Consider the following 72,089-nt stretch of genomic DNA (forward strand, 5'->3'; position numbering starts at 1 on the left):
CTATGACTCCAGATAGCGCAGAAGAAGCATCCCAGAAAACCCTAATTTCATAGGGCCTGCAGAAGGGCATCTGACCCAAAGTGATCGAAAATGAGCCAAAACTCATAGGTAGCACGCCAATAACCTCGACAAACCAACCGAAGGGTTAGACCATAGAAAAGTTAATCCAAGCTAGACTTAGAGCCTCTATCTGACAAAGACTGCGCAAAGCGTCACGAAGCTCTAATGGGCCAACCAAGTGACCAAATGACACCAAATTTGACAGGGTACATCCTAAGGATTTCAACTACGAGTTGGAATGTTGCCACTCAAGAAGAACCACTTCCACGAGGACAAATGCAAACAATAGGCCAGAAAAGCATCCAACTAATCGTTCTTGGTGACGTAAGCACCAAAAGAACAATCGACTACTCCGACGGAAGGTCAAAAGGAAAGAAAGTTCATCCTGAGTCATACAATGACCAGAAAGTACGGCGACCATCACCTAAGTGGTCTACTCCGACTCCAGAGATAGCTAAGTGCTACCAACAGGGAGTACACTTTTCGAAATTGATTAAGACTTAATGTGTGTGTCTAGGAGAGCCTACTAACATCAGGGGAACTAACAAGCTACAAAAAGAGGAAAAAATGACAACTTAGTGAGTCTATCACGATAGACTCACCAATACACATGGAAAAAGGAAAATTTGATTTTGACTTAACCAATGGGACTAACTAGGCCTATTAACCCCAGATATCAAGTAAAATTGCAAACATTGCTCCACCTTGACAAACTTATGAGTCTATCACGATAGACTCATTAATCTTTCTTGGGGAGGCCCTTTTCAAAAATCCTCTCAAGGGCAGGCTTATGACAGTATATGAAGGCACTACACCAAATTTGAAACAAGATGGACTCTTAAGGTAAGGGGAGATAGACTTGACAGACGGCTCAGAGTTAGCACAGGACAATATCAAGGACAGATAAAGTCTAGATTCACATGTGAGAGGCCAAGGGACCTTATATCAACTAGAAGAAGGCAGACAATGGACCACAGATCAGAAAAGAGGGTAATTGGAGCATAATTCCGAGTCTATCGCGATAGACTAAGCAGAATGACACAGGGCCATTTGATCAAAAACTAGAATCAGCAGTTGGCTTCAACATGGTGCAAGAAGGCTACCCACAAAGTTTGAGCCCAAAACAACAAAAAAGAAGGAGATAGACCAACAACTCCTTGGAGGAATTCTGAAGAAATGAAAGTTGACCCAATAGGGGATCACTTGACATCCATTTGAGATGGAAATGGGATCAGTTCATATATAAGCCATGGGGAATCTGAGTGTGAAGTCACATGTGAACAATAACTCCCCTATGAGAAGATAGCGAGTCTATCGCGATAGACTCGGCAGAGTGTGAACTTGGCCTGATTATGAAACTTAACCATATGGAAAGTTTGGATACCCTATGCACATGTACCACACAAAGTTTCAAAGCATTTGGACACTTGCTCCTTCATCAACAGCATTAATTTGAAGCCGTCAAAGTCGAACACTAAAAGGACTGTCTATCTGCTAACATTTTTCACTAACTCCTCTTGGGACTAAGAGGGCTTAACTAGATGCATGCTTAAGTGATAATCAATTTAGAAAATAGGTACTATGTTTATATGTTAACCATTACTTGTGGATACAGGATCCATGGATGCTTCTCCGAGAAAAAGAAAAAGGCAAGAACCTGGCAACGGAGGGTGCAACACCCTATACACTTCTACACAATTCATTAAAGCCAGCAGCCACATGGATACCTGTAGAAGTGCAACAGTCAGCAGCTTTCCAAATCTACCAAGGTTCCTATGTGGATGACAAAGGAAATTTAGTGGATACAGTAATGATCCCCAAGGAGGTAGAAAACTTCCTGAAAAGATCACCGCAAAGATCGTGGCTGAAGAAAGTTGGCTTATGGAACTTTGTTTCACTACCACCACTGGGGATAGATTTCAAGAGGGTACAACAACTAATTGACACTATCCAAGAAGACGGAACTTGCAGGGTTGCAGGCATGGATAATGAGATGATGGAGATTCAGATCACCAAGGAAATCATCAAAGAAGCGTTAAAACTGTCTGATCAGGGAGCCAACATGAGAGAAAGAAGGAAGAATCTCACAGTCTACCTGCAGAGATCCAAACTACCGTCTTTTGAACTCATAGCAAACCCAGAAGTGAGGGAACTGACACAGGTATACAGTCAATGTTTGTTGAGCTACAACAAGAGACCGCCTAGATACACTACACCACATGGGTTCATCTCAACAACAATGACCTGGGCTATGGGAATGACACATGATTTCTATATAGATCATGCATCATATCTATTTGAGGAAGTCACAAAGCTACAGCATGACAATCCAAATTACATTGCAGGAGGAGAAGTACTCACCATAATGATATACCATGCCATAGGAGCGGCATATCAGCTATCACTTTCTCCTCAATAGAACGACTGGCTGGTGCTACGAGAGAATATTGAAGACGGACCACAAAGGCGAGTACCTCCCTCTACTAACACCATTGGAGGACGCAGGCTGGAAAGAGTCACCAAAAGTACACAGGAAACGATGGAAGAAGAAAGAAAAGCTGAAGAATTAAAGAAGCGGAAAGAGGAAATTGAGAACAACACCAGATTGCAGAAGGTAGCAAAGCCTATGGAAAGAATGCTAGAAGGCTTTGTACTAGAAAGATCTCTACGAGGCAATGTAGGCGCCACTTGAATTAAGAACAAAGAATAAACACAATCTAGCTTTTGAGTTGGACTGGTTTGAGAGATACATCCAAGAGAGGAATGCTACGGATGAGCAGAACTGCCACTTGAAGAGGAGGATCTCCAAACCTTAAGAGATCAATTGAGGCCAACTACACGAATGAGGAAACACCACCTCCATCTCCAAGGCCAGATACAAGTGAAAGGCAATCAACTCCACCTATTGACTCTCCTCCGCATTTAGAGAGCTCACATCGTGATGAGAGAGTTCCTACACCACCCAATGGAGAAGAAGAAGAAAGGATAGATGGCCATCTAAACACTGGAACAGTATCAAACCTTGATAAAGGCAAGCACATAGAGGTAGATCTGACAAGAGAAAAAGCTTCCTCCTCTCAAGAAATTGAGTTGGAAGCTACTATAAACCTGGATTTACAGTCAATGGAGACTCTACTAAACCAAACAAGACTGCACAGTCGGTTGGTATCTGATCAGAACAGGGCAAACAAAAAGAAATTGGAAACAACCCATCAAGAGGTTCTGAAGTTGCAGGAGCAAAGAGATGACAACCTTAAACTGATCAGCATTAAAGATGCTGAGATCTTGGGTCTCAAAAGCAGAGTAAACCTCCTCAAAGAAAATTTACAGGAGTCAGAAAGTTTCAATGCCATTTGTGAAGATACCATCAATGTGTTTTTTGAAGATGTCAATGACAAAGATGAACAAATCTAGAGGTTGATGGCAGAAAAGCAAGATGCCCTGGAGACAGTCAAAAATTTACAAGTCATAATTGATGACTTACAAATTGAAGTGAAGGATTTGAGAGCAGTAATGGACATTCAGGCAAGGGAGATGGAAAGAGCAAAGAAACAAAAAACGCTGCTACGAGCAACATCGGTGGTCCAACTGCAAGAAGAAGTGGAGGCACTGAAGAGAGAGCTGAAATTGGAAAGAAAACAAAGGTTAATGATAGCCGAAAGTGCACTTAGAGCTGAGGATCAGTTGCAAAGGCAAATCTCGGACTTACAAAGTGAACAACAACAAGGACCAGCTCATGACAGTGAAATAGAAAGCCTCGTTTCCAAGTCCATCAAGGAAGAAAATGAGAATCTGCACAAAAGAGTAAAAGAGTTAGAAGAGGCTGCAGCCCAAAAGGAGATGGAATTTCAAACACTCCAAATCAATAATCGAACAATGGCTGCAAAAATTGCAAGTCTCCAAACTGCAAGGCAACCCCACGGGCAGGTGCGGGTGCACATGGTGCAAGCGGCCACGAATTTGTTTGGCCTGGCAGAACTATATGGGGGTGATGATGACTATGACAAAGGATCAGAGGACCATGGGGCCCCAGATACACAGAATGATCAAGTTGGCTCCAACAACCAAGAAGAAGACGAAGATTCAGTCACAAAACTTGAAGAGCAGAAGCTGGCCGAATAAATGGAAAAGCAGTCAGATATGATGTGGTACAAGGCCATGAAACTAGAGAAGGAGATGCTACAAGGACTCTCCAGATCAAGCAAAACAACAATAGAGCTACGGGAAGAGTGGAATGCCCCGATGTTACCCTATGCTTTGCTGAAATATGAAACACTGACACATCAACGGCAACTAGCAATGGAAGAACAAGTGCCACTATTTGAAGGAGAATTACAAGTTCGGGAACAGCAAAGCAGAATCGTAGATAGCCAGCCAAAGTGGAGGCGTCAGTGGCTTTTGGATCATCCTATCTTGGTGTTGGGCAAAAGGTTCTATCATCTCTGAGCTCAGGTGGTGCATTGACTAAGTGGATAGAACTTATACTTACAGCCAACATAAAGCCTTACAAAGCAGAAATCCCACATGGCTGAACTATCCAGTTTTGCCAGGATCGGCCGAAGGAGAGAGAATATCCGGTTCTTACATGGTGAAAACCCTTCAGGGCGCCATTGCGAAATTCGGGATCTCCCGACCTGTCCTGCAAAATGCTTTGTAAAATAGCTCGGACATTTTTGGCCTGTCTCACAGTGTTTTCAGAAAGCTGGAGTTCAGAGTTCATGAATACGGAAAGAAACATATTGGAGCTATCATATGATCTAAGTCGGCCACCTACAGAGCCATTTTTGTACGCATACTTCAGACGGCTCATGTTTTTGCCCAGCTACCATCTCCAGACATTCGAAGAAGCATTTTACATCGGCTTCTTCATGTACAAGTCAAAAAATTTTGGCCCATTAATGGCGAGTAAATCTATGAGATACGATGCGTTTCTACATCAAATAAACCAGGAAGAAAGACAAAGACATTGAAGACAAAGCCAGTCATGTCGTGGTAGACATGAACTAGGAGGGGGGGAGTGTTGGATCCCAACAGTGGTATAAATTCCCTTTGTAATGATTATCAAATTCCCTTTGTAATGCCAATGATTTCTACCGTCTTTATCCAATTGTTTGGATTATGTATAGATTTATTAGTTAGTCAGGATGCAATGCGTTTCCACTTTGTAATTATGATGAGTAGAACTCAATTAAAACCCCATGTACATTTTGAGCTAAGGTGACTAAAGTATAAAGGTCACCTTAGAACCATTTTTGAATAACATTATTTTTCATTAATTCTGCGTCGTGCGGGTCTGAGAGAGAGAGAGAGAGTGTGTGATCTTATCCTCTTCGCTACGCGCATCTCCCTCACCGGATTGACGAAGCGACCACACCATCGCGGTAGCCTCTCCGAGAGCTACACGCCCACGCCACGCATTCGCATCTTCGAGTTGTTCGCAAGCGATCCTTCCACGAGCTTGTTTTGCTTGTAAGTAGCACAAACAGTGTCTGTTTTCAATAATCAAGTACTTTATGGAACGAGGGAGAGATTAGCTACGCATAGATACTCATAGACTTAAGTTTTGCACACTTTTAGATTATGACATGTGAGTCTATCGCGACTGTATTCGAGATAACTAGGGTTAAAATCTGGTGAGATTGGACTTATAGGTAAGTGTATCCTAGTGAGAGGATGGTGCCTAGAAATTTTGAAGTGATTCCGAGTTCATTTGATGTGTAAACGGTGTTATGAACGTTTAGGGATATAGTGGGTTGGAGTTAACAAGGATTAGTGATTGATGCATCATAGAAGTGCGTATGTGTAGGTTGGTCTCAGCCTGACAAGCTAACGAGATTGCCTATGTACACCTACGGGTTAGTCGTGTCACCGGATGACAAGTATGTTGTCTGTATCGTGCTTGTGAGCATGAACAGGGGAGTAGGTTGACCTAAAACACTAAGCCAAAGACATGGCCTTATTTTTCTCAATCAATCTTGAAAATATTTAGGCTAAATAACTGAGTGAGAGTAATCGAGTGCTCGAGAAGCCATTTCCATTTTAATTTTTTAAACTTTGTAGCCAACGTTTGATAGAAACAAAGAGCAATAGAAAGACAAGACATTAGGCAAAAGCTGTGATGTCTGTGTTACCTTTAATCAAGAAAAAACATTTTAGAGCACGTGCAACACACATGTTGAGTAATCCAACATACCAAATAAAAGATACCTAGCTATGTATAGTATAGATAGAGTACTAAGTAAGATGAGAGAGAGAGAGTGTGTGTGTGTGTGTGTGTGTGTGTGCGCGCGTTTTTAATGAAAAAAAAACATTACAAAGTATGTGTTGAACATAGCCAAGTGCAAGGAAAATATGAATAACAAGTCACAAAAGTACTGGAGGAAGAGGTACACGAGCCAATAGAAAAAACAAAAGCAACATGGAAGGGAAGACTTGCAAGTGTGTAGAAAAGACCTTGAAAACATGGTTTTCAAGAATGATTGGTTTCTGTTTGTGGGATGGTGATGAAAAACAAGTGTTGGTTGTTTGCATACAAGTTGTTAGATTTTGCTACTTTAGGCAAATTTGAAAAATCAAGAACCGTCAAATCTTTGAGAATGATTTGTCTTCTACTAGTTTTGCATAGATAGTGCAACAATGCAGGGAACTGATGATATCTATTGGTAAAAGGAAGAACTCGGGCGAGTGATATAGGGTCGTTAACACCATCCTGATGGATTAAGGCTTGCCAAAATATGGGTAGGTTCTCGCCTCTTGGTGAGACTTGGTAGCGTTTCCTTGTATTACAAAAACTCTCAAGGATTAACACAAATTTGAGGCCACTTTGTAAAGGAGAAGACCAACTGGCTACCCAGTTGCACCTCAATGGGACTAAAAAGAATGCTGGTCAGCAGAGTTTTGAAGGGCTTGACAATTTCTGCATGCCGATGTGTGAGTCCATGTTCAAGTGGAAAGATTGGCGATGGCCTAGGAGCAGCCAATTGTGTAACCCGAAAACCAAGGATATTCACCGCACTCTTATGATATCGTCTGATTAATTCACCCCCCTCAACAAGCTTTGGGAGACGCAATGGTTGGAGGCAAGATGGGTGGCAACTGTAAGTAACATCTGGAACCCGCAATGGCTACTGATGATGAAGATCTTTCTTTGAAAGGTGTTATGGGGGACTCTCTTGACATGAGTAATGGTTCTTGCCAAAGGGATTGGATTTGACAGATGCTCGGGTTGCAAAATGGCTCGTGAGGACCTCCCTCACCTATTCCAAAAGTGCCCTGCTACAAGTGGCATGGCAAGGAAGAATTGCAAATGTGTACAAAAGACCTCAAAAATAGGATTTTTCAAAAACTACTTGTTTCTGTTCGTGGGATGGTGATGAAAACCAAGTGCTACTTGTTTGCATACAAGTTGTTAGATTTTGCTACTTTAAGAAAATTTGGAAGATGAGGAAATGTTAGATCTTTGAGAATGATCTGTCTTCTGCTAGTTTTGCATAGGTCGTACAAGAAAGCAAAGTATTCATTGTATCTATTGGTAAAAGGAAGAACTCAGACAAGTGATATAGGGCCGTTAACACCATCTTGATGGATTAAAGCTAGCAAGAATATGGATAGGTTCTCACCTCTTGGTGAGGCTTGGTAGTTTTCTGATGTATTACAAAAACCCTCATGGCTTGACACAAGCTTGAGGCCACTTTGTACCTTTTTTTTTTTGTGAATACAATGCATCCACTCACAATTGTGAGTTTGGGAAAAACAAAAGATCTTGCAAATATGCCGACTCATCTTGATTATGAATGGGCTTCATTAAAGGGTATATACATGCCAAAATGTTTCAACAAATCAGTGCAAATGATATTAGACAATGGTTTCAATGGTTCTTAGTGGAGATGGCACATAGTTTTTTCGAATTTTGCCAAAGGCACTACCTTTTGGGGAATTATCACACAAGGAGGGGTAATTGCACTTCTTGGAGATGCAATTGTATCTTCACAGAGTGACCTCCCACTCCGTGTGTGTGTGTGTGTGTGTGTGTGTGTGTGTGTGTGTGTAGAGAGAGAGAGAGAGAGAGAGAGAACTTGTATCACATTAATCAAATCAAGCCTTATTTTATCATGTTCCCCTTGCATGTAGTGGGTACCTTGACTGAGCATGAGACATATATATACTCGGTGAGCGTGCGCGCACGCACGCACACACACACACATGAGAGAGAGAGGGAGGTCGTATTTCATGGTCCCTGCTCTCTTTGTATTAGACTATTTGAGAAAAGTTACAACAATTGTAATGCTACGGGGTGACATGCTTGTTATGCAACGCGGATTGGCGTATCTTGTGGCACATGCAAAAAGTAAGTATGATGCCATATCCAAGTGATAATCAAAAGCGCTTATAGTATATGTGAAGAGGGAAATTAGAGGGAATTCCTAGTATGGACTAGCATTGCAAGTGGCAAATGCATTAGAGGGGCTTAAATAAGATCCTGTGCCAATGGTAAGGTTGAAGATTTGAGAATTAAACCTATGAGTGAAATGTATTCCATCCCAATTTATGAAAACATTTGGGTTGGGGCAAAGTGTAGAAAGGGCTGTGCTTGATAAGCTATTGCAGAAAAGGATTATATTGTATCTATAGGGAACACTCGGGCCTGCACCACAACAAGCATCCAAAGTATTCGAAAATCCTAAACATAATCAACACAAAAGGGAGGTTAGATAATTGAATTTGCAAATAAAAGTGATTTTTTTTGTCATGTGGAATTAATTGTGCTACAAATTTAATTCCAAAATAACGTAAGATACAACATGGAAAAATCAATCTTGTTATCACTTATTTTCATAAAACTAAAAACATACTAAACTTAGCGAGTTATAACTACCTCAAGATGACAACAAAAAATTATATATGACATTTCAGAAGAATTTCATCATGCTTTTTCTTTTTTTTTTCTTCCATACTCACAATAGTAGTGGAGAGAATTTATATTAACTAGAAAAGAATACAATCGCCCTCAAGCACTACATCTGCCTTGAGAGGGCAACAATTCCATAAGGGGCTTGAACACAGATGCAGCAGAAACCAAAACAAGGGTGCTACTAAAAACCGCGTGAGTGGTCTAGGCAACTCGATGCGTGGTGCCACTCTTTAGCTCTCACAATAGTGAGTGGAGAGAATTTATATTAACTAGAAAAGAATACAATCGCCCTCAAGCACTACATCTGCCTTGAGAGGGCAACGATTCCATAAGGGGCTTGAACACAGATGCAGCAGAAACCAAAACTAGGGTGCTACTAAAAACCCCGTGAGTGGTCTAGGCAACTCGATGCGTGATGCCGCTCTTTAGCTCCTACAACGTGTATGAGCTCGGTGCTCATATGCACGATATCATCAAATTGAGCCACAACTAGTTTTGCCTCAAAGACCTGAAGGTTCCTAGACTTCCATACCGGATTAAGGTAACAAAATCTAGTGATTTGGGTGCACACTAGAATGGCCTGGCTTTGAAAACTACGCCCTCTTAGGTTCAAGTCATCTGTAAATAAGAAAATCTTCTAGGTCTTTCGTACCCATTAATTTGCAAACTTTAGCGGCCAGTCCCCGCGAGGCAGGACACTTTCTAAACATATGTACGGGGTTCTTAGAAGCCGATCTACAACCAGAGCAAGTGTCAGTGTCTATCTCTCTAGCGCGAACCTTAATCCCAATAGGCATGGCTCACCAAAGCAACTTCCAGATAAAGAACTTCATGTAATTAGGCCATTTGATCTCCTAGATGCCACTACCTTGCAACGCTCTTCCAACCCATTTTTGTTATATATTTTGGTGAGTGGGGCAAACCAGCCCACTTTGTATATCAGATCACTGTAGGTATCATGGGTCTTGGGGAGCGAGAACACTCTATCTTTAGGCCAATGCCAGGCCTTTCATTCTATCTTTGACCCAAAGCCAAGTGAAGGTGATGATGAGAGCATTTCCAAGAGTCTACTGATCAGAAGCCTGTTGAAGCACTAAAAGCTCCACATCCTTCTAGCAAAGGTTTCTATCATCCCAAATGAGATAGTTTGGAGATCCCGTTGTTGCTTACCTGGTGAGCAACTTTCCTCCAAAACAGGTTCTTAAATTTTCTTGCATTATAACCTCCTTCCATGTGCCCCCTTTAGAGGCGAGCTCTGCTTTATTTATCATATCCCACTCCATTATGACAATGACAATGACAAGTGCTTCAAAAACTTAGGTTTAGTGTAATGCCAACTACAAATTTTGAGATTTATCTCTAACTTTGAAGGTGAGAAAACCTACAAAATTAAGAGACATTTACTATACTTTAGTGTAAAAACGTTGAAATCTAATCAATTTACCTCTAAAATTTCTCATATGTAGGTTGTCAAGTTTTTGAAAGAATGTTTTTTTTTAAAGCACTTGCTCCCTTGTTCGCTAAGACTTGTTTCATAAAGCCCTACTTTCCTCAAATGCCCTCCTCTTGGCCTGCCCAAAGAGCAAAGACCATATACTATATAGATGGCTTCTCTTTTTGGCTGGCTAAAAATAGGACTTTTTTTTTTGGGAATAAAGAAATTAGATTGGTGAGTGTTGTAGTGGGCACTTAAGAGAAAGTTATGAATGGTACTGGTGGGTAATAGTTTCATGTTTTCTCTCAAAATATATTGAGATGTCAACGAGCTAGCTCAATTGGTAGAGCAAGAGCCCCTTGTCTCCAAGGTGTTGGGTTCAAACCCCCTTGACAGCTTGTGTGACATGTAGCCCTTAGAGGATGTTCCTCTACTCCATATGATGGGTTGGCCAACCTTATCCGACCGTGAAAAGAGTCGGGTTGCCTCCACCTACGGGGGTTGGGTGTGTGTGTTGTAATTTCAAAGTTGATGGTAATTCTCAAAAAAAAAATTGAGATAAATTTTTATATAAGATTCTATTATTCAATCTTCTCGATAATAGAGTCCTCTTTTCTCGTGCGATGGGAGTGTAAAGGTTTCCAGGTGCAATGTAGATATTTGCATTCAACCTACACATGCAGCTACCTCCTTTCAACCTGTGAGTCTGCCAAAAGAGGGGTTCTCATGTTGTTTCTGGAGTCACATAGCCAAATTGCCAACCGTTTGCCATGACACAAGAACCCTCTTACATGAGATCGTTGGTAAGCCTGCTCTAAGCTGGAATTTATGAACTTTGGCTCCAACATAATCGATGATTTCATGTAATTTCTATGCATACATTGAAGGCTTATCACCGAGAGTGCATGAGGCACGACATTGCATCCTTGACACCATCAAAACATGCATAAATATGCGGTAATGGCAAGCACTATGCTTCTCTCCTCTCCTCTCCTCTCCTCTCCTCTCCTCACTGCGCACCATGTACGGACAAACAATTAATGGCCAAGGAGAGCCTTCTTTGGCATGTGGTTCTATGCAAAATACATCCATTAGAGCATGTTACTGAAGTTGTGTCTAGCTCTGATGCTTGCCTTTCCTTGTTCCAACAAGACATTTCTACTCAAAGTGCTCGAAGCAACCCTGCACTTATTGTGTTACTACGTCATATGCCCCAACTCCTTTTGCTTGAAGTGCTTACCCATGGTGATTTATTGGTCGCTGTTTGAGAAAGTTGGCTTATACGAGAGCTACATTTTTTCTCAAAGTACTCAAAGTAGCCCTGAACTTACTGCGTTATTGCGTCATGCCCCAGTTCATTTTGCTCGAAGTGCTTGGTTTATTTTCTATTGTCGGAGGAAGTTGGCTTCTGTGAGAGCAACATTCCACTTATCAAACTAATCAAAACATCAGCATACCTCAAATAACTTGATCATATTGATATTTTTGATGAGCTTTTCACGTTCTATTGTAGCTAGCTGTTCAAAAATAGCAAGTTCTAAATCGAGTATCTGCTGCCATTTTTGTTGTAGGAAGCATCGAACCTAGATATTTTTTAGACATAGAGGTACATGTTCAAGGAATATCGGCTGCAAGAATAACACCTCTACTTGGGAATCACTAGGGCCATGTAAATTTCTTTGTTTACATGATATACATTCATCATTAAGCAATGTGCAATGTGCAAGATATCCAAAGTTATTGTACTTATATGGAGAATTTTAAGTATGGGTAATCTTTGACAAGCTCAATGAGACCAACCGCTAGGTGTTGTGTGGGTGGAGTAAGTCTCAAAGTGTACTGCCTCTTATTCTTTGTACATGTACAAGAATAAGTTCAGTGGGAAATCGAACAATGGACGTCCCGGCCTTAGGCAAAGGCACAACGTCTTTAACCCCAAAAACGTACCACTTAAGGTGAATGTGTCAAGAAGTGGGTCCTACTAGCTAAACAACTAGTATGTACAAGAAATCTTGTAAGAGGCTCTTTCAACCTATGCCCACTAGCTCCCTAAGTCTATCTACATGTACCCATATTGGCTCTAGGGATAGGCAAACATGCGTACCTACACTAGAGCCTGCATGTAAATCCCGCAGACGACTCTGTGTGGTCTACAAAAGTCCACTATGTATCATGCTAGTGATAGTCACTGTAGGACTGACAATCCCTGTTGTAAATGCTCCCACTACAACTACTAGGTCGGGCCTCAACACTAGTAGGTCGTACATGAGATGCCCAAATGTTGACAAAATCTGCACAAACCTGGTTGTCCTAGCCTTCCTTGTGCTATCTCCATGTACTGGATCATCATGACTACCCATCAAGCATTGATGTGTCATTACAGACACTAGGATGGCTACATCCCTCTCACACATAGGTAGAACTTTGTGTCCTGGCATCAACTCATTCGCCTCTAGCATGAGCATATCAAAGAACTCCATGTTCATTATCTATGCCTGTGTCTCTAGGGAGCAGACCCGCTCTACCTCTGCCATCACAAACTCTGACAACACCTATTGTGTCTCACTAGAGCACTGCCGCTCTACCTCTATCTCTATAGAGTCTAATGGCACGTCCTGCACAACTAAATTCTCTGTCTCATGAGCACGGTGGAGCTCACCCGTGAAGGGGACACATCTCATCTCTCGCTCAAAGCATGCTAGCAAAAAAACTAAGACCATGTTGTCTCGAACCTCAGATACATGCATAGGATATGCCAAGCCACTTCGGGATCCTTTGGAAATCATTGGTGATCTTCAATGCATCTGGAAAGAATTCTCCCTAAGCAGTATCTAGCACCCAAAATCTGTTAATCTTCTGATTGAGATCAAGCTCTATCTTAGCTGAGTAACATAGCACACATGTCATAGCGTATATGGTGCACCACTGAGCAATGACAAGAAAACATCTCCTGTACCTGCAATGTCAAACACCGAACCATCAACCAAGTGCACACAGCCAAATATCCCATTAGAGAAACTACTCACAATGTGGTGTGACGTGGAAAATTGCATCCTCATCTAGCAACCAACAAGAAGGTGTTTAACCTCTAGATGACATGTAAGGAGGAGGAATGCTAAATGGAAATGTAACATCACCGTCATTGGAATACGAGCCATTGCTCTAGCACGTGTCAAAACCTCATGTGCATCTCACATACATCTATGTTGTTGTCTCATACATCTGAAAAAACGACGCTTAATGTGCCTTATGTGACCACAATGCCAACATCGCATGTTTTTCAACTATGAGACTGTTGTCTCTCATGACTCATCAATATCGACACTAAACTGTTGTCACACATGTCCGCTAACTGAATGCCAAGAAACCAAACTATGGAAAAAAATATTGGCAGAGTCTCCGTTGTAAATTGAGCAAAAAACTCAAGCACAATCTCGACCATAAATCATACCAGACTAGCAACAGTGTGGGAGATCACTCGACCACTACACAATCATGAAAACCATGATCAATTGCATCAAAACCAATGCTTATTAATGTATAAATCAACTCTACCAAGATCCACAATCTGCAAGCATAAACAGCATCACTAAACCAAGTGAGCCAAGTCTCGGGGAAACAGCTCAACCGAGCGTAAACCGCATAACCATATGCACAGGTAGTGAGAAAACAATGCTCAAAGCGCATCCCAAGTAGGCCTACAAAGGTCTGCCAAGAAACCTATAGAACCTATAAAGCATGTGATTATTGCCACTCCCATGGAATCATGATGCTGGTGATCCTGCCGATTTCACTCTTTTGTCTCATTCACACGAGGCCGGATATTCAGTTTGCAGACTCACAAGTCAGCAAATTCATGCATAGCCCAGGGTATAAGCATTAACAGGCTATAAAGAGGTTTTTTTAGCTACTTGAGTAGCACTTAACATCTTGGCTTGTTTTATCCTAAGGGGGGATCATTGCCACCGTATTTACATGCTTTTTCGAGGGCTGGTTGTTTTAACACATGAGTGTCCACAAGTGGTTTTTGTTTCATGCTTTTGGCAGCTCATGCGTATCATAGTTGAGAAAGATGCAACCTACTATGGTCACTTCCAGCTGTGAGGCTAAGTACATTGTAGTCTTCACAGCTACGGTTGAGTGTGTATGGCTCAAACGCCTTATGGATGATTTGGATGTTGGACAGGACACTTCCAACACTATCTACACTGACAGTTAGAGCACATTAGTAATTGCGAGGAACCAATTTTTCATGCTCGCACAAAGCACATTGAAGTGCATTTCCACTATGTCAGGGAGAGAGTCTCATTAGGAGAGATCAGCTTGGCTCATGTGCCAACACAGGATAACCTTGCAGATTTTTTCACAAAAGCATTGTTTAGTGAGAAGTTTGAAGCTTTCCGCAAAGCTTTGGGCTTACTCTCCTTTGTGGATTGATCATGTCCTCAGGGCATGGCGCTTCCCTACACTCTATGTGCTAGCTCTCGTTCACCACATCACTCATAGGGGTGATTTTTTACCACATACATGTGGTAGTGATGTGTGTGAACACACTTAGGACCGTCGGGGTAATTTTTCCCTCATTAGGAGGTTTTTTCCCCGTGTATTGTATATACGCACATCACTCTAGAGCTAACTAATCTTTATATTGTACACTAAGTAATACACTCTCTGTTGTGTGCCTTGAGCTTCCTTCGTCTTCTCCAAGCTATGTGTGTTTTCCTTCAACCCTAATTCCAACAATGCCTTGCTCAATTGCAAGCTTGAGTGCCTACATATTTCAAGATTCCCTCTCCTCCAAGAAGGGGATGTGCGTGTTGAGGAAGTCCAGCTCCTCTGATCTCCTCCTGATCTCCTTATCCTTGCCAGATCCCTGCCGATCCGGTGCCGCCTAGCTCTATGTTTTTGCGCCTCCCTAGATTCGAGAAAGCCGCAACAAAACCATCATGTGTGCGGTGCAATGTTGCGTGCAAGAAGGGGAGCAAGAGAGAGTGCAAGGTGTTGTGTGGGTGTAGCAAGTCTCAAAGTGAGCTGCCACTTATTCTCTGTATATGCACAATAATAAAGTCAAAGGGAGGCCGAACACTAGATGTCCGGCCTCGAGCAAGGGCACAGTGCCTTTAACCCCAACAGGGGTCCCATTCCAATGCACAGAGAAATTTGGCAATTCATGTCCATCCCCACTTCTAGCTCCTCCTTTTCCATTTTATGTCCCATGTGATTGGATCGATGTTGTAAGATTCTGATACTAAAGGCCTATGCCATACTCGTTTGAATGGTGTGGGGGGTCGTGTGTGTTTGGGGGGGGGTTTATAGATAACCATTCAAACGAGTATGGCATAGGCCTTTAGTATCAGAATCTTACAACATCGATCCAATCACATGGGACATAAAATGGAAAAGGAGGAGCTAGAAGTGGGGATGGACATGAATTGCCAATCTCTGTGCATTGGAATGGGACCCCTGTTGTGGTTAAAGGCACTGTGCCCTTACTCATTTCATGCCCCCCCCCCCCCCCCCCCCCCCCCCCAAAAACACACACGACCCCCCACACCACAACAAAAAAAAAAAACAAAAAAAAAACTACAGAAAGTATTACATTTGTTTGATGAGCGATTTTTCTTGTAGAAACTTCATCTCTTCTTGGTTTTTCGTAATTTAATGTCATTTTTTACGGTCACCCTATGCTTCTTGCACCTTGCAACAAAAAGGTGCATAAAGTAGTTTCTAGGCTCTTTGTTTTTTTTTGGGCATACTCACAATTGTGAATTGAGAGAATTTATGTTAACTCTAAAAGAATACAATTGCCATCAAGCACTACATGTGTCTTGAGGGGGCTAGGGTTCCAACAACCATCAAGCACTACATGTGTCTTGAGGGGGCTAGGGTTCCAACAGAGACTTGTACATAGAAAAAGAGGATATCAAACTAGAGATGATACTTCTATCCTCTTGAGTGTTCTAAGCAGCTCAATGCATGAATCCATTCTTCATCCTTGCCAATTGCTCGTCTTCTTGCTGTGGTTTCGAAGCTCTTAGGCTATGGTCACACGATGCTTAGTTATCTGTAGGCCTGCGACATCGTCTGACAAGAGCTAAGTGCATCACCGTGAGCAACAAGTAGAGAGAGAGAAAGCAAATCAAATACAAGAGAGAGATTCATGGCGATGACCGGTAATGGACGGGCATAGTTTTGTAACTATGTCTTTTTTGGCATAGTTACAAAACTATGACAATGGAAAGTTAGTCGTCGTTAGAAAGGGTCAGAGAAAACTAAGCCTCGCGTGACCATAGCCTTATCACTCTCTTGATAATGCCTTGCTTTAGCATTTGAGACTGTTAAGTGTGTCTTAGTTAAAATTAGCTCTAAAATACAAGGTGCAAAGTATGTATACTAAAAAATAAAAACCTCTTTTGTTCGAACGCTACTGTAGACACCATTTTTTTATGAAGATATTTTAATTAGGTTAACAAGTCAACTCTCAAGCTTGTGCTTTGGATTTCGTTACCTCAAATCTCACTTTATTTCTTGGTTTTTTTTTGGTAAATGGCTTACCTTTTTTTTCCCTCCCTCTTTTCACACGTTTCTTTTCTTAAATTAGCTTCAAATAGCTTTGTTTTGTCTAGTTTTTGTTTAAGAAGAGCTCTTTTTTAGCACATAGGATTAAATATATTTCTCACTCACCTTTTGTGTGTTTTGCCCCCAAAAAAACGGATTTAACCTTTTTCAAAAAATCTTATAAATTTAGGATAGCATTTTGGGATCAATGGGGCCATAGCTTAGTGGTTGAATAGTTTGTATGGGTGTAAAGAGTTGGTTTTGATTCCTAATGACACCTTTAAGTTATTTCTAGCACATAACCACTTGAAGATTTAGAAATTTTCTCATGTAGGAAAATGGAGTCCGTTCCAGTGCTTTTCATACAATGCATAACATCATGAGCTTGTGCTCTAGAGGCACCACATGCAGGTAGCTAGGTACAATTGGGGGCAGGGACCCCCGGCCCCCCCACCGGGCCGGCGGTCCCTTGCCCCCAATCGTACCTAGCTAGGTATGCAGTGCCTCCCTCACAGAAGCTCATGATGTTGAGGCCGGTAAGTCACAATGTGAGAATTATTGTGAGGATCTGTCCAAAACTTCTTGTGAACGAAGAGCATGCTGAGTGATACCGTAAGAGAAGTTGTTCTCAATGACTTCGATGTAGGCACCGTAGTAGTCCAAGAAAGTAAACCTCGCCCTATTATAAGTTGCTCGAAGCTCGTTCACAAGATTTAACAACTCTATACCATGGGTGTAAGAGAGGAGATTTAGATCTAGAAGGCAACCATTACTATCTTTGCTGCCCATTGGGAACATAGATAGGAACGAAGGTAAACACCCAACCGGAGTTATGCTTATGTATAGAAAGTTCCTCGCACCGTTGGCGTACAAAACCTGAGTATAAAAGAAAAAGGCAAAAAGTCATGAAAATTGAAATATAAATTCAATGAAGATCGAAGCATACATAATGATGAGAGGCAAGTTCTACCTGTGGTATACATAACCCATTAATTTAGAAATTAAGTATTTACTGCCATTAAATATTTATTTTAACAAATGAAACAAGTCATAATTTATATTAAGTTAAAAAATCTCATGCTTGATAGCAAAACATGCAAAATACAAAATACCTTTGTATTGCAACCACAAATTGAGTATTAGTTAAATTAAGGATAATTACCTGTGTTGCATTTCTTAATTTGGCCATAACTCGGGGAATAAAGTTATTGGTGATGTAAGAAGGCGAGTAGATTAAGGAGTTCAGGGCTCCAAAGTAGTCATTCCCACCTATCTCAAGAACATAAAGGCCATTGGTGTAGGCATATGTGCTTGGATTTTGTGGGCTTGATTCAAAAGCCTTGAGTTCAAGATGCCATCCAACTTGCACATCGAGAGAGAGGTCCGTCAAGGGCCTAATTTGCCTACTCCTAAGAGAGGATGCAGTTTCTGCAGTAGCCCCTGACACTGCATAGTTTACACCTGTGTTGAAGTTTGCTTCTCTGTCAAGGTACGGTTGTAAAAGTGGTAGGCCTATCCAAGTCTCTGCAATCATCGAATTTTAACTTGTTAACCCTAGAAAAAATCAAATCGAATGTATAAAAATGAACATTTTTGTAGAAAAGTTTATTTTATTAACCAACCACAAATCTTCTTTCTAATTGGTACTTGTGGTAAGTGTGAAAAGTCCTCTCTAGTGTGCTAGGTCACGAGGTTGATTCCTGCTAGTGAATGCATGGTGATTTTGCAAACCGGTGCCGCTACAAGCCTGCGAGGGAATCTATGGTGATTCCATATAATGAAAAACGAGCATAAACCCAAATATAGAGCATAGGAAAGTATGTGGAATCTATGGCGATTCCTTATAATGAGAAACGAGCATAGACCCAATATAGAGCATAGGAAAGTATGTGGGGTACGATAATCGATTTGAGGTTAATTAGGGGGAATCTTGATAGATCCCACCTTTGTGATCAAAGAAGAAGCGAATGGGCCGACACATGTCATGCAAGGACCAAGGGGCTGCAAGGGCTGCCAGTTGTTGCTGGAGGCTAGAACATTGATTGAGTGAGGGGGGGAGGTAGCAATAGAGCGTTTTTCTTTATATTTTACAAACGAATAGGTGGAAAAATTTGTTTCTCTTAAACTCATGACAGTAGGCATGTCTGTCAAATTTTAGAAACTGCTTTTATTAAATAAGAATCTCCAGAGATGCTCCCTTGGCTTTCAAGGGGGGAAAAGGGTAGAGACACCACGTGGAGTAGAGAGAGAGAGAGAGAGAGAGAGAGAGGGGGAACTCAGGGATAGAGAGAGATTTTTGATGAGGCGTGAGCTTGAGATGGTGTGGTGAAGCCATTGGACCAGACTGGCATCTGCTAATGGAGCACCGTGACACCATAATGTGGTGAAGACATTGCAGCGGACGACTACAACGTGCAATAAAGGGAGGAGAGAGATCCAAAGCGGAGAGAGAGAGAGAGAGAGAGAGATTTCCTTTTCAATTGCATCGTGGGACGTTGCTTTGTGACTCATGTGGAGGAGATAAAAATTGAAACATCTACTAACATATAACATAATATGGCGGAGTACATAACCCTTTACACGTGTCTCTCTCTGCGAGATGAAGGCTAAACTCCAAGTGAGATGAAGGGGAGCGGACGAGAGAGAGAGAGAGAGAGAGAGAGAGAGAGAGAGAGGCCGCCGAAGGCGGCCGGCAGTACTCATACTACATAACACAAACCTCGTCGGATATACTACTTATTTTTTGTGTTATTGAAGTGTAACTGATTTCTACTCTTATTTCAAAGCTCTATAAAGCATGTGTCACTACCGGGGTTTCTCTTTGTAACAATTTGAGTTCAAATACTATCTTCGACTCGCACATACACATATACTTTTTTGGGCTGGCCATCGAGAAAATGAGATTTTCAATTAAAACGTATGTAGGCAAGCATCTTAGTATTGGTCCGAAAGAGAAAAATATCCTTGTTTCCTCATATTTGGTTGAAAAGAGAAAATATCCTTTTTGTTTTTTTGCAAAACTGACAATTGTGAGTGGATAGTATTAAGAACATCAAAAATATCGAGCTCAAACCGAGCCTTGAGGGTCATAGGATTACAAGTTTTCTGCTTGACAGAGAGACCACAACTACTTCTAGGCTTTACTTATTACAAGATGTCATGTATTGTTCTAGACCAGTCCTCAGAGGCTTGTTTGCCTCCAATCATGTGGATCGTCACTCTGCTCTCTTGTATGATTTCACAAAAGCTTGCCACAGCCAGATCCCCCTCAAACACGAAGCGGTTCCTTGCTTGCCAAATGGTGAAAGAAGTAGTACCTAATTATTTGAGTGCAGACAAGAAGAGCAAGACTTCCCAACCTGTTACTACCAAAGAACAAATCATTCTTGAAGAGCTTAATTTTCCATGTCCTTTGAATCCACTTGCATATTTTCCCAGCCATGCCACTGATTGCCTGGCATCCCATGAAAAGGTGGGCTAGGTCTTCACTAGCTAATTTGCACCCCGAGCAACGATCGGACCCGATTCCTCTTTCTTGTATCTTCACGCCCGTCGGTAGAGCACCCCACATCACTTTCCACAAAAATATCTTCATATACTGAGGCCACCTTGGCTTCCAGATATTCTCCATGACTCCCTCCCACCGTTTTTCCATCCAGTGCCTCTTCCATAATTTGTTGAGGGGGCTACACCAATTAGCCTCGTGCATTAATGCCTGGTAAATGCCTTTCGAAAGTCGTTTCCAAAAGAGGCTACTCTCGGGCCATCTCCAAGAGTCCCATTCAAAGTTGGATTCACAAATTGACATCACCACCTTATCAAGCTCTTTCATCACCATGTTGACTAGTAAGATCTCAAAGCCATTTAGCTGAAATTGGGTGGCTAAAGAGTCAGCAGTTTTCCAACACTTCCTGTTGCCATCCCAGAATTGCTCAAGTCGAACGAGCCCCATATTGTTCACATTCCTAGACATTTATATCCAATAGGGGCTTTGCGGCGGCCCCAATATTTTAGAGAGCCAAGGGGACCAGTGCAAAATGGAGTTCTTAAAGTATCCGGTTGCTTCCCCCCATTCCAAAACCTCAGCTGCACTTTTGCACTTCCTCATCAGCTCCCCTGAGAGTCCACCAGATCTAAGATAAGACCACTTCGGGGCGATAAGTTTGTCGTGCATCACAACCCCCTTCCACTTTCCCCCTTTCGATCCTAGTTTTACTGCATCAAGCATTTCCTTGGTCATGATAGCCCAAGCTTGGTCGTGTTTAGCCAATGATACCATAAATTTGTCACAAAGGGCCTCAACATGGGATACAGGGTTAAGAATGTCAAGCCCTCCTTGGTCTACCGGGCGAGCAACTACCTCCCATCTAGCCCACTGCCATGGCCGGGAAGTTTTCGTGTTGTTCTTCCAAAGAAACCTTTTCACTGGTTTTAAGAATTCTTTCCAATTACACTTAGCCATCTTGAGCATAGGGCTGAGGAAAGCAATATACGGGATCATGAAAGCATTAATCCCCTCGAATCTTGCATATTTGAAAAGAAAAGTCCTTGCGGCTTGGTTCACACGCATAGCTTGTGCAGCTTGTCTCGCATCCAACCCACTCCAAGCTTACAGACCACGTTGCCATCATCATCTCGGAGATCACTGCGTCTACAACTACAGACACACCAGAGAGAGAAAGAGAGCGACTACTTCTGCAACTAGTTCAATCCGGTGACCTGTAGGACCATGCCCGTGCAAGCCATCTCTACGTCCTCCTCTCTCTGTTGCACCCCCGATGCCTCCCTGCTTTGCCACTAGTGCAGTAGACTCAGCTCATTGTTGCGTTATGCAGATGATGACTCAGCTCATTGTTGCGTTATGCAGATGATTTTGAACGTCTTGAGATGATGTAGCCCTGCTCTGTACCTCCCCCAACACCGCCTGTAGAGAAAGACCCCTTTTTGTCTCTGTGCCTTCGTCCAGACACAATGGCAATAAGTCTACAGCTAAGCAAACCCGCATAAGCAACAAGTGTTGAAAGTTTGTACTCCTCCCCAGCTATTTGCGCACCACCTATCCCTCATCCCCACGCCTTCAACGGCTTCGCCTTAGGTCGCTTCATTAGCTTCTGCGCTCCCCACCTTTGGAGAACTGCACTCAAAGTGCCCTGAGCTCCTTCAACGTCGTCTGTCGCACGCCCAAACAAAGCGCACAAACCAAAAAAATCAATCTCTCTCTCTTCATTCAATTGGAAAATGACAGTTTGCCACGTGTAACCTCAATCCTAAAAATCCTAGGTACATCTGTATTCAGAACATTCTCTTTCGTCTAAGTTAGCAAATTAATACACAATCTCAAAAGCGATTTTCATACAAACCAAATTTGTCCTTTTGCTTTCCTTTTCCCATCCTCCAAGGGATCTACTTAGATTCACACTAATACAACTGGTGTCAAAATTGGCCGGGCCTATTCCGGCTTTGGACGGGGAGGAGAAAAAACTCCCATCTTCTCATTTTCAAGCTTATTTTTTCAAGGACCCATTGAAATCTTTGCCTGTGGGTTATGTCCACCCCTATGGGGGGTCCCAGTTGTTTGAATACACTCCCTTTTGAGATAATCTCTCCTGTCTAGACTGCAGGGTCAAAAGAGTCGTTCTCTGACAGGGAGATAAGCCTTGACTTCTCTATATTGCACTTGGATCCCGAAGCCAAGGCAAATGTAGCACAATCTGAAGAGCTCTCCTGACAACTTGAGGGCACGCCTTCAAGAATAGGAGCGAATCATCTGCAAACATTTTGGCGAGTATAGCTGGTCGTTGCCCACGATAATGCCAGACCTTGAATCTCTCCCCACGCAGCGCTGGCTTTGAGCATCGTAATGAGAGGATGTGACCCGATGGCGAAGAGCAAGGGGGGCAGGGGACATCCTTGCTTAATATAACTTTTAACCTCAAACGAGCTCCCATGACTTCTTCTATATAGGACCATTCTATTCTATTGTAGGCTTTGTCGAGGTCCAGCTGCAGCAATATGCACTCTTGCTTGGAGAAGGATGCATACTCTATTCCTACCATTGCTGCCAAGATATTGTCATATGTAGATCTCCCTTTAATGAACCCGTGTTGATGGGGAGAAATGATCCGACTCAGGAGGGGGCCAAGTCTCAGAGCTATCGCCTTGGCAATAATTATGTATGCTACTAATATCATCATAATGAGACGCCAATGTTTAAGTTGAGAGCAGCAGATCTGTTTGGGGATGGGCTTGATAAGCCCTCTCTTAACACTTGCATCGAACGACTCTTCGGCAACAGCTTGATTGGCCATCCGTGTGATTGGACCCTTGAGATCATCCCAAAATTCCCTGAAGAATCAGCCGTCAGTCCATCCCAACCGGGGGACTTTTCATTGCCAAGAGCTTTTAGTGCCATTGAGCATTCCTCCTCAGAGAAGGCCTTTTCCATCCGGTTGGCTTCCTCCTGGGGAACCTTCTTTTCAGCACTCCCAAGTAAAGACACTCGGGCTTCCTCCACTTCCTGAGATTGGATCTCTAGCTGGCCGATGATCTGGCTGAGATACTTGAGCATAAGTTCAGCCATCTCATCTTGGTTTTGAATTATATTCCCTTTCTCATCATCAAGCATTGCACGCGGCCTCGACTCCTCCTCACTTTCAGCGCCCTAAAAAAATGTGTTTGGTTAGAAGGCTCTGGTTGAAGGAAAGTTTCCCTAGAGAGCAATTGCGCCTTCTTGATTTCCTTCAGCTGTTCGTTGGCCAGGTGAGATTTAGCTTCAAGCCATTGCTTGTGCTCATCCTCGGTAGCCAGTCTGGCAGCCTTCCTAGAGGCTAATTGCGCTACCTCCTCTGTGAGATGTTTGATATGTGCCTCATTGGCTTTTTTAACCCGAGGACCAGAAGTTTTGATAGCTTTTTGTACACTCCGAACAAATATATTCCAAGCACTAGGTTTATTCATCCCCACATCTTTCTTGAGCTTTCCCAACGCTTTCTTGGTGATGCTTCTGAAGAGAGGGTTTTTGAACAGGTGTGTCCTTGTAACCCCCCCCCCCCCCCCCCCCCCCCCCCCCCCCCCCCCCCTTATCTTTCTTGAGTTGTAAGTGTAATGGCATGTGATCGGAGAGTTGAGATTACCTTCATCTCTAACATCGATAAAATCCAGTTAGCTTGATGAGAGCAGTAGCATATGTCCAGCCGGGAGGCAGTGCCGACGTATTGAAGGCTTGTGTAGGTGAATCCAGGCATGTTGTTCCATGGGCCCACTTCTCACATAAGCTCAGCCATTTAGACTTTTCCGAGCCTGCCAGTAGACTGGCGGAGCCTGTTCTGTCCTTGCTTTTCTCGACCATATTGAAATCTCCAACCATCAGCCACTCCCCTTCGATGGGAGTATCCCTGAGCTGCATCCACAGTTTAGCTCTATCCTTTGCGTTGCAAGGGCCGTAAACATTTATTATGGTGATAGGTTGATTGTCCCATCTGATTCTAACACCTAGGACTCTACCGGAGGGGTGGTTTAGAACCATCTTTGGCTCCAAATCTCTATCAGCAATGAACAAGACACCACTGAAACCGTCGATTCCTTCCCCATAAAAGATAAGTTTTTTTCCTACAGCCTGTTTTCTCTTGCTACGAGCATCCAAATGGTGCTCTTGGATGGCCCTGCAAAACTGCCTTCACTTCTTCCCAGAAGAGAGTGCCCTTCTTCCGGGTTTTTAATCCCTTCACGTTCCAAGATTGAATAAAAAGAGTATCTATCGTTGGGAAAGGGGGACAAATTTTTCTACCTCCAGGAACTCTTCAACAGAGTTCCCATGCAACTTATCCTCTTCCATTGGCTCCTTTTCTGCTGGAACTTGCATGTATCCATCTTGGAAGCGAAAAGGTCCTCTTGATTCATCTTCCCCAAAACTTCGAATATGTTGTCATATAAGAAAGAAGGCTTTGGGAAATCCGGCAGGAGACCTTTGATTTGCCCCAAGGCCCTAGCCTTCGCTTTGAACCGTTTACATGAAATATGAGATACTTGCTGCCAGCCCTCATCTTTTGATCCAAGAGTTGGAACATCCCGATCTTCTCCATTACTGGGGTGGCCGTTCTTTGCTGAGCGGTGGATGAAAAGCGGTAGCTTTGGGTGGTCTTGCCCTTACCCCGATTGCCCTGATCTTGTTTCTCCACATCTTTATCCGAGTTGACTTTATTTTGCCCACCCTCTGCCTTGCCAGGATTTTCAGTACGCTTCTTTGTAAGATCTCCTGTATTCGTGCCACCTTGTGGGGTAGCCTGTAATTCGCTTCTATCCTCTGTAGGCTTTAGCACCTCAGTGGGGCACGCCCTCGCATAATGCCCGAGTTTGTTGCATTTGAAGCAGGCCCCGAAGAAGGTGTTAAATTTAAGAGAAAGGATCTTTAGTCCTACCCCAACATTCACCGCCAAGTTCTTTGGTTGTGGCTTTCGTAGATCCCACCAGATACAGACCTTGTTTGTTGCTGCACCCGAGGCTCTAGCAGATGGGACAAAAAGTGGATCACCAAGCAAAGTTGCGAGGTCCTTTAAGTTCTTTCTAAGCGATATAGGGAGGTTGAAAAACTCCACCCATACTGGGCAGAGATCCTTAAATGCCTCGTTAGATTCAAACAGAGGGTCCCAAGGGAGCTCGCACACCGGTACGCGATTGAAGAACAACGGGCTTTTTGCCAAAACCCTCTCAACCATTACACTGTCGTTGAACTGAATTGATACGAATCCTTTTGCTATATATTGGGTGAACATTAGTGAGCCGTGATGGTTCAAAACCAGTGGACTGTAGAGCCACTTATTACTGAGCTCAATTCTATTGGGAACTCTCCCCATAAACTCGAAGACCAGAGTGGAATTTGCAACCTCCGCAAGTTGTCTTTTCACAATGGCCGGGGGAACAACCACCGTAACAGCATCTTCCACCTCGACACGCTGTGGGAGTGCCTTCTTGAGTGCTTGGAAAGCTCTGTCCCCTTTGGCCACTTCAGCATCCTTTTGTTCAATGATAATGCACAAAGGATTGTCGCTAGGTCTTTTTCCACCTACGTCTTTCTTTGTTTTAGTTCCTCCTTACTCAGATTAGCAAGGGAGCTTTGACCGCTATCATCGGCGCCCAGTTTCGAAAAGTCGCTTGTCGGCTCGATAGTCTTCAGAGCGACTCCACTGCTTCGGCATAGGACGGCTTAGAGCAGCACGCCATGGCGCGGTGAAAAGCCCCACCGACACGAAGTCACAATATGGTTTCAATGGGCTTAAACAAATAGATAATAATCGCAAGGACCCTAACAAAAAGGTAATAATCGCAATGACCTAAAGATAATAATTCAGTAAGCAAATAATCGCAACCCTCTTTTAGATAATAATCGCGAGTACTCACGCATGCTGCAGAGGGGGGGGGGGCGCACATGTTGCTTAATAGAACCAAGAGCAGCTCGCGAGGCCCTTATCGGCCCAGGCAACAAAACTCTGAGCGCCTTAGAGCACCACGAGTGGCAAACCTATGGAGATAAGAACAAGGCGGCACCTTCTGTGCTTTACCACGACAGGCAACATCGCTCAGACCTCCATACTCAGACCTTCACACTCAACAACCCACCATAGCTCAGACATTAGAAAATATCCAATTCTATACCAAAGGGTAAGATACCTCCACAGAAGCTATTTTCAAATCTAAGGACTCGTTACTAAAAATGTGAGTGTATTACATGTGGCTTCATCAAGAAATATCTCTAGGCCTACTACTTCTCTATGGAGCTTAAAAATTTCAACCAAGGAGAGGACCTCCACATGTCACACATAGGTTCTCTTTAAAGAAAACCTTTTAAAACGTTCATTCTAATCAAAAGTGAAGGGTCCTACAAAACATCTAAATTAATCAAAAGTGCAGGGTAAGAAGTTGGTTTTATTTTTTATTTTGATTTTTTTTTTTTTTGGAGGGAGGGTTGGGTTTTCTTATATCCACAATCCGTCGTCGAAGTTGGCTGTGGAGGCCGGATCGATCAATAGTCCGGTCTAAAACCACAAGTAAAATGTTAAGTAATGTTCCATAATTAAATGAGGAAGGAGGGTTTTCAAAGCAATATAAAACCAGCTAAGGAACATTCTTTGGCTTCGAGGTTCAACAAAGTGAAAGACCCTAGAGGAACTGAGTCTCCAAAGCATGCTCTAAAGGGGTGAGGCCTAATGATGCCTCCCCTTTTTGCTAATGAAAAAGAGAATGTTTGTTACCATATATATGTGGTAGTGATGTGTGTGAACACAGTCAGGACCGCCAGTGTATTTTTTCCCTCACTAGGAGGCTTTTTTCTCCATGCATTGCATATACTCCAATCATTCTAGGGCTAGCTTATCGTTCCATTGTACACTAAGCAATATACTCTCCGTTTTGTACCTTGAGCTTCTTCATCTTCACCAAGCTATGTGTGTTTTCTTGCAACCATACCTCCAACAATTGGTATCATAGTAGGTTGCATCCTCTCGGACATAATTGCCAGCGATACCAGTACACTCCTACTCACTTTCTTCGTTTTGGGTGAGCTTTGGTGAGCGTCAGTAGTTTTACAAGTCCTTTAGGTAAGCTCGATGAGATTGTTCTGCTTAAAAAATTTATTTGGGTTCATTCCGACCTCCATTTCCACCATAGGCATCAGTCATGTGCAGACAATTTCATCCTTTTGTGTAGAATTTTTGTCAATGCATTCTTTTGCAAAACAGGTCTCTTACACTCTTCTTTGGATTGTGCTATATAGCACATGTTGGTCCTACTTTGTTTCCCCTCTTTCTAGGCAGTAGTCACATCAGATGCAGTCACTCACCATGGCTAACAACAACACATACGTTTTCAAGATGTTTGCTACTGAGGATAAACTGTATGGAGATAACTACCCAATGTGGGCTTACATGATAAAATATTTTATGTGTCAAAGGGCGTTTGGAATGTTGTGCAGGGCATTGATGTACACCTATCTTCTATGGATATAGGCTTTGTTGAGGATATTGCAAGTGTTGGTGGCAGGAATGTTGCTGCTAGAGCTGTTTTGCCTACAGCTCAGCAGTCTTTTTGGGATGTTAAAGATGCACAGACTCATGCATTGATTAGTTTATATGTGAAGCGCACAATTACTCCTCTCATTTGCTCAACTAAATCAACAAAACATGCTTGGGATATTATGCGTGGTCTTTGAACATGAGAAGTGGCCACATTGATGACATGGGCACTTTCCTTGCTGGTATCAAGGATATTAATGAGCAACTCATTTTTGCAAACAAAGTCATTTCTGATAGTTCACTTGTGTAGACTTTTCGTGATGCATTGCCAGATTCTTACAAGATTTTTGCTAGTACTTGGAGACTTATGACCCAAGGAAATTCTGATGTTATCAATTCAGATGCATGATGGACATTGCTATTGCAAGAATCATTTTCAAGAAAGAACACGGCTAAACACCATGTAGTTGAATAGGCTTTTGTTGTTACTCAAAGAAAAGGTGGTAACATCAATGTAGCCACTTCTCATGGTTCTTCAGAGAGTGGCAAATCACCTGTTCCTAATGCTTCTATTGGCAGCACCTCGTCTGGGAATTCTGGTGAAAAAGGCAAAAAGAAGATGTGCTGCCATTATTGCAAGGCTAATGATCATGTAATAAAGCAGTGTCCTAAATTGAAGGCAAAAGAGGCCAAGAAGAAAGAGGCTAGTTCCACTACAAGTGTAGCTATTGTAGGATCTTCACTGAAAGGAGATTGTGATGGTGATGGTGATGTAAAGTGGGCAATTAGTGCAAAGTGCACTTATGATCCTTTTGTCCATGATGCATATATGTCAGCTGTTGCAGATTCACATGTGTGGTACATTGATAATGGTGCTACAAAGCATATCACCACATCATGTCTGGTTTACCTCTCTTGAGTCTGTTCCTCATCCAAATACAGTCTATCATGTGTGCTACTTATGTACTTAGAATATGCCCTACAAAAGCTTTGCAAATACAAATACAGTCTGTTCCTCTCTTGAGTCTATTCCTCATCCAAATACAGTCTATCATGTGTACTTAGAATATGCCCTACAAAAGCTTTGCAATTAATGACTCCTTATGAAGCATGACATGATAAGAAGCCGTCTATTGATCACATGCACATAGTTAGTTGTTTAGCCTATGCTTTGGTGCCACAAACACGACACAAAAAATTGGATGATAAGGTTGTAAATGCATTTGTGCTGGTTATAATATTGAAAGCAAAGGTTACAAGTTATACCATCCGTTAAAAAAATGTATCTTGGTTTCACGGGATGCTGTGTTTGTGGAAGATTCTACTCAACCTTTGTCATCATGTACTAGAGATAATCATGTAAGCTCACAAGACATTTATGAAACTTTGTTACCTCATTTTAATGGTGGAAACTTGAATGTAAATTCCAATGAGGGAAATGTACAGTCCATGGGGGTTTTTAAAAATATTACGGATCAGCCTATTACTTATGCAGAAGTACTTGATGTGGAAAGGGCTGAGAATGAGGAGGCTAGAGGTATGCCAAAATGGTTGGTACATACTTTGCGTGACAATAAATTGGATGCACCTTTGTCTAGTTGTACTTGTTCAGGTTCTTGCCATGCATCTTATGCGTCAGATTGTTATGCTTTGGCTATTTCTAATTTACCTGATGCAAAGAAACCTCTTTTGTTTGATGAAGCATATAATTTGAAAATTGGATGGATTCCATGCAACCAAAATATGATGCACTTATAGAATATGACACATGGACTTTATGTGATTTTCCTCCTAGCAAAAAGGCAATTGGTACAAAGTGGGTGCACAAGTTGAAACATAACCTGAATGGTGAGATTGATCGCTACAAGGCGCGACTTGTTGCAAAAGGTTATGCACAACAAAAAGGCCTAGATTATGAAGAGACTTTTTCTCCCGTATGACTACTGCTTGTTTTCCATGTGAATTGGTAGCTCATTTTGGATGGGATGTCCATCAATCAGAAATTGTTTCTGCTTTCTTGAATGGTGATATATTTGAGGAAGTCTATGTAACGCAACCTCACGGTTTTGTTAAGGAAAGGACAAGAAAATAAAGTGTGAAAATGTAAGAAAGCTTTGTATGGGTTGAAGCAGTCTCCTTGTGCTTGGTATGAGAAAGTTGACACTCATTGGTTAAATGAGGCTTTCATAATAGTCCAACAAAAATCACTTTGTATGTAAAATGTGAGGGTGATGTATTTCTCATTATCGTTCTATATGTAGATGATTTGTTGATTACTGGTCCGAATGAGACACCCATTGTTGAATTCAAAGCTGATTTGAATGCTACTTTCAAGATGAAAGACTTGGGTATGTTGCATCATTACTTGGGCATACAATGTAAGCAGTTTGATGGGAGTATTGCCTTGTGTCAAACATGCTACATAGAGACATTACTATGCAATTTTGGACTTGAGGACTACAAACCTATTGCTATTCCCATGGAAACAAATTTGAAATTGAGTATTCATGATGTTCGTTATCCTGCCAATGTCACTCTTTATCAAAATGTTGTTGGATGACTTATTTATGTATGCAATATAAGGCATGATATTTAGTTTGTAGTCTCACACGTCAGCAGATTTATGCATAGCCCAAGGTCAAAGCATTAGCAAGCTATCAAGAGCACTTTCTGTTCCTTGAGTGACACTTTACATCTTGACTTGTTTTATCCCAAGGGGAGATCATTGCCGCCATATTTACATGCTTTTTCGAACTCAGATTGGGCTAGTTGTTATGCCATGCGAGTATCCAAAGTGGTTTTTATTCAATGCTCAACAGTTCAGGCATATTATGGTTGAGCAAGAAGAAACCTATTGTGGCCACTTCTAGTTGTGAGGTTGAGTATAGGGCAGCTTTCAGAGCTATGGTTGAGTGTGTATGGTTCAAACGCCTTATGATTGATTTGGATATTGGACAAGACACTACCAACATCATCTACATCAATAGTCAGGCGCATTGGTAGTTGCGAGGAACCCATTTTTTTATGCTCGCACAAAGCACATTGAGGTGCATTATCAATACGTCAGAGAGAGACTCTCAGCAGGAGAGATCAGCTTGGCTTATGTGACGATAGAGGACATATATATATATATATATATATGTGATAGTGATGTGTGTGAACACACTTAGAACCGCCAGGGAATTTTTTCCCTCACTGGGAGGTTTTTTTCCGTGAATTGTATATACACCCATCATTCTAGGGATAACTTATCTTTCCATTGTGCACTAGCAATATACTCTGTGTTGTGTGCCTTGAGCTTCTTCATCTTCTCCAAGCTTTGTGTGTCTCCCTACATCCCTCTTTCCAACAAGGTTATCGTTTTAAAAATACACAATTTTTGATTGGTTGAAAGAGATAGAAAATACTTATTACAATTTTCCAAAGACAAACAAATTTATTCAAGCCTTTGGCTGTATTTTTTTGGTTTCAAGATAAAGCAATCATGATGGTGAGTGGTGGGTGATATGTGATCCTTTGGGCGATGTTGTGATCTCCTCTTGAAGAAAAAATGCATGGTAAAATTTTTGGTTGACTTAAAAGCAGTGCACTTTTATTGCCTTCCTCTTGCATGCGCATCTAGATTCTCACACCAGACTGAAGTTGTCCCTTTCTCTCAACCATGGATCTATACTTTCCCTTTCTCTCAACCATGGATCTATACTTTCTCTTCTCACTACTGAGAACATGGACAATGTGGAGGGGTTGAGGAGGCCCAGGGAGCCTCTCGTGTCGCTATAGCGTAGGGCTTGTAGTAGAGAATTGGCGGTGAGCCTCTCGTGTCGCTATAGCGTAGGGCTTGTAGTAGAGAATTGGCGGTGAAGGCCATGCCACTACCGCACTTGGGAAAGGGGTGTGTTGTGACGATTTGGAAGGTGAAGGAGGTGGAAAAGCTAGCACTCGTATTAATGAATTGGATGGGGTCCTTGTAGACCACGAACCCTAGGCTGATGCCATTACCCTCTGTGGCCCCATTCAAGGAACCGTTTTGGAATGGAGTTAGCTAAATTGCGGTTCCATTGAAGTAGGTGTTTATGCCGGAGAAGCCGTACCAAATGGCCTGCATCGACACCACCTTGATGCAACTACTACTGCTAGTAGAATCACTAACAACTTCCTCATCTTGGTATGGGGCATACTAGGATTGCAAAGCAGTGCAATATTTTGCAGTCGATGATGACCACAAGAATACATGGAGTGCCAGCACTATAAACCAGAGTAGACACATGATTAATCACTTTAATTATAACTGCCTAAAACAAGATCTAGCAGCTTAAGAAGCCATTAATCACTTTAATTAAAGTATTATTAAGACTAAAACAACCCTATTTACTTAAACTGCCAACCTTAAAGCTAGGCACGAATGTTAAAGGCACTCCTTGACGAAGCATCTCAACATCTGATGTGCGGCCATTGATTTATATTTGGCAGGTCTAAATTCTCTTGCTCTGCTTCTAAATAAGTTCTAAGCTCTGGGTCAAAAGACAATATTCCTATTTTCTATCCCCATATCTTATAATTTCATGCACCCAACCAGAACTCGGTCAAGTCTCATTTTCATCATAGCTATCAATTAGGTTTCAAGTTTTCATTCCGAAGAAACCTGATAGTTAAGAAGAGCTAGTAGGTGTGTTTAACTTAGGTGTGTTCAATTTCGGTTTTGGGCTTCTTAATGAGAATCTAAGCAGATGCTCGCAGGTCTTCAAGGAAGAGAGAGAGAGAGAGAGAGAGAGAGAGAGAGAGAGAGAGAGAGAGAGATGGGACAATTGCAGCATTGGGAAACGTAGTGAGGGAGTTGTGCAGGGCAGATGATGTTGGGGTATAAAGCCCAATGTGGTCGCCCAGGTAAGTGGGCGGGCCGCCAGGTATGTACACATATTCTTTTGTGAAAACCTAATAAGAACTCACTATGCTCTACACATTACAGTAGAGCGAGTTCACCATATCGTCATGCTCTTCTTCTCACACTCTCTCTCGCGTCGCACTTTCGCTTGTACTCGTTCAACTGGTATCAGAGCTCAGATCGAGGCTCGGGGCAGCATTTGCAGGTAGCCAGAGTCACCTGCTTAGATTGGAGTGAGATTCGACAGACGAAGACACGGCCCCAAATCCTGTGGGATAGCCCGAAGGGCTTGGTGTTCTCAGAATATCATTCTGAGATAATCTCAGCCACCGTTCGGCTTCGACAGAGTTCTACGCAGGCCATTTTCGACTACGTGGTCTCGGCGGGTGCATATCCAACTCTGCAAATTTGGGGTTTCGGCCTACGACTGCAGGTGCTGAGGATATCTGCACTTCCAGAGTGATGATTTGTGGCTGTCTACACAACGAAGGACGGCTCACAGTTCTTGGAGGCGTGTCACGTACGACACAGACGCATCTACACACAGACTGTAGGCGACATCCACTAGTTCATCAGGTAGCTTGTGTTTGCTGCTTGATATTCCAGATTTCATCCTGACATTGCAGGTACTTCCACATGGGATGTATTGTCAGAGATGATGTATGTCTTGAGGGTTTGCTGGCTGTGAGTCACGCAGCAAACAACCGCCGCAGCAGTTACAACATACAGTGGGAAATTTGTGGATGTATGACTTTGTGGGAAGTCTATGTACTGTCAGATTTACTGTAGCCTTTGTTGAGGGTCGAGTGAGGTTTTATTGAGCTGGGGGATTCTCGAATGTTCAGATCCTTTCGGTGATACAAGTCTTGGAGCGATCCCTCGAGCACCCTTAGATAGGCAGCTAGGATGTATTGATTGTGAGTTAGACAATTGGGATTGCCTCTTTGCTTTACTGCCGTTGAGGCATTGTCGTAGTCTATGCTTACAGGACAGTGATAGGACAGTGAGAGACAGTACAAGTGTAGGACAGGTTTACCCACAACTTACAATGTTAGAGAGAAAGTGGTTTTTTGAGCTGTTTTTGGTCTGTTTTTTTAGTACACCAGAGCCATTTTACAAAGGAGACTCTGCCGAAATTTATGCAGAATCTGAAGCTTTCTTGTTTCATTTGACAGGTTGATATTGGTTCAGAGGTCAATTTACAGGGGAAACTCTGCTGAATTTTTCCCAGGAAAGTAAACTACTGTGAAGCGTAGCTATGGCTGGATCACAGGACACTGCTCTTTACAATATCAAGAAGCTGGATGGAACCAATTTCCCATTGTGGAAGAAGCAGATTTGGCATGTGTTGGTACAAAAGAAGCAGATAAAACCTATAAAGCTCAAGGGGATAAAACCAAAAGATATGGACGAAGATGAATGGAGTGAAATGGATGAATTGGCACTTTCTACCATTATGCTGACTTTGGCAGAAAGCGTTTACTTCAATGTAGTAGACGAGATGTCGGCTTATCAAGTATGGTTAAAGCTGAGTGATCTTTATGAGAAGCAGAGTGCAGCTTCACATGTATACTGGCTTAAGAAGCTTGTTGACTTGAAGATGAAAGAAGGGACACCTATGTCCAATCATTTGAATGAATTCAACACCATCTACAGTTAGTTGTCAGCTCAAGGTGTCAAGTTTGATGAACCTGTTAGAGCTATGTTCCTGTTGATCACATTGCCGGAAAGTTGGGACACTTTTCGCACAACTTTGAGTAATTCTGCACCTCCAGATGGTTTGAACATAACAGGTGTAGAAGGAAGTTTTCTTACTGAAGAAACCAATAGAAAGACAATGGACAAAGGCAAAGGAACAGCCTTAGTTGTCAGGGGAAGGACCAAAGAAAAGTACAAAGGTGGAAAGAGGAATCGGTCTCGTAGCAAGTCCCGCAGTGCTAAAGGCAAGAGTGACATAGAATGCTACCATTGTGGCAAGAAGGGTCACATGAAAAGAGACTGCAAAGAATGGAAAGCAAAAAAAGGCAAAGAGAAAGCTGAAGACCATGGTGAGAAGAACAAGTCCTCAGTGAAGATTCAAGAAATAAATGTGACAAACACTGTTGCAGAGGATGACAGTCTAGTGTCAGGAAACATCTACTTCTTGAAGAGTACAATGGACTCAGCTCTTCTTACAGCATCTGATGGAAATGCACTGAGTGACTGGATTATAGACTCAGGGGCATCACTTCATGTGTCTCCAAACAAGGAGTGGTTTACCTCTTATGTGACCACTAAAGATCATGTTCGGCTAGGCAATGGGCAGACATGTGAGATCTTAGGTGTTGGAGATGTTCAATTGAAGTTTCGGAATGGCTCTTCTTTCACGCTGAAGAATGTGAGACATGTTCCTGCAATTACAAAGAGCTTGATCAGCACAGGTTTACTTGATGATGCTGGCTACGTCACCACTTTTGGACAGAACATGTGGAAGATATCCAAGGGTTCTATGATAGTAGCACATGGAGTAAACTCTGGAGGACTTTACATGATTTATGTATCAAATGTCTCTAAAAATGTAATCAATGTAACTGAGAAGCCGAATGTTTCTTTGTGGCATAGCCGGTTAGGACATATGTCCAAGAAGGGAATGGAAATCTTGTCTCATTCTGGTTATTTTCCTGGCTTGTCATTTAATGATTTTGAATTCTGTGAACATTGTCTGTATGGTAAGCAAACACAGCAGCCACATAAGCATAGAAGCAGTAGAAGAGATACACAGTTGGCACTTGTTCATAGTGATTTGTGTGGACCTATGCCTAACCTATCTCTAGGGGGAGCTTCTTACTTTATGACATTTATAGATGATTACTCGAGGAAAGTATGGGTTTACTTTCTCAAGCACAAGGATGAAGCGTTTAGTGTTTTCAAAACATTTGTGACACTTGTGGAGAATCAGAGTGGCAAGAAGCTTAAATGCTTACGAACTGACAATGGTGGAGAGTATGTTTCAAAGGCCTTTTAGGACTTTTGTGAGTCAAAAGGTATAAAACGTGAATTTACTGCTCCTTACAATCCTCCTCAAAATGGTGTTGCTGAGAGGATGAATAGGACCATACAAGAGAAGGTCAGAAGTATGTTGTCTAATGCACAACTGCCAAATGGGTTTTGGGATGAAGCTGTATCAACAACTGTTCATCTTATAAATAGATCTCTTAGCAAGGTTTTGCACAAGGATTCAGTGCCAGAGATGGTATGGTCAGGAAAGTTGCCCTCATACAAGCATCTCAGAGTCTTTGGATGTGAGGCATATACTCACGTTCCAAAGGAATTTAGGAACAAACTTGAGCCAAAGAGTAGAAAGTGCATCTTTCTAGGCTATGGTAATTCTGGTGAGATGGGGTACAGACTTTGGGATCCCGAATCCAAAAAGGTTATCCGTAGCAATGATGTTCACTTTAATGAATCCAAATATCATTCTAAACCAGAGAGAATTGAGGAGATTAGAAGAGTTGTCTTCCAAGAAGATGGACCTGCACGTGCAAGACAAAATGTCAGGGGTCAAGAGGAGCAAGGACAGGATAGATTGGAACCACAGGTTGTGGCTGAGCCTGAGCCACCTATTGTGCATAGATTTGGACGTATCACGCGACCTCCTGATAGGTTTGTTCCATCTATGAACTATGTCATGTTGACTGATTGCAATGAGCCTTCATGTTACAAGGAAGCAGTGCAAATGAAGGACTCCAGGAATTGGCAATTGGCCATGCAGTCAGAGATGACAGCTCTACATAAAAACCAGACATGGAAGCTAGTTAAATTACCACATGGCAAAAAGGCTCTACCTTGTAAATGGGTTTACAGGTATAAGATCACAGCTCATGATAGTCAGCGAAAGTACAAAGCAAGGCTTGTTGCCAAGGGCTTTGAGCAAGAACAAGGCATTGACTTTGATGAAGTCTTCTCTCCAGTGGTCAAGATGACTACATTGAGATGCTTTCTTGCATTGATTGCCATATTAGATTTGGTGTTGCACCGAATGGATGTCAAGACAGCGTTCTTGCATGGTGATTTAGATGTGGAAATTTACATGCAGCAGCCAGAAGGGTTTGTTGAGAAAGGCAAGGAAGATTTGGTATGCCAGTTGTTAAAGAGTCTTTATGGCTTAAAACAATCACCGAGGGCATGGTACCATAAGTTCCACAAGTTTATGCTTTCACAAGGCTACAAACGTAGTGAGTTCGATCACTGTCTATATACAAAGAGAGCTAAGGATGGCAGTTGGCTGATCCTTATTTTGTATGTGGATGACATGTTGATTGCTGGCAAGCACTTGGAAGAAATTTCAGCTTTGAAGTCAAAGATGGCAAAATCGTTTGACATGAAAGACATGGGTGAGGCAAGTCATATACTTGGTATACGCATTGAGAGAGACAGATCAAAGAAGTTGATTTGGTTATCTCAAACAGAGTATATTGACAAGGTTTTGCAACGTTTCAATATGGAGAAGGGAAAGGCATTGAGTGTTCCATTGCCACCATATGTGAAACTTTGCAAACAAGATTGTCCTGTGTCTGAGGAAGAACAGGCTGAAATGGATAAGATTCCATATGCTTCTGCAGTGGGTAGTTTAATGTATGCAATGATTGCTACTCGCCCAGACATTGCATTTGCAGTGGGAGTAATAAGTGGAGCAGTATCATGGCGCTATGGGAGTCAGGAGCTAAGTGTAAAGGGAGCAGTATCATGGCGTTCTAGATTACAAGATTGTGTTACTCAGTCTACTACAAATGCCGAATATGTTGCAGCATCAGAGGCATGCAAAGAATCAATTTGGCTTAATCGACTAGTAACAGATTTGGGAATCAAAGAAGAGATGCCTGTGTTATATTGTGATAGTCAAAGTGCTATACAATTGGCTCGCAATCCAGTTTATCACTCAAAGACAAAGCATGTGGATGTGAAGTATCATTTCATCAGGGAAATGCTCGAGGATAAGCAACTTCAGCTTGTCAAAGTTCACACCACAGAAAATCCTCCTGATCTACTTACAAAAGGACTTCCCTTAGAGAGCTTTGCGCATTTTCGCAAGCAGTTAGGTGTAGGGTAGTACATCACTTCTCTACATCTCTTGTATATTAGCTTGAATAGTAGCTTCTCTCACACTTAAAGTACCACATTGGACTTTAAGTGGGAGGTTGTTGGGGTATAAAGCCCAATGTGGTCGCCTAGGTAAGTGGGCGGGCCGCCAGGTATGTACACATATTCTTTTGTGAAAACCTAATAAGAACTCACTATGCTCTACACATTACAGTAGAGCGAGTTCACCATATCGTCGTACTCTTCTTCTCGCACTCTCTCTCGCGTCGCACTTCTGCTCGTACTCCTTCAGATGAGTGCACGCAGTGACAGAGGTAGTGATGCCTCAGGACTAAGTGGCACGGGCATGGGAGGGTGGGATCTGCGGCAAGGGCATTGTGGGTCGTAGATCCCAAATGCGGGTACCCTAGGTTACTTTTGTAATCCAGGGTAAAAAAGTAATATAGGGTACCTGCATTTCGGAAGTATTAATCTAGGATACCCCCATTTTGGGGTATCGGGTTTGAACCCAGGACCTCACGCATGAGAGGCACCTACCCTAACCACTACGCCATGCGTGCGTTGTGAAACATGGGGGCCCTAATTTACTTAAAACATGTAAATTAGGGGCGGGCGCCGAAAGTAAATTAGGGTACCGTAGATTACTTTTTATAGTAAAAAGTAATCTACGGTACCCTAAATTACTTTCGGCGCCGCCACTAGGATCTACGGCCCACAATGCCCCCATTGTAGATCCCACCCTCCCATGCCCGTGCCACTTAGTCCTGAGGGTAGTGATGCACACAAAGAGGGAAAAGGAGTGTGCAGAGAGAGGGGGCGGGGGGCATGATGGGGACAGCGGGATCTATTTTGCTCTGGATTTGGGAGATTCGCAAACAAATCTAGAGAAGAAATTAATGGGATTTCTATCTAAATTAAGGGCTAGGTCGCATGGCCTCTACACTCACTACAAGAGGCTATTCATATTAGCGACGCTCACACAGCGACGCTCAAAAAAAAAATTCCCGGCGTCGCTATGAGCGTCGCAAATTTCTTTGTTAATTTGCGACACTCATAGCGACGCCGGCTGGGCTAAAAAAATAACCGAGCGCGCCCAAAAACTCAGATCTCAGATCTGAGTTTTTCGGCGCCCTCAAGCAAGGAGCAGGTAACGCTCTCTCTCTCTCTCTCTCTCTCTCTATCTTTTTCTTCTCCACACACACACACACACACACGAGGAGAGGAAGGAGAGCCAGGTATGCTCCTTCCCTCTCCTCATTCTCATGTTCCCTTCCCCTCTTTCTCTCTCCCTCTCTCTCTCTCTCACACACACACATACACACACACAGTGTTTTTGAAAGAGAGACAGAGAGAGAGAGAGAGAGTACAAACATAAACAAAAACGCACACACACATACATAAACAAAGAATGCACCCACACATTGAGAGAGGAAAAGAGAGAGAGAGCATGCATAAACAAAAAATGCACGCATTGAGAGAGGAAAAGAGAGAGAGAGAGAACATGCATAAACAAAAAACGCACACATTGAGAGAGGAAAAGAGAGAGAAAACATGCATACGATCCAAAAAAATGCACACACATTGAGAGAGAAAGAGAGAGAAACTAATTTAACGTCGTAGGAAACTAATTAAAATTAAAAGACCTAAAGATCTAGCCGACGAGGAGTTGAACTCAAGACCTATTATTCAAGAGGAAAATGGCATAATCAATCTATCATACTTGGCATGGGTGATAGAAAGGTTATACCATTTATCTCTTTTTATTGGCACACACATCCACACACGCGCACACACACAAGAAGAAGAGAGTTATAATGTCGTAGGAAACTATCTTAAAAGACGTTAAAGATTAGGTTATATGTAGACTTATATTAAATTAGATTTAGGTTTATTTTTAACTAGATTTACGTTTATTTACGCTAGATTTAGATTTACGTTATATTAGATTAGATTTAGGTCTCCATAGACTGCGATGCCTGCATGAAGCGGGTGAAGAAAGCCCTCAATGGAATATAGGGTATTGCTGCCTTCACTCATGGTGGGCTCCGTCGATCCAAAAGTACTGGTGAAATGTCTTCAGAAGATAGGGAAGAAGGTGGATCTTCAGGGCGGCAAGAGTCACTACATCCCCGACACAATGACCATCTAGACAACCTCTAGTCATTCAACAGCAACTTCAAAGTTAGTAACAAGAGAAAGAACGGTCTAAAGGGCCAATTGCTGTCGTCAGATGTGGATGGAGATGAGGCAGCGTCACCGCCGGAAGTTAACTCTCACATCTTTAGTGATGAGAATGCCAACTCTTGCCGAGTTATGTGAAAAATTATGTGTTAAATCAGTTTTAAGGTTCTTATAATCCCTGTTAGTTTAGTTCTTTGTTTTTAATATAACATAATTTACGTTAGATTTAGATTTATGTTATATTAGATTAGACTTAGGTTTATTTAGGTTTACACACACACACACACACACACACACACAAGAAGAAGAGAGTTTTAACGTCGTAGGAAACTATCCCAAAAGACGTTAAAGATTAGGTTAGATGTAGACTTACGTTAAATTAGATTTAGGTTTATTTTTAGTTAGATTTACTTTTATTTAGATTTACGCTTATTTACGTTAGATCGAGTCCACGCAAGAATTACTTACGGTTTAGGGTTTAGGATTAGACGAACAGTGAAAAGATCTACTGTGAAAAGATGTTAAGATGCTGTGAAGTGCTACAGCTAGAGAAGAGGCAAAGGGGTTTTGTCCACTACATGCAGTATCATGTAGACGTGGGTGTGTAGATTTCTTGTACCCACAAATATAGGTATTGACCAATAAAGACGAGATTATAACCCGATGGTTCTGATCTCCGTGCACCTCTAGACCGAGGTGTGCGGGGATTGGACATGACTAGAGAATGTGAGGTAAAGAGAGAGAGAGAGAGAGAGAGAGAGAGAGAGAGAGAGAGATAAGACGAAGAATGCCAATAGAATATTAAATTTGTTGTCCAGGTTATAAGTTTTTTATCCTCATTATGAGTAGTGACGAGGATGTGGGACCGTCCAACCGAAACACCTATCTCTCAACGAGGGTCTTATGTCCTTGTAATCAATGCAAGCATGTTGTGTGACGGACAAGACGTGTTTCTTTGCAGCACGTTCGCGAATTTGGCGAGTTCGATCCATCTATTATAGATCGAGTTGTTGCCAATTATAACTCGTCGGACTCTGACGCTGGCCAACAAGCAGCAATCTTGCAACCCAATAGACGTGTTCGCAGGCGCTTTGGTCAAGCAGCATATGTGAGGCCACAAGATGTAGCCTCTGACAGCTCGGGGGATGATCATGCAGAGCACATTCCCAACGAGGCAATGTTTGAGCCCGAGATTGATGAAATGATCGAGACGATCATGGATTCAGAAAGGCTTATCTATGATGATATGAAAAGTGAAGCCGATACGCCATTGTATAATGGAGCACGTATGTCTAGATTGAAAGCACTCCTGGTTCTTCTCAACATGCAGGCAAAGTTTGGATGGAGTGACACTAGCGTCACAGCGCTTTTCAGGTGATCTATTACAATTAGTTTACTTTAATAAAACTCTAAATGTATAATGATCTGATAGATTTTTACACGGCTGTATCATATTTTTATGTTGTGTAGATTGCTGAAAGAGCACATACTACCAGCTGACAATGTGATGCAAGATTCCCGAGATGAAGCGAGAAAGATTTTGCGAAACTTGGGGATGGATTACAATTCTATCCACGCTTGTCCTAATGACTGCATTCTTTTCAGAGGGGAATACATAGACATGGAGAAGTGTCCGAAATGTGATTCCGAAAGATATCGAGTAGATCTCCACGGGACAAAAATTCCACAAAAGGTTTTGCGACATTTCCCTCTGCTTCCTCGCATCAAGCATTTCTTCGAATGTAAGTCCATGGCTGCCCTAGCATCATGGCATGAGGAGAATAAATCTTCGGATGGTGTGCTACGAATTCCTGCAGATTGCGTAGCGTGGAAACATATAGATGGAACATGGTCGGATTTTGCCAGGGAAGCTCGAAATTTGCGCTTAGGCCTGGCTATGGATGGCGTAAATCCATTTGGTCAAAGATCAACATCTTACAGTGTATGGCCCGTTGTCATCGTTAACTACAACATTCCCCCGTGGTTGACTACGAAGAAGGGGCACCTATGGCTAAGCTTGATTGTGCCAGGGCGATATAAAGTGGGGAGTTACCATACTGGCCCCGACTCATGATCAATCACTTGCTCGATCCAATGCACATATTCAAGAATGTGGGTAATCTACTATGGGACCATCTGACCGGCAAGAAAGATACTTTGGGAGCCAGAGTTGACCTTAGAAACGTGGATCGTATGGAGAAATATTGGCCGCAAACAGCGTCTGATGGATCGATAAAACTCCCCAAAGCACCATGGATTTTCACAGGAGCCCAAGAACGCAAAGTAAAAGAGACCATTCGATCTTTGCGGACCCCCACTGGCGTAATGCACTCGCTCCGAGCGTGTTTTACTAAAGAAGGAAAGCTTACCGGTTTGAAGTCACACGATTGGCATAAAATGTGTCAGGTACGTTCATAGTGGACTTTAATATCATTGCATAAAATGTGGACTTTAATATCATTGCTGCACATACTTTACAGTTTATTTTACCGGTTGCCATTGAGGGATGTTTGTCTCTCGACATCCGTAACACAATCTACAAACTTGCAAAGCTGGTGCAATGGATCTCACAAAAGGAGATCAACGTAGACTCCATACCATTCGCCAAACTAAATGCTGCGGAGCTTGTGTGCATGTTTGAGAAACATTTTTCTACTACAATGCTAACCATTCAGGTGCATCTTCTTGTTCACATAGTTGATGAGGTGGAAGTAGCTGGCACAGTTCATTCCAGATGGATGTTCTTTTTAGAACGTTTCATGAAAACGCTTAAGGGATATGTGCGTCAAAAGGCACGTCCGGAGGGTAGCATGGCAGAAGGTTGGTTGGTATCAGAGTCCCTAGTGTACATTGGAGAGTGGCTAGACGGATTTGATAAATCCCGGGACACGCTATGGCGAACCATAGATGATGAGCGCATATCTGGGATTGTCATGTGCAATCTCGGTGTTGAGAAGAAGATGACGGAAGATCTAGAGGCTAAAATCAACCGATTTTGCATGCTTCACAATCCAGTGATGCAAAAGTGGATTTCACAATATGAGGATGCAAAGCAAGAGCGACAAAGGGCACGAATCGAGTGGAGACGGGGAAGACGACCACCGATGCACTATCCAGCGGTTCTGGAGAGCCTACCAACCTTCATGAGCTTAAGATGGTTGCACAACCAATTGAAAAGCGCACAACAATGCGGTGACGAAGTGACTGAGGAAGAGTGGGAGTACTCTCGGGGTTGCGCGACCAAGGTAAGTTTGCAATGTACGACTAGCTAGTGACTTTATTTCTAAACGTTTGAACGGCCACTCATAATATTTGTTCGTTGTAGTATAAGTCATACACAGCAGCATGGTGTAAAGGTCGACATTTTAGGGTGGAACGAATCGATAAAAAGCGTTTTACTCAAGATTGTGGAATCATGGCAAAATTTGAACAGTCTAGTCGACGACGTTCCTCTGATGCATATCCTGTGGTGGCGGAACTCACTTACTTCGGCACGCTGCAAGAGATTTTGAGGATCGATTACAGAGGATTTTTTGTCGACTTGTTCGACGTGCAATGGTTGAAGATAATCATGGAGGGTCGCAACGCTACTGTGCGTAGAGAAGAGTCTGGTTTTCTTGAGGTGGATTCTACTAAGAAATGGACTGACCTAAGAGACACTTTCGTACTACCCGAGCATTGTGAACAAGTAAGTATGTAAATAGTTAACATCCCCCTTTTACAAGTTATGTGCTTGAAAGCTCTCATGTAAGTTATGTGGCTCTGGCAGGTAATATTTCATCCTACAAAGTCTACATCAAACTGGTGGTACGTCATAGAGGTAGCCCCTCGTAGTGCAAGGACGTATGAAGGCTACCATGTGCCAATCACAACGGCATCAATGGAGGAGATCAGAGAAGATGCTCAATCAGAAGCCGCTGCGGTGGTGCCAGATGAGCATCAAGATGCTACTACTCTATATGGGGTGCATGCAGAGGAGCTACAAAATGAAACAGAGGATATGTGTTTAAACGGAGAGCTCTATATAGATATAGGAAGTTATGCTGAGTTATGCGAGGATGAGAGAGAGATCTCTTAAAGCCACAAATATTGTATTTGAACAATTTTGCTCCGTGTTGTAAAAGCTCTGGCTCTCTAAGTACCTTCCATGGTGTATAACGCTCTTTTCTACTCGCGCTCACATCTTTTGATTGAAAATTCTGAGTTTTCGACTTGCCTCTTCTATCACTCGATTCATTGCGTCATTGTATTTATATGCGTCATTACGTCATTGTATTTAATGGTCTTTGCGTCATTGTCTACTCTATTCATTCAATATTAAGTTTAAATATTCGTGTGTTTAATGCAGGTATGGATGATAAGGAGTTTCTTTCTTCTTTGTCACCGCAGCAGAGACAGTGGTACGTGGAGCATCATCGCTTTGGCGCATCATCGCGCGTTCCTACTCCATCCGCATCTCCCTCTCTTTCGGAGCATTCGGCGCGCTCCGAAGCTTCGGCGTTGACGAAACGAGCTTCACACTCATCTAGACACCGGCGCTCTAGTGGTGGCGGTGGCGGTTGTTGTGGGGATTCCGCCACCGATGCCTCCACACCGTCTCGTGTTCGACGAGGCTCTTTACCCTCCCCTTCTTTGCCCGCCCGCACACCAGCCGCAGCATCGCCATCTACGCCAGGTTTTGCACGGCTGACTGTTCCTAGAAGCTACACACCTCTACCTACTCCGCCAGGAGCCACCCCTCTCGACACTCCTCGCTTCGGGGCCCAGACGCCGGTGGAGACACCTGACGTCCGTACCCCCATCGACACGCCGCTAGAGACCCCTGCCGGGACACCTAGGTTCACGCGTCACCGGCCAGAGGGCTTGTCTTACTCCATCGACTTCAGCGGCGGCATCATCATGGATGATGACGGCAAGAAGGTGATCTCGCGCATGCGTGGTCTTTGCTCTCAGCTGTTTAGACACTACATACTAAACAAATGGAGTGAAGTACCAAGTGATTTAAAAAACAGAGTCATCAGCATACTTCATGATGAGTTTCCCGTTCCAACACGGGATCAGCGCTTCAATGAAGACCTGATGAAGATTCGAATGCGCGAATACTGCAAACACAAGCGTTCCGAAGTGCAAAAAGCAATCAAGAATGGGTGGAACAGGCCAGATTGGCTGGCCAAAGAAGATTGAAAGAATGCGAAGAAAGCAGCGCGCGAGAATCCCGACAAGTGGAAGCAACAAAAGGATGCAGCCAGAGCGCGAGTAGAGGCAGGGAGCTCACACCACTTGGGGAGCGGTGGATGGGCATCATTTGAGGCCGATTTTGTAAGTGTTTTCACATTGCTCTTTATGTTCGATAGTTTAGGGTTTATGAGTTTTTTTAATTCTAACATAATGAAATCTTTGTATGTTTTGACAGTGGTCGATGACAGGACGTGATCCCACACCGTACGAACGCGAGTACGCAGGCAGGAAGGGCTTAAACGCTCTGATGGACATTCTCAGTTCTCGCGGCGGCATGGTTAGTATTAGGGTTTACTCTTTTTTATTTTTTGTATTGTTTTATAAATGTCGTTATATGTTTATACTTACTGAAAGCTGTCTTATTGTCTTTTTTTGCAGAATCCGACAGATACGCCGCTTGGACGCGATGAGACGTCTGACTAAACGACGTCAGTTTAGCCGTAGCTAGATAGCATTAGTTTAGGGTTTCTCATAGCTTACGTCTTTTTGAACCATGTATATTATTACATTTGTCACCGCAGTTCCTTTTGCCAATCAATTCTTTATGCCTATGATGTTGTACAATTGTCATTATTACATTTGCCAATCAATTCATTTTGCCTATGATGTGTACAATTGTCAATTTTGCAAACAATGCGTCTTGTGGGTGACTATTTTGGGTCTATTATCTACCCTTGCACTTTTTTTAAAAAGTGAATCAAGTACAATATGGTTGATGGGTGGCAGGGCATTCAATGCCCTGCCACCAAAAAAAAATTCTCTCGGGCGTCGCTATAACCGTCGCTATTTATGGCTCTGTAGCGTCGCTATGAGCGTCGCTATAGTCTTCAGTGTAAACGTCGCTATAACCGTCGCTATGAGCGTCTCTATATAGCGACGCTTATAGTGACGCATATAGCGACGCTCGTAGCGACGGTTTTAACGACGCCGGGGGTTATAAAAACCCAGTGTATTTTCGTCGCTAACAGCGTCACAAGAGCACACAACCTTTTGTAGTGACTCCAACTCTTTACCCGGTTTCTTTTATCAATAGCCTCCCATCAAATCATACTTAATGACAAGCAGCCCATGAAAAGTCAAAAACTCCTATGTCGTCTTATGCATGATTACGACAGTCGTCGAGAATTTCAAGCGGCAATTATTTTTGTGATGCTATTTTGAGTTTTTGACCTATCATTTGTTTGCAATCATGATGCGGCCTTCACCTACGGGTAACCGGATGCTAATGCAGGATTGCTCGAGAACCTCCTGCATGTGACCTAGCCCTAAAGAATAGTTTAATGCTTCTCTCTTCGATGTATTCATTCTCACCTTGGTCATGGCTTTATTCTTGAAAAGCCAATGATGTGGCTTTTCATACATAGTATCCGATGCCCGACCACAAACAACCAAGCCATGACTACAACTTTGCGTAGTTCCAAGCGCCTGACGACCTTAGATGAAGGATGCACAATAGTCAAAGACAACGCGTGAGTTGTGAGCATGAGAAGCCATAGCATGAGGCCTGGAGCCAAGGGGCTTTGTGATAATGGTGTGTGTGTGTGCACGCACGAGAGAGAGAGAGAGAGAGAGAGAGAGAGAGAGAGAGAGAGAGAGATACTTACTGACAAGAAATCGAGGTAACAAAATAATGAGATGTGAGAGAATTTAGAAATGCCCACAAAAGGGAAAGAGGCAATGTACAGGGTGAAGGCTTTGATTGCAAGTGTTTAGGAAGAGAGAAAGAGCGAGCAATATCCGTTATCAAGATCTTCACAAGAAAATATGAGGTGAAGAATTAGTTTTTATTTGACTTCGAAAATCCTCTCGGTCCTTTTCAATTTTGAACGCGTCTATTTAAGTATTGCATCCTCCATGATCGTGGGGGTGGTATATTCACTTGTAGCAAATCACTCAGTCTTTGATTTGTGATGCACTAGGATTCCTATAGACTTCATGTCTGTTTATGGTTTGTACTTGAGGTTCTTTCTACCTTGCTCGAGGTCACTGTGATTAGTATGTACACAAAACTAGCTAGACTGGGGGCAAATGAAGGCCCCCAGTCCACTTAATTTGTCCCTCACCATCAGGGTAGCAGCAATTATCTTCAGTTTTGAAAAAACAGAAGAAATAAATTGTTTATTAACGTTGTGCAAAGAAGGCCCTCACCTAGGAAATCAACGATCAGGAGGCCATCGCTGAAGCGAGTAAAGGGGTAGCCAGGGACGGTCTCGCCATAGGGCCTCTCCGCTGTTCTAGTGAAGAGGGGGTTTCTCGTGAGGAGTCCATTGCCCGTGTCTGACAAAGAGTTTCCAAAGACGAACAGAGCAGGATAGCAAGGCTCTGTTGCACCTTTCACGTCTTGCAGATGAAATGCCGCAGCAAATGCTACCATAGCTGCCCCAACAACAAACTGCATCTTGCAAGAGACCATATTACGCCAAATGCTCAAGTAATGCCTGCTTCAATGTCGCCAAAAATTACAGCAATCATCCACATGTGAGAGAGACTATGTCAGGTTTAAAATTTGAGAAATGTTACTTAATTTCAAGAGTTTTCGAAGCAGTTTATAAGTAGAAGGGATCATTTACTCTTTTTTGGTCGGCAGAAAGAGAGGGTAAATACGAGGGAATTTCAGCCCGTGTACAAAGGAGCACTCTTCCAAATCTTGGAAGGTTTGTTTTATTTTACCCCCTTTTAATCCATATTGCCTATTGGTAACCCACTCAGGATCAGGACGGCAGCACACGCAACCAGGCTCATAGGCTTGGGTCCGTTGTATGACCAATCATGGGCTCAATCACCTTAAGAGAGTTTCATTATTTAGTATAACTAGTACAGCTGGCCGCCCTCTCTCTCTCTCTCTCTCTCTCTCTCTCTCTCTCTTTAACATGCGCAGAGGCGATTTGGACTTTAGCTTTCATCTCGTAGTTTTTGACACGTGTAAAGGACGCTCGCTCTGCTATTATAGAATACATATAGATGAACACTTGGCATACATCCTTAGGGTGGGTTCAAATGGAAGCGTCGGCAAAAGCTTCAATTTTCAGACACTGTCCGGGATTTGTTCACAAGAGGCGAAGGGCAACTCACCAACATCCAAAAAGCTATAGTGTGATGGTTTGACGTTGTCGTCTCATGATGTTGATAAGTCTTCAAACTCTCATCTTCACGATCCATGCTGAAAAGCGGGCAGAAGAGTCGGGTTTTGGGGGGGGGAGGAGGGTCGTCCGATTTTTTAAGGATATAGAAAAGTGCAATTGTTTTTTGCCCAATGTCCACATGACGCATGGAAGCACACAACATTCCGTCGGTTCGTCTGAATCGAGCCTTAATATCGAGCTCTCCCTTTCATAGTGTCTCAAACATCTCACACATGTAGTTTACGTCACCTTCTACTTTTAGGTAGGCCACATTCTTTTTTTAGCGAGATAAATATTGTAATTTAAGGGTAAAGGCGTTTAAGTTAGGTGATATTTATTGCCCTTTTTGCTCTATGGATTGTAGATGGCAATAATACAGCTATGAGATTGTCCTTGAGCATTTGAACGTAGTGATGCAAAAAACTTTGCAAATGCTAAGATGATCAAATAACATTGCATTTACTATTCTTATACTAAGTAATATTACTTTTAATAGTAGGTTTAATGCACATGGTTCTTTTTGGTACCACCTACCTCCTTAAAGAGGAGTGTTTAAAATAGAATATTCACATTTGTTGCTACTAACAAGATTCGGGCAGGGAAAAGTCTCCCGGATGGACTAATTTCGCTCTTAGAAAACGACTCATTCGACTCATCCTTATGGACTCATGGACGGGAGAGATTGTGTCAAAAGAAAAGATTCTTCGACACCTAGAGCCCCTATGGGGGTAGATGTAACACACAAGCAAAGATTCTAGTGGGTCTTGGATAGGATAAGGTGAAAAATGTGAAGGTGGGAGTATCCGTTGCTCTTCTTTTGGAACCGGAGATTTGTTATGCTCCCTTATATATCGTTTACTCGTCCGCTCCTAAAGATAGCCAAATGCAAATGGAAAGAATTGTTGAAATTGGTGAAAAGATTCTTGTGGAAAAATAACACCAAAGACTTGGTGCCTTGGCAATGGGCCGAATGGGAGTCGGTCGCTAAGCTAGTGGAGCTAGGTGGTACATGGATACTTGACCTTGTTGTTCATGCAGAGGCTCAATGTGCCAAATTTGTGGTCGCAATTGCAAAGCAAGACCAAATATGGACTATTATGACTCAGGATATGGAAGCTCTTTTCTCAAGGTGGCCAACGAAAAGGGTTAAGGGTACACAAAAAATTGCTAGTCCCCATGTGGTCCAACTTGAGATTAGGCGGCATGACGGACGAGCTAGTACGTAAGTGCACCAGAGCAACGGAGGCACTCAAGTGGGGAGAGTTACCCAAATATTTCCAAAATTCCATAACACATTGATCTCCTTGGCTTTGTAAAGCAGGTAGCGAACTAATGAATCTTTTTTGAGGAGAAGCTTATCACTGGCAGTGGGGTGGCTCCCCTTTCAGCCGATGTAAGTTTGACCCGGGGAAGCTGTCATGGCTCAATTTGAGCATAAGAGAAACTTGTAATTTTTTAGCTGGGTTAATATAATCTACTCACAATTGTGAGTTTTGAAAAAAAAAAAGTATGAAAAATTACAATTTATTCAATGGAGCCCTTTACACCTCTTTTTACAGTTGTAGGCAAGGAGCATGTCACGCCAGTTGCCACAATTGCAAAAGTTCCTCACCACGACAACACAAAACAACAATGTTCAAAAGGGTAGTGAGAGAGAAATTGTTTGCTCCTATCGGGAGGATTCATAGCACAGAGTGGATGAGGCATTAAAAGGGTGCATGACATAGAGCTACATGGTATCCAGTCTATCTTGTGCAAGCCGTTCTTAACTAGAGTTTGCACAAAAAGAAAAAACGGCCTTCAATGTTCTTTTACTTGGCTAAAATTTCAAAAATATCGGCTAGAATTTGAGCTTGCCTAGAACAATAGCAGTAAAGTTTTACAGGTCTTAGTGAAACAAGGTGAGGGATCTCGAGGGCCTGCCACCAATGGAAGGGTTTGCGAAATACTTTCTCTCTTTTGAGGTTGACAACGTTTTCGATTTCGAAAACGGCATGGTATTAAGTTGAGACACATTTTTGCCTAATACTGCCTGCAGTGAAACGTGTGAGGTTGACAAGATTCTCATGAAGCAAAGAGCTCGCATGATGGATCATGGTAGTCGGCAGGAGCCTCAACATTGCCGAGCAATATTCGGGGAAAATGTGTCTCGGCTTACCATCGTACCGTTTTCAATTTCAACAAGGTGAGGAATCCTCCCCCCTCCCCCCCCCCCCCCCCCCCCCCCCCCTTTCTCTCTCTCTCTCTCTCCCTCCCTCTCCCTACACGCCAGCCAACTTCGCCATGGCAGCCATGATGTGCAGAGTATAGGAGTAGAGAGAAGAGAAAAGCTTGGGAGGCAAATCAAACAATCAATAGCAATCGGGGCTTAGTGCTTGCAACTGAAAGAGACTCGAGACAGCAATACGAGCAGCCATAACAGTCCAAGCAAATCGGGACAACAGCCAATCGAGGGCGATTGAGAGGAGCTTGTGGAACCGACACAGAGCAGGCCAAGTGCAAGAAGTGTAGAGCATCTGGAGCTTGAAGGCTTGCAAGAAACAGTATAGCTCACGGGCATTGCAAGCTTGGGGGATTTGATTGCATTCGTGCAACAAAACTTAGAGAGAGAGAGAGAGAGAGAGAGAGAGAGAGAGAGAGAGCGCGAGCAGGAGATGGAGCCGTGAGTGTGCATTCAAGTAACGCTGGGAGAGAAAAGTCGTGAACTGCCGACTTCTTGCTTACCGTGCAAAGCAACACACACCGTCAAGCCTTGCAGCAAACAGGTCGAATGTAGTCGATTTGGTCACTGCTGGGTGAAGGAGCCGTGAGCATTGCAAGACAAGGCAGCGCTGTTTTGGAGATAACAAACACACACACACAGTGTGTGTGCTTGACATTCAACGAGCTGCAACAGTAGACAGAACGAGCGCGAACTTGGAGGGGCGCAACAAAGCCAGACCACACACACACACAGTCTCATCCTCTGGTTCGTCAGCGCTAATATATTCAAGTACACGAATTGCACATCACGCACTAACTCTATAGAAGCTTAGTTCATCACGGTTGTCAACTTAACCGCGTGACTCAGCTCTCTCTCTCTCTCTCTCTCTCTCTCTATCTCTCGTCATAGTCACAACTGTGCGAAAGTACTACTGCGTCAACACGGCACGCCATCGTTTCTGCGACCTGGGACTCCAGAGTACATCTTCTACAACTATCCTGCCCAACTTCTTACAAAAGCTCTCCACGTCGACGGTATCTGTGACAGAACGCCCAATCGAGCCCAATACTAAGGCCTCTCTTGAGCAGGCCAAAAAGGACCTTCAAATTTTATAAATTGAGAGAGTTGAGTTTTTGCCTTTTTCTTTTTGAATAAAAAAGAAAAAGAAGAAGAAAAAATAAAGAAACAAAGAAAGAAAGCAAAAAATGATGTTTCTTGATGTCATTCTTCACAACGCTATGTTCCATATGCTCTGACTTGGCGATCAAGGGGTGTGTCGTGGCAAGGCTCTCTCCTTGGTGGCAACCCCAAATCAGCCAGAGTTCCCCTCTAATGTTATTAGTCACAAGGTGATGCCCTTTATCACTTGATGTATCTGGTATTGTGTGGATAGGTTGTGGGCAAATGCCATGGCTCGTGTGGAACATGGCTTACAATGTAACTTTTTTTGGTTTTCTATTACATTTATCACTCACAATTTTGAAAAAAAAAATCTACCTTTTTCTCTTTGGATAAAAAAGTTGTTAAAAACAGATTGAATAACGATGAACAGTCACCTCAGTTGTGTCTTGAGAAGACTTCAAAGCCCTTGCCACATATCAGCTTTGAATCTCGTCTCCTCAAAGGTATGCCAAAATATATAGATTTCTCACATAGGTGCAGTTATATAACTCGCAAACAAATTCGTCATGCTTTTGCCTAGGTATGTCCCACCTTTTAGTTCAGAGTTATCTCAGTGAGTGCAGTAATTACATTTGTGCAATGGCCCTTTGCTTGTAGTGCAAAAAAAACTCAAGCAAGAATAAGAGACACATCAGCCTTCCCAAATTCACAATAAGTTTTAGACAAACTCCCTACGCCCAACCGCACCTAGCTAGGCATGTGCTCCCTCCCGAGCAACAACTCTGGAAAATCATGAAAAAAGTGCTCCTTTCTCACATTGAAAAATGTCCGAAACTTGTTGATGAAAGAGAAAGAAATGGATGTTTAAATGAATGGACAAGAACGTGTCTACTGATAAGGTTGTGGTCTTGCATACCTGTTACATATAACTTGTCCAACTATGTTGAGATTCAAGAACTTGCATAATTGTACACAAACAAATAACTGGTGTATGTGTGACCATGTATGATGCATAATTATTTAATGAATTATGGGATAACTATGCTTCATGTAATCATGTCCTAACTATGTGCACATGACGAGTATGACATAAGCAAATATGGCATGTAGTTCCAATATTGGTGGTTGAGGATCTGCATCAATACTAGCTCGCCCCAGAAAGAATTTTTTCGGAACACCAAAATCATGCAAACCTACCCTACGGGTCAAATACCCAAATCTCAATTAATTTCCTACTTAGATTCTTAGGAATCTAAAAATTTGAAAGCAAAAGACACTAGAATTTGTCGCCAACAAACCCTGGCACAATCCCCACGCATGACACAATGGCTGACATGCACACTAGGTAGTCGGTTGGGCTGCCTTGTGTTGGTGCACTTTATGCTTCCTTGGTGCCTAAGTTCTTTGCATTCGGGCTCAAACACACCATGCCCTCAGAGACAACATCTCTCTCTCTCTCTCTCTCTCTCTCTCTCTCTCAACATCCACTCCTGGTAGTGCAACATAGACCCCTTCGTGCTCGTGGGGAAGATCGTCCTCTTACTCCTTTTCTCTCCCTCTCTCTTGCCCAAAGTCTCCATCTCGACTGTGAACTCTCTACCTTCTTCTTAAACCACCCTTTCGACCTTCCCCTGCATTTGGTGCTCACCTCCATCTGTCACCTGCAGGCAGCACGCGTGATCCCCTCTCAGTTTCTACTTGCAACGCCCTTGGAGCCCCCTGCTCATGATGGTCTACCGTACTCTGTCATCATCTTCAGTTCCTTCTGCTTCTGCTTCGCTTGGCTCCCATTTAAAGACCTTCAACGTCCTTCTCATACGCGGACACACATAGGTGTTTGCGCTCCAGCCCCGCCTCAGACCTGAGCTACTCTGCAGCCAATCTCTCGCACATCGCAGGCCTCTACATTTACTTCTGCTTGCAGTAAGTGATCTTTTCGAGTAGCTGCACATGTTCGCATTTATAGAAAAACACACACACACACACACACACACACACACACACACACATCTGCACTCCCTTCGCCAACAGTTACCCGCAACAAAAAAATACCCTCTCTCTCCCCCTTGGCCTGACACACGCCCACTGGTCACTATTACCCGCCCCAATCTTCCTCCACCCACCATCCGGCACTCGACTTCCATTTCCTATTTGATGCAAACTAAAGTGCTTCGTTAGCCTGCATGACTGCAAGTGGATAACAAACCCGTGGAACAGTACAAGCCTTCAAGGCGTGGAACGGTACAAGCCTTCAAGGCGATTGCAATTAGAGAGAGAGATTCCCTTTGGTAGCTGCATGTGTATGGAAATGAATTGAGAGCAAGGGCACTATTGTAATTACTATTTTGTTCTCATCGAAGCATTGAACAAGAATATACATCAGTAAACAAGAACATAGAAGTGAAAGTTGTGTGTGTGTGTGTGTGTGTGTGTGTGAGAGAGAGAGAGAGAGAGAGAGAGAGAGAGAGAGCATGAACTTATTATTTGTTTTCCACAAATCTTGTTACTCTAAGTGGGTAGAAGTCACTCATACATACAACATTGTATTTACTATTTTGTTCTCATGGAAGCACTGAACAAGAGTATATATCCGTAAAGAAGAATGCAGAAATGAAAGCTGAGAGAGAGAGAGAGAGAGAGAGAGAGAGAGAGAGAGAGCGCTTATTATTGGTTTTGCACAAATCTTGTTACCCTAAGTGAGTATAAGTCACTAAAACGATTTGATGTAGAGAGTATGCAAAAAAAATGTTGATGAATTAAGAACAGAACTAAGGAAGAGAGAGTTGGGAAGACCTTGAAATGTAGCAGGCAATGACTGTTTTACTATGCAATGGAAAAAACTTTTGTGGAGAAGAGGAGGAGGACAAGGTAACAACACATATCAATGGAAGTTTTTGATGCAAGAACAGAGGGCTATATCGGTAAGATGCTCTTCAAAGTTGCACGTGTGGTTGAGTGGTTGTCAAGAAAGTAGCGTGGAACGATGTTTAGCTGGCTGAAGGTGGTTGGGGACCACATTAGAGTAATTTATTTCTATAGTCTCGAGTAGGCCGAGCACGTTTACAATTTGTATGAACATCATACAATGGTGTTTTGTGGAGCAACTAACCAATACGGCGATGTCGATGGTGATTTGTCGACCGAGTGTATTCCAAGTGATGTATTGTGGATGCCATGGGATAGGTGGTTGAACTGGCCATGGAATGAACTTACTCCATTTATGCATGGAATGTTTGAGCACCCACTCGTGCAAATTTGGGTAAAGACAGTATTGCAACTTATACATTGCAGCCTCAAATTATGTCTGCTGCTCAATCAGATCAGTTGGAATTGGCCAACCCATTCTGAATGGAAAAAGAAAAAGCATTTAAATCAAAGCAGTTGATAAGTTGTTATGTCTTTCATATTTTGAATGGAAACAAAAAGACATTGTTGTAGCCAATGATCAAAGTTATGTAGCGAAGACAGTGAACAAAACAATGAAATAAAGACGTCAGAAGTTCCTAGCTATATTTTCGTGTGTTTTAAAAGAAAAAAATCTCAACCTTGGTGGATGTCCAGAACAAACGTTATAACCTAATGCAGTTGTTGTTTTGTGTTGTTTAATATTGAAATGTTCTAAGTTTCTAGCTTTATGTATATTGGTAGTAGTTGCTAAAGTGGTAATTTCAAAATTGTCCTCGAAAGGACTATGTGCATGCATGTTTGCTCGCATTCTCTTCGAAGGATTGAGTTTGTGCTGGCCAACGCGTTTATGGATGTTGTTTGTAACTCCGATATATCTCCTATCATTTTTAGTGCAACATATACTGTAGACTATGTATTCTTTCTGCGATGCTGCTTTTTCTGGGGTGGAAGAACGATGCTTGTCTCTGGTTGTTGATGAGTGTCTAGATCTATAGTCCATGGAGATTGGTTAGGTCAGCAAAAAAATGACGGTGCTAGGGAGAAATGAATGGAAGCTAGTGATACTTGTTATCTATACTTGCCTTGGTTGGTTGCAACTGGCTCGTATGGGAGGCTAGTTGGCTGTAACTTACTGCCTTGTGTTTGTTGTAGTGCCATGCTACCTTATGGATTGTGATACGCGGATTAGTTGCATCGTGCGTGTGGTTTACCGAAGTCATGAAATTCTCCAAGATAGTGGCACAGTTTTCTTGAGTAGCTTTTGAAAGTTTGGCCAAATCAATGTTGTACCCAAACTGCAGCTGCTCCATTGTATACAATGTAATTCCTTTGGTTTTTGTGTTGAGGAGTTGTTGTGCTTCAACATTACGCAACATACTCTCATCTTCCTTGTACTAGATATCAAGCTCTTCAAGTATTTGCTTCATGAGACTTGCAGGATGTAGAAGCAAGCTGGTTAGCATGACAGATAGAAGGCATTGGATTTTTCTTTTCTAATAGTACCTGTTGTCATCCTGTCTGTGTTTGGTGTGGCCATCGTTTGGTTTAGACCTTTATATCTTGCGTCGCACTTATTCATGAAGTTGCGACGCTCTTGAAAAGTATGGAACCCCTCAATGTACGCATGTGGTTTGTCGTCTGCCGAGTTAGCCAATCTCATTTGCTTAGTCGTGAGGTAAAATCTCTTAGGTTGTAGCGTTTCTTTTGCATTGTTCATGAATTGCTTGAAGAGCTGCACAATAAGAAGAGTGATTGAACCACATGTGTAAATATAGGCAGATGCAAGATCAAACAAGCGTGCAGAATATACCATGTTGTGATCCATTTTTTGATTCAGTTGCCTGCACATAGAAATAATTGTTTTGGTTATCTCTTACAACATTTCTAAAGCATAAGATACGATAATGATTTAAACACAAATGAATGAAGTGAGGAAGGGAAGAGCAATAAATTTGCAAAAGGTGGATCAGAGTGAGCAAAGGTGATAGAGAAGATGTCTCAGCTTTGTAACATATTGAACATGACAAGTCGACAGAAGAAAAGATAAGCAGTCGAACAATTTTTTTTTTGTTTTATATACAAGGCAGTTACAAGGCGACTCAATCACTTTAATAGAAAGAGGAACTGATACTGAAGAGGGGGAAGGCAACTTTCATGTTTATATGGTCAAAACTCTAGATGGTGTGAACATCTCTGGCGTAGGGAGCTGCATTAAATATAGCCGTGTTTGCTCAGTGACGCACGATGGCATCACATACAGAAGGCCAGGGGTGAAAACTTCTTTTACAATGAGCAAGACGTTTGTGTTGATTGTTGCACCTTGGGACTTGTGTCCAGTCATAGCATAGGTGAGAGCTATTGGGAATGTGGACTTATGGTACCAGTGCTCATTGAATGTCCGCCTACTATGCTTTGACCGTCAAAGTGTAACTTCCTGTTTGGATGTGTCTAGCGTCACTTTGATTGCTTTGACACCGCCATCTTCATTTTGGAGGATTTCGTCTAGGCGACAAAACGATCCATTGGCTGCTCCAATTTTCAAGTCTATGTTCTCTGTTATCAGCACCTTTGATCCTTCTGCTATTCTGTCAATTGCGTGGAAGTCGGGATCTTCAATCCATGCTTGGAGCTCACGGATGTTGTCTGCATTTGTCTTGAGACCGATTTGGATGATGTGACTATGCCGATGGAAGCGTTCCAAGAGAAGGTTATTATAATATCGAGCATCATTCTTGTGTGTGCAAATGATTGTCATGTTCCTATCCATGTGTTGTTCTATTTCATCTGGCTTTATGATGCGGTCATCGAGCGCGTCGTCAATCTCTTTCTTTGTGGGGAGCCTGACTCTTATTGTATTGAGGAACTCTATGAAAGAGATATCTTTTGCATGGCGCACTGAGCAAGACATAATGTACATAGTAGTAGAGGACCAATAAGTGAAGCTTGTGATGTGGCACGAGTAGCACTGATCACTTTGATGCCTGCATACCGCCGGCTCATCAACAAGAAGACCTTTTTATCTTTGAATGGGTCTAGCAGTGTGCCGTTGCTAACATTCACAATTTGTCGTACTATGATGAGATCGAAAGTTTGCTTTGTTAACATAGAAATCTCGTCTATAATAATCGTGTCTGCTTCTTTAATACTGACGTATCTGTCATCAGTTTTGGAGATTGATAGGGGATACTGTTGTGTGTGCACTGGTATCTTCAATTGGTAATGGACAGTCATTGCGATGCTACTTAACCTTGGGATGCTGCATCGGTGGAAGCAGCGAGTGTGACAGTTTTAGCTTGCTTTATGAGTTGGCTTGTGATGTATCTTATGACGAAGCTTTTGCCACTCCTAGGAGTGCCTGTGGTCACATGCAGTCCACCCTTTGCTTCTATGAGCTTCTTGTAGATCTCTAATTGTTCAGTTGTTAGTGACGCGTTTTGGACATTCTGAAGCTCATTTAGAAGTGCAGAGATACGAGATGACATGTCATGTTGATCGTAGTCTATTTTCACATCTGGAGATTGAAATGAGGCAGCCTTTGTTGAGGATGTCTTCTATAGTATCATGGTGTGAAATTGGTGTGTTTGATCTGTCTTGAGCATATTTTGTTGTGTGTACTTTGTGATGTACATCTCAAGATCCTCATTTGTCAGTATCAAATTCTAAGTTTGCACTCAAGATAGTATGACCTGGACGTGTTCTCAGGTGAAAGCAGCTGGGGAGGTGATTCTCTTTAGCAACACATTGTAAAAGAAAGCCTCCGGATCATGTCCTGGGTAAAAGTCTGTGAAACGGACCAGTCGGCATTGCCGCTGCAGCGATTGGCCGTATGTATTCTCCTCTGAAAGACCTTTTTTCCTTTCTTTTCCCTTCGTCACTATGTAATTCTTGTGGAAGTCATAAAATGTAAGCTTCTCTAGAGTTTGTAGTCGTGCGCAATACAAATCAATAGGGTGCAGCACGACATTATTGTTGTGAGAAATGATTCGTTGTCGTAGTGCCGAGGGCGATGAGCCAACATAGTGGACTCTATCGCTCTTTGAAATGATTGGGATTTGCAATTAATTGAATGCCACTTTTGTTGCTGAGATAGGTTTGGACAGTAAAGAGATTGAGATCAGCTTCAATTTCACAATGTCAAGGCCACCTAAGTGTAAGCACTCTGCATCTTCTGAGAGGATGTCGAGATGGCCCATTGGTTTAGTTTTGAGTGCATACTTCAAGAGGTAGTAGGACAACGATGAATTGGTGACCCGTTGTATATTCATATGTGCACCTCATAGCAAGAGCACTGTAGGATGGTAAGGTATGACATTTTTGTCTTCATGTCGGGGCCTGAAGTAGTGCCATCTGTGATTTTGTTCGTTGAAGACTGGGTTTGGATTTGGCTGCACATGAAATGGAAACCCTGTGTTTACATACTCAATCTCTTTGACCGTAGTAACAACTGGTATGGCACTTGTGAAGTTGTTTCCTGAGTACGAGTTCTTGGAGCCGGCTTATTTCTAGTGAAACCACAGAGCCAGTTTCTATCGGGATGTATGCAGCTATTTCAACAGATAGTTGTTGTTTGTCTTCTTCATGCATCCACAATATGACATGAGCATGCAATGATCCTCTATTTTGAACCTCATATCTAACCAAGTGGTCTTGCACATGGCCCAACACACCTTTTGCTAGTATGTATTTGGACAGAAGCATCTCGAACTTAGAGTGGAAGGTGAGGGCGCATTCAACTGGGCAGTCTGTCCAAGTGAAGGAGGAATTTAACTACTGTGCAGTTAGCTCAATCATGTCAATCTCATGCCATCTTGTGTCTTTGACCTCATTGGCAGTGAAAGTCAAAAAGAAATCAGGCATTCCCCATTCATCCACTACTGCTATCAGGTCCTTTAGGTTCTTGCGGTGCCACGAGCAGGAGCCTCGCATGGTGGATGGGGTGTTGTATCGAAGCACATGCCTCATAGTATCTTTGTCATTTGTTGTACGATTGGCCCTCTTGTAGTTGTCAACGTCCTTCTAGAACAAGCTCATGTGTGTATTGTTAGCCAACATAAGTGCCTGCTTTAGTTGGTACATTATGAGCAGGTATGGCTTGTACAGGGTGTAAACAGAGAACAAAGTTGATACACGTATCTTTACATATATACTAAAGTTGAATTTACCATCATACTGGCCTTTCCCAAAAGGGAACATGAATGGAAATGATGTTGTCTCTATTGTGATGTCGTTTGCAGAGCTTGATGGGGCAGGCATGCTGTTGGGCTTGAAAGTAACTGTTCTCTCAAGCAACTGCTGACGGCCACAGAGTTGCAGGGAAGAAAATTCGTAAGTATCGCTAGCAGTGAATGCTCTTCTCCTGGCTGGTTCAATGATGTTTTCAATGATACCAAACATCAAACTTGTGTCAAGCTGGGCCATCAGTGCAAATAATGCGTTGTCTCATTGTTGTTGAATGATATTTTTCACACTATCTTGACTTAGTATGCAGAGACCAACCTTATTATTCGGCCGTTCAGCCATCGACATGTACTTCTAAAGTACAAAGTCATTCTCGAGATTGAATGCAAGTATGTCCGCCACTTGTGATGTAGCTATATCTTGCTCTATGAAGGTTATTATATGCTCTTTACTCCATGATAGGAGAGGGCTATCCAATATTGAACGTTTGTCTAGTGTACCTCATGCAATTGCTGTCATTGTTGAGATGGCATTGGCAGATATGTCCATCCCGTTGCGGTCCGGTGCTTCGGTAGCCCGTTGGGATTATCCTCGGCCATTTACTTGCCGCCATTGATTGCTTGATTGTTGTCCATCATCGGCAACGCCAAGATCTGCATTTTGAGTCCTTCATTCCTCTCGCATCGGGTGGGTGCACCAGCCATTGGTGGCCATCGGCAATCCCCCATCGAGAAGGATTCAAAGGTGCATCAAATCAGCTTGGGAGGTGCTTCATATCAAAGAGTCCCCGTCACGGGGACATTCCCCATTTGTGTTATTAGAGTTTTCCATGATCTGCAAATCCTCCCAGCATTGCAACAGAGAGTCACAATTTGCAACAATTCGTTGCATGTCATCGCTTGGAATGTGATGATATTTCCAGCCAGGGGCTATTGAGAGGAGATATTGTGCTTGGAAGTTCTTTGGTCGATATGTATGCCAAATGTGGTGCGATTGAGAAAGCAAAAAAAACTGCTTGAGGAACTTCTGCCTGAAATTTTGCCTCTTGGAGTCCACTAAATATTGTAATTCAGCTTTTTATTCCACTATTCTTCATGCATCCCATTCAAACCTCTGACAAACCTAAATCTCTCGTGTTTCATTTGCAAAGAGATCAAGAGAAGCTTGGACACATCTTCTCTACATTTGCAACGGGGACATATTGCAGCGTGCAGTGAGTAAGAAGTGCCACATTCTAGTCTTGAACGCTGAGAACACAGTAAAAAGAACACACCAAAAATTGCATGCTACCGTGAGAATGGCATGTTCCCTTGTATTATAAAAATTGGGGAGGACTGTGAAAACTCCTCCGTGCAAGGACACTAGCATGCTTTTTTTTTTCTATAACATAAGAATGAAAGAACACATACAAATAATGAGATTAATCTCGGAACCTTCAACATTGTGCTATTACTTTTCTAACGCTTCATACTTATTCTTTGCAAGGGACATTGGGAAAATCAGTTATCTCTTGCCTCTTCCCAGCTCAAAAACCCATAGCAGCACAATCCAGCACCAGGCACATGGTTGTTTCAAATGCTTGCATTGTTCGTTGCTTGGACGTGACTAGTAAGTAAATATCAGAAGGTTCTCATTGCATTGAATCATACAGATTGAGTCCGACTTAAGCCTTGAATGGACCATCATCGAAAGCGTAGGATACACCTCAGCAGATCAAAAGCGAGATATCGCACTTCAATCAGGAAGAAGGCCAAATTTATACTGTGCGCACAATCATGGATTGATATCGTCGATATAGTCTATTAATGGAGTTCAGACGTTGTAGCAATATTTAGACCTTTAAGCATATGCTTTGTTTGTGATGTAGTTTTCATCCAAAGAAGTACCTCTTTCGATTGTACTCAAGCTCTAGATGAGACATCGATTGCAATGTTTGCTAGCAGTCTATTGGTATCCAGCTAAGAGGCTACACAAATACAAATGGAATGGGCGCAGTGCTCCGCTTGTGAGAACTCAAGTGCACGTTGTAGATATTGTGTGCCCTTACTTCTAGACTACACAAGAAGAATATTGAATGGAAATCATCTTCACATACAGCTACTCCTTGGAGATTTTGCATCATTCTCCATGGCAAGTATGGATTTTCCACCCTTGCGATTTTTGTCCGACATTGCCTTCAAGTCGGCAACAAAATGCAGAGTTTTGATAGTTTTTTGAATTTTGAGATGCTGTTATAGCAAAGCCTTCCATTTCTTAGATTTTTTTTTGTCTTTACATCAATGCGTAGAGGTCTTTGTGCTCTTTGATTGAGGCTATAGAACACCTAAATCGAAGTTCAAATGAAGAAGTTATGATCAAAAGAGTGAATTGTTGTCTACTAGGTCAAAAAATGGCTGAGAGAGAGAGAGAGGGAGAGAGGAAAAGAGAGAGAGAGAGAGAGAGAGAGAGAGAGGGAGAGAGAGAGAGGGAGAGAGAGAGAAAGAAAAATAGAGATATTTGTGGGGAGAAAGATGGAAAGAAGGAGAGAGAGAGAGAGAGAGAGAGAGAGAGAGAGAGGGAGAGAGAGAGAGAGATGGCAAAAGAGAGAGAGAAAGAAAAATAGAGATATTTGTGGGGAGAAAGATGGAAAGAAGGAGAGAGAGAAATAGAGATATCCATCGAGAGAAAGAGATAGATAGAGAGAGGAAGATAAAGAAATAGGGAGATAAAGAGCAACGGTTGTAGGCAGAGCAACCATTTTGTGGTGTGCGCAGTGCGGGTATGCTTTTGCTTCTGTAGAGTGCTATGAAAAAGACCTTCTTTACGTGAAGCCGATGGACCCTCAGAAATTACTTTTTACTCTCTTCCCCTTAGCTTCTCTCTCTCTCTCTCTCTCTCTCTCTCTCTCTCTCTCTCTCTCTCTCTCTCTCTCTCTCTCTCTCTCTCTCTCCCTCTCCCTATGTCTTTCTTCCCACCGAAAAGGCATTAGGTTGGACAGCTTTTAACGATACCGTACCTTAGAATAGAGGCAGATATGAAATATGCAAATTAATCCCTCAAACAAGGAGTTGCTGCGAAGAGATGCTGCACAATAAGCACAATAAAGAAGCTCTTCTTCATAGCACTCTACAGAAGCAGCGAGCACTCTCGCACTGCACACAACAAAAAATAATGGCTATATTTACAACCATAACTATTTATGTATACTCAAAACAATGGCTACATTACGTAATTTCATATATATCTGTGTGTACATATACAATTGTTTATGCATGTATGTAGGCACTAAGTATGGGAGCATAGCACCCGAAGGCTAGACGCTTCCTCTTGGGTATAGTCCTTTTTTAATTGTGGTGTTACGGTCATTGATCCACTCATGCATGGATTACCGCAATGTACCTTTGGTTTTACCACGGTTGAGACTGTGATGATATCTAAAGAGGTGCCACTTGACCTTTCTCATTACTAGCCTCTACTTAGGTCTACTAGTATGTATATGTATCTACGTGTTTGTGTGCTAATATACTTGTGTACGTATTTATAAATGAGTGAGTAGGAGGGAAAGCTAAGTCTCATATTGCTCTTTGTATTGTAGATGTGAGACGAGAGACCACCTGGTGCGGAGCAGCCATTTGGCTCTTCTTTTGGTTGGTTCTTATCCCAGGTGGGCTCCCATCCAGGGTGGACATCGCCTCCACTGGACCCGAGTCTTGAAGCGGTGAGAATAAGCAAAGAAATAAAGATTTTTTCTGGCTAGGTAACCCTATACCATGAGTGTCATAGGTTTATTTTTGTTATTTGTAGGCATGGCTATCCTACACCTACTCTACTCAGGTTCCTCCACCGGTCGTGATCGAGACCTACACGAGCTCTCTCTTTACAAGACCAATACCTCCGTTCGATGGAGGAACTGTTTGGCTCCTACACTCCACAACAGCTTATGACCTACAGTCTTTCTCCGTAGTCCACACATGGGGGAGTCAGGGAGGGACTCCTTTCCTCCAGAGCCTCGCACCGACGGCACCTCAATCTACGGCCCCTTCTTATCGTCCTACTCCCCTTCCATCATAGGGTCCTACTCCCCTTTCATCGCACGGTCCCACTCCCATGGCATCATAGTGTCCTACGCCACTCCATTCCACTTTGCTTCGCTATAACACCGTCGATGAACTTCCTCTAGCGGCGAGCGTCGACCCTCGTCTCAAGGCAACGAGCGCCGAGAGAGACGAAGTGGCGATGGATCTTGTGGCTTCACTTGTTTTGGTAGTGGTGGAGGAACGAAGTCGCCTATTTCAGAGCGTGCCGTCCTTGATTGAGAGGACGAGGATACTGACGCACCCATGCCAGACACTCATGGACGCTACTACAGGGTAAAAAATATGGCAGGGAGATGGACTTCAATACAGCACTGGGTGGAGCATTTCGATGCCATCTTCAAATTCTTATACATTCAACGTATAAGAACTGTTTTGTAAAGTTTAGAGACCAACTCTCCGATCATGCATGCTACATTAAGGACGTGATGCATGCTAGATTTCTAAATTCCCCCGATCAACGTTGTTCACAACAATGGTTGGAGGTCTATATAAAAACATTTTTGAAAAACAAGCAGTCCAGTGTACGATGCGCAACAACCAACCAGGTTAGAGAGATAGGAGTTATCGCAGTGGCAACGTGGCAGACGTGGAGTGGGAGTGGGCAATGCAAGAAAAGAGCGATCAGGCTGCAACGGGCTCATCCTAAAGACAACAACGTGAAGCTCACACTAGGCAAACTCCCTCGCACTATGGCTCAGGAGGCAAGGCAGGCTAGAAGTACAAATGTGTAAGATTGATTAAATTATAACCTAAATCGGTGATTATAAAGATTAGAGTTGATGATTTATTATTGTTAATGCTAATTTAGGAAAATATCACTCTTACGCGACGAGTTTGATACAAAATTTGATACTTGACGATGGTTGTTTGAGAACAAACACATCTCTCGCGAGCAATTCGACGCAGCGGTTGGATCACTACGAGCGGTAAGTTTAAACAAGTAATTTTGTATCAATTGTTTTGAGCTGTTGGTAATTGTTTAATTTGGTTTGGGTTTATGTAGAGTCAAGGTGATTAAATGTACGTGCCTCTGGACGACAACAAGAACGAGGAGGATTAGATAGAAAATATTTGTCCAAACTTTCGTAAAGTCTCAATGTGGCACAATGTATATACAACTATTTATATTTTATTTGTAACTTTTTTAAATAGTTGATCTTTTGCACATTAAATTGTCAAGGTAAAGTAAATTCAATTTCAATTCTTTGGTTTTTTTGTATACTCTTTCAAAAAACAATTGATGTTTCATTGTTTTATGCACGTCAAAAGTAAAGGTGCTCATTTGGGCTTGCTTTCAAACCACTACCACGTTATGAGCCGCGCACACAATTTTTTCTCTCTTCATTTTTCTTTGTTTTTTTTGCGGCAATGTTAGTGGTTATAGACTACTCCTCTTATAGTGAATCAATAAGCATTGGCGCAAGCAATGGTTGGAGCCCAACTGGGTGTCGATGGCAAATAACATTTTGGACCCCCAGTGGCCACCAACTATGAAGATCTTTCTATGGAAGGTGTTATGGGGGGCTATTTTGACTGGGGTTAAGATAGCAACTAGAGGAATAGGCTTAGATAGATGATTGGGGTGCAAAGCGGCAAGTGAAGATCCCCTTCACTTGTTTGAGGACTATCCAACCATGAGAGGCCTTGCGAGTAAAATATGCAAACAGATACAGAAGACCTAGAAGATTTTGTTCTTCAAGAATGATCTACTCTTGGGAGAGAAGCTTTTGAAGAACCAAGCTATTCGAATCACACAAATTGTCCACCTATACTACTTCAAACAAGTTTCCAAGTCTAGGAATTTATGCCTTTTCAAAAACAACTTACCGACATGCTGCTTCAAAGAGGACATGCTGCTTCAAAGAGAATATCCAAGAAAGTAGGGAAGTGATTGTATCTATTGGAAAAAGTGAAATTTGAGGAGTGGAAACAAACATTAAAGGGATGGTAAAGGCCATCCCTGTCTCAATAACAACCAAATCACAAAATGTAACTATTTAAGTAATGTTTGTATGTCAAGGGATGTGTAGCTTTGAAATGTATGTTATGATCGCTCAAGGCGCCTAACATCCTTTTTGATTGTACACTCCATGCTGGGCTATAATAATACATCCACTCAAAATTGTGAGTATGGTGAAAAAAAACTAGTCTTGCTTGGTTGGCCTTAAATCAGCCCATAAATATCGCAGTGAAAACAAATACAAATTTTGCTTAAAGAACAAGGACAATCTATCCATCAAGAGATTATACCATTTATCTAATAATTCTTATGCTCATTTGGGAAAAAAATTCAATCCAACGTATTGCCTTTGAGGAACTAGGAACAAAGGGAACCATTGTAAGAGTATGTGTGCGTGGATGTGTGTGTGTACAGTGCGGTGTAAGAGATGGAAGAGGGGGAGAGTGCATTGTGTGGGTGGAGAAACCCTTTAGAATGAGTGGCTCCATATTCTCTGTATATGTAAAAGAATAAGGATGGTGTAAGCAGTGGGTGGCCGGATACCGGACGTTCGATTTTGGGTAAAGGCAATTTGCCTTTAACCCCAACAACCTCCCACTTAAAGGCGAATGTGTCAATAAGTGGGTCCTACTTGTTAAACTACTAGTATGTACAAGGAAGTAGATGAGAGACTATCTAAACCTACACCCATTGTCTTACTCAGTTGATTTTCATGCAATCATATTAGCTCTAGTGATAAGCAAGCAAGCGTATCCACGCGATAAAGCCTACATGTAAATCCCACAGACAGCTTTGTATGGTTTGCTCGAGTCTTACCATACACTGAGCGACATTTTCCGAGAAAACCAAAATCTGAGAAAATATTTATCTTCAACATGAAGGATGAAGTAGAGGGGGACATGCCACCTAGGGACCATGCCTATAGTTTTCTTCTATATGCTATCTCTCTCTCTCTCTCTCTCTCTCTGGAATTGGTTCATCTTACATATTAACAATCTTAAGTAGAAGGTGCTAAGCCTTCAACTTCAAATCTCTCTCTCTCTCTATCTATCTATCTCTCTCTCTCTCTCTCACCATAGCATATGCAAAACCACCTTCAAAGCCTAAGAGAGTAGTTATCTATGTGTATCAATTCTTCTCTTCACATCCTTATTCAATAGATGTGACTCGTGAGTCTTTGACTCCAAGAGTTGTAGGGCGTTGACATGCTACATACCACAAACGAGTGTTTTTTGACATGCTTTATTCAACAAAATCTTTGTAGGTTCTCAGCTACCTTTGAAGACTAGAAAAAAAGGATGATATGGCACTTGGAGAGAGAGAGAGAGAGAGAGAGAGAGAGAGGGAAATGATAGCCTAAGTGTGTGAGCATGAAGACACAGGGAGATTTTCTTGTTCGATGCACGAGGAAGATCTAGGAGAGATAGGTATACGAGGCACCAATGGGCTCATGTCTAGGCATCGCAAGACAAAGAGGGCGGGTGCAGTCTCTCTCTCTCTCTCTCTCTCTCTCTCTCTCATTTGTCTACAAGGGAGGCGCACAAGGGAAAGCGCGAGGGGTGGGTCAGGGGCTACAAGAAGCATTGGAGGCATGCAAGGATGTAGTGGAGGCAAGATGCTAGTATGGCAATTGAGATTTCCCTATAATGCTTCTCAAGAATGAATCTGCATTGGAGGCATGCAAGGGTGCAGTGGAGACAGGATGCTAGTATGGCAGTTGAGTTTTCCCTATAATGCTTCTCAAGAACAATGCTGCAATCACCTCCCTATTTTGTAGGCTAATGTCTATTTGCAGCTGGAGTAGTGAAGTGGAGACAGGATGCTAGTATGGCAGTTGAGTTTTCCCTATAATGCTTCTCAAGAACAAAGCTGCAATCACCTCCCTATTTTGTAGGCTAATGTCTATTTGCAGCTGGAGTAGTGCAGTGGAGACAGGATGCTAGTATGGCAATTGAGTTTTCCCTACAATGCTTCTCAAGAACAAAGCTGCAATCACCTCCCTATTTTGTAGGCTAATGTCTATTTGCAGCTGGAGTAGTGCAGTGGAGACAGGATGCTAGTATGGCAATTGAGTTTTCCCTATAATGCTTCTCAAGAACAAAGCTGCAATCACCTCCCTATTTTGTAGGCTAATGTCTATTTGCAGTTGGAGTAGTTAGACCTCGGAGTGCAGTGGGACCTCGGAAGGATATTGCAGTGCACAAATGATGACGAAGCATGCCATGACGGGGGGTGCATGAAGAAGGTCGAGAGGAGACCTTCCGCTTTTCTCTTAGAATTTGAGATTCAAAACGAATGTGGAACCTAATTAATTGGTTTTTGACGATGAGGAGCTAATAGGCGTGTTCAATTTTTCAAGTGGGGTTTAATAGATAGAATCTAGGGAGATGCTCCCATTCCTTTTGGGAGAGAAAGCCAAGACTTGGCGCGTGGAAGAGAGAGACAAAGAGATTCTGTTGCTAGCTGTAAATGTGGGTGCTCAGAGAGAAAGAGAAATTTTTGGCTTCTTGTTCATTGTGAATCCTTGCGCAAGAGTGTGGTCTGCTAGGACCTCAAGGAGCTGCAAGATCTCACTTCAAGGTGACGAGCACACTCGCCTGAGATAGAATCCTTGGAGGTGGAAGGATGAAGTGCTTGGTTTCTAGCTAGTTGTGCATCTCGGATGCGCAGAGAGATAGAGAGCCACTATTTTCCCACTACACGTTCTCAATTAAAAAAGAAATATTAAGATGGATATCAATGACTTTTTTTTGAAAAAAATCACAGATTTAAATAACAAAATAGTTTTTGAATTTCCAACTTGAGTATTCATGTTTCTCTTCATACCTCTACTACTTTGAATTCCTCGCTTAACCTAAATTGATTTTCGAACTAAACAGATGTTCTATTTTGATCAACAAGAATTATGAGTTCTTAATATGAGGGTAAAAGATGCAAAACCTGTAGAGGCTTAAATCCATGCTATCCAGGCCACATCATGTCGTAGAGTCTCAATTCCCTTCAGTCAAACTTGTTTAAATTTTATACACATGTAGACTATCGTAATTTCTAGTTTCCATTGTATGCTATGGCTAAAAATAATCAGTCCTACCTTCCTACATAGATACCAAGATAAATTTGACATTAAATGTGGTTGTATTGTATTTGGCTAACCAGTTTTCTCAAACAGTAATTCTGATGGAACGTCAGAGTGCTCCTACATTTCAAAACTCCACTGTAAGGCCATGGTCACACAGGGCATAGTAATCTGTAATTCATTACAACAAAAAAAGGTGTCATCGATGCAAATATCGACGCACTGCGTCGCTATGTGCATCGATATCCGTGTCCCTGTGAACCTGTCGCTATTTGCGACGCAGATATAGATGCAGATAGCGACGCGCATAGCGACGCAGATAGCGACGACCATAACATAAATTTTTTTTCTTGGGCAGAGGGCAGGTAGCCTGGCCTGTGCCTAGTTAAAAGATGGACACAGCCACAGCCAGACTTCTTGCCCTCTGCCCAAGAAAGCGAGCAACACCAAAATCAACCATGCTCCCGCGCGCAGAAATTTCGGCAGAGTTCCCTTTGTTTTTACATAAACTTTTCAAAAAAAACCATATCATGTATACGCCTCCTACATGCTATCCATGTAGGATCTCACATGAGATTTAAGGCCAATGAAAGACAAGTACCGTACCAACTGAAAAGCATAACCATAACGAACCATAACCATAACTTAAAAGCATAACCATAACGAACCATAATCATAACTTAAAAGCATAACCATAATGCAGATAACCATAACCATAAACAAAATTAACAATAACCATAAGCATAACCAGAAAGTTAAACATAACCATTAACAAAACCTGAACCATAACTATGTCTATCCAAGAATAGGAGAAATAACCATGTCTATACAATGACAATGACAATAATCATAACCATAAGGGAAACAATAACTGTCTGTACAAAAAAGAGACACAGAAGCGTGTCTGTGTCTCACAAAGCATATATATGAAATCTGGTCCACTAATGACTAGGCGTCGCAACCTACACATAGGACAACTCACAAAATTAGTATTGATATTACTTCACATATACTTACTTAATTAAATCAACTCACACATATTAACGTCTCACCTCAAGCGATCAGCGATTTGAAGGCCTCCCAGTCTACAGGCTCTCCTGAAGCTTCAAGATCATTCAGTACTTCATAGATACCTCTGCAATATCTATCTGACTCCTCCTGGCATGTCGGAGCTCGATGCATCGCAAGATTCTGCGTTTATACAAAAATCAAAGTAATAAGAATACATAATTCATCGCGTTTTAAAAAACGCCATAGTTAAGATTGGATTAGAAACTCACAAACTCATAGCGAAAGGTGTCGAAACCTCCGTTGCCAAGATGAGATGTCCCCCTGGTCATCTGTCGTACTTGCACGGCCTCATGCTACTATCTGAACCGCGTGTCCGCTGTCCGCTCATCCTCCCTGATCTGCAGCCACGTCTCGTGTGGGATGCCCGAAGGCTTCGGCGAGCCGGTCCTGAAAACCTTCCGAGTTGCATCTTGTCGATGTTTCACGGTGTCCCGTACAACACCCTTGATCCACCTCCTCGGAAAAACGGAAGAACCCAGAGCAGGCTGGTACTCTCTCAGGATGGTCTCCACTATGTAATTGACTTTGTTCCCATCCTGATCACCCCAAGACATCACAAGGCTGGTCGAAAACTGCAGCTCTGCGAGCTGGCGAATCCGCTGTCGCATCTCAGTCCCGACTCTATCCATGTCAACAGAACCATCTGCCTGTACAGTATAGAGCTTGGAGGCACTAGGATCGTGTGCCCCCCAAGGTGTCCGAGGTGTGCCAAGAGGTGTGTCGAGAGGTGTGCCTGGGTAGGACGGGGGTCGTGAGCGAGGAGGGGTCGAAGCATCTGTGGACCCTCCTCCACAGCAACCACCACCTCCATGTGACGATCGTCGAGATCGGCGAGTACGCCTGTGCTGTGGAGATGAGGACGTACCCGCCTCTGTCCCACTCCTAGGTGTCGAAGAGGCCGTGATGGGAGAAGCAGGCATCGTACACATAGGCGTCCTCCCCCCGTAGGCGTCCCCCCCGGAGGCGTAGTACCCGTGCCTCTGGCTACCCAGTACTGAGAAGCCTCTGCCATCTGAGCAGGCGTCATCCATGTAACGAAGCCCATGAATGCATCTGCACTCATGGAAGCGGGATCTGGAATCTGGTCCGCCATACTAAAGTCTTGCACAAATAAAGTAAAATTAAGCGTCAGAACACAATTGTTTAAATTAAATTTAAGCTTTATTTTAAATCAACGTCTTCACACAAACACTTACAGGCCTAGGCCTCGACGAGTGAGGCATCATCGATAAGATCTTGCACCATATCATCGTCTATCTCTAATTGCAAACATAACTCTGCCCCAAATCGTTCTGGCAGATTGTCTTCATCCATTGCATCTTCATCTACAAGGGTCAATTCGGGCTCGTCTGCGTCATCCCTTGTATATCTGTCAGCTTCCTCTGCCATACCTTCGTCCATCTCATCTAATGTCACAGTAGTATGGACGTCGTCTGACTGACTTTCCTCCAGGAGAAAAGTCAGTCTTGTACATGCATAGGACGACATTCGACGCGACCAAACTGACCTTCGCGCAAGTGATGGCCATCTGGAAGATAACGGTGGTGGCCTTGATAAATTGTCTTTTGAAGAGAGGCAGAATAGCGCACATCCAAAGAATGCCCGCAAATTGGACATGTATTGTATCCGGAAGTTGTTAGCCCTGCATATATTAAAGCATGAATCAAGCCAAGGCAAAGGGCTTGCGAATAGGGAGAATTTTGTAAATCAATAACCATTACCAGAAGCTTCTCCGTATCCTGGCCAATCATGCATAGTCCACATAAGAAGTCCATGGATCCTTGCATGCTGTTGTCCTACTGGTTCAACCGCATCTGCTATGTCGATCCCATGCCATAACTCTTGGAGCTCGTCAACTAGTGGAGCTAGATAAACATCCATGTTTTTTGCCTTGAACTTACCAGGTACAATCAAGCTTAATATCAAATGACCCTTCTTGATGGCAAGCCACGGCGGGAGGTTGTAGTTGATAAGGCACACAGGCCAAGTGCTCCATGACGAGCTTCTCAAGCCAAATGGATTGA

At 42.7% G+C, this 72,089-nt stretch overlaps 2 protein-coding genes across 2 annotated transcripts in view; one reads left to right on the top strand and one right to left on the bottom strand.

The window, feature by feature from the left end:
• Positions 1-3,308, top strand: part of LOC147429954 (uncharacterized) — a 13,762-nt gene extending 10,454 nt beyond the window's left edge. Inside the window, exons 2-3 of the mRNA XM_086495076.1 lie at positions 2,480-2,674; positions 3,243-3,308. Of these exons, the coding sequence (XP_086351202.1) occupies positions 2,480-2,674; positions 3,243-3,308 (261 nt within the window). The remainder of the gene's footprint in view (positions 1-2,479; positions 2,675-3,242) is intronic.
• A 4,829-nt stretch (positions 3,309-8,137) lies between these two features.
• On the bottom strand, positions 8,138-48,080 carry LOC147429955 (acetylajmalan esterase 2-like). The gene is made up of 5 exons (XM_086496140.1): positions 47,921-48,080; positions 47,499-47,788; positions 18,127-18,488; positions 17,576-17,840; positions 8,138-8,740 (listed from the first exon to the last, which is right to left on the bottom strand). Exons 2-5 carry the CDS (start codon positions 47,761-47,763, stop codon positions 8,484-8,486), a joined length of 1,149 nt encoding a protein of 382 aa, XP_086352266.1. The 5' UTR covers positions 47,764-47,788; positions 47,921-48,080; the 3' UTR covers positions 8,138-8,483.
• Between the last annotated feature and the right edge of the window lie 24,009 nt (positions 48,081-72,089).

The sequence above is a fragment of the Adiantum capillus-veneris genome, chromosome 22, assembly GCF_014529385.1.
Source record: "Adiantum capillus-veneris isolate H3 chromosome 22, ASM1452938v2, whole genome shotgun sequence".
Taxonomy (NCBI): Eukaryota; Viridiplantae; Streptophyta; class Polypodiopsida; order Polypodiales; family Pteridaceae; genus Adiantum; species Adiantum capillus-veneris.

Coding starts and splice junctions, on each gene's coding strand:
- LOC147429955 (XM_086496140.1), bottom strand. CDS start 47,763: ATGGTCTCTTGCAAGATGCAGTTTGTTGTTGGGGCAGCTATGGTAGCA. Junction 17,841..18,126: donor AATTAAGAAATGCAACACAG/GTAATTATCCTT, acceptor TTTTATACTCAG/GTTTTGTACGCCAACGGTGC. Junction 8,741..17,575: donor TGAGAACAACTTCTCTTACG/GTATCACTCAGC, acceptor GATTATGTTTAG/GATTTTCGAATACTTTGGAT.